General features: G+C 53.8%; 5 protein-coding genes and 1 non-coding gene across 10 annotated transcripts; 3 read left to right on the top strand and 3 right to left on the bottom strand.

Annotated features, from left to right (window-relative positions):
- Positions 1 to 5,105: 5,105 nt before the first annotated feature.
- FOSB (FosB proto-oncogene, AP-1 transcription factor subunit) lies at positions 5,106 to 12,075 on the top strand. 2 transcript variants are annotated; one of them, XM_046683765.1, is made up of 4 exons: positions 5,107 to 5,797; positions 7,708 to 8,028; positions 8,274 to 8,381; positions 9,406 to 12,075. In XM_046683765.1, the coding sequence occupies exons 1-4, from the start codon at positions 5,672 to 5,674 to the stop codon at positions 9,865 to 9,867; spliced, it is 1,017 nt and encodes a 338-aa protein (XP_046539721.1). In that variant the 5' UTR covers positions 5,107 to 5,671; the 3' UTR covers positions 9,868 to 12,075. The 2 variants fall into 2 exon arrangements, with proteins under 2 accessions (XP_046539722.1, XP_046539721.1); XM_046683766.1 differs by lacking the exon at positions 8,274 to 8,381 and having other exon boundaries at positions 5,106 to 5,797.
- A 2,280-nt stretch (positions 12,076 to 14,355) lies between these two features.
- Positions 14,356 to 14,442, bottom strand: TRNASTOP-UCA (transfer RNA opal suppressor (anticodon UCA)). The gene has a single exon. It is a non-coding gene; the product is annotated as a tRNA-Sec (tRNA).
- Positions 14,443 to 17,591: 3,149 nt separating this feature from the next.
- RTN2 (reticulon 2) lies at positions 17,592 to 25,778 on the bottom strand. Its single transcript, XM_046682541.1, has 10 exons — positions 25,614 to 25,778; positions 23,883 to 23,927; positions 23,300 to 23,770; positions 22,937 to 23,194; positions 20,353 to 20,560; positions 19,837 to 19,975; positions 19,629 to 19,698; positions 19,465 to 19,511; positions 18,356 to 18,414; positions 17,592 to 18,090 (listed from the first exon to the last, which is right to left on the bottom strand). The coding sequence occupies exons 1-10, from the start codon at positions 25,645 to 25,647 to the stop codon at positions 18,009 to 18,011; spliced, it is 1,413 nt and encodes a 470-aa protein (XP_046538497.1). The 5' UTR covers positions 25,648 to 25,778; the 3' UTR covers positions 17,592 to 18,008.
- A 1,219-nt stretch (positions 25,779 to 26,997) lies between these two features.
- PPM1N (protein phosphatase, Mg2+/Mn2+ dependent 1N (putative)) lies at positions 26,998 to 30,237 on the top strand. The gene is made up of 5 exons (XM_046682543.1): positions 26,998 to 27,915; positions 28,511 to 28,628; positions 28,707 to 28,812; positions 28,896 to 28,956; positions 30,105 to 30,237. The coding sequence occupies exons 1-5, from the start codon at positions 26,998 to 27,000 to the stop codon at positions 30,171 to 30,173; spliced, it is 1,272 nt and encodes a 423-aa protein (XP_046538499.1). The 3' UTR covers positions 30,174 to 30,237.
- Positions 30,238 to 33,089: 2,852 nt separating this feature from the next.
- VASP (vasodilator stimulated phosphoprotein) lies at positions 33,090 to 44,963 on the top strand. Of its 4 annotated transcripts, none has more exons than XM_046682547.1 (13): positions 33,090 to 33,347; positions 39,728 to 39,899; positions 39,991 to 40,156; positions 40,841 to 40,934; positions 41,425 to 41,480; positions 41,599 to 41,840; positions 41,988 to 42,085; positions 42,624 to 42,675; positions 42,842 to 42,875; positions 43,089 to 43,134; positions 43,277 to 43,367; positions 43,932 to 43,989; positions 44,121 to 44,963. In XM_046682547.1, the coding sequence occupies exons 1-13, from the start codon at positions 33,343 to 33,345 to the stop codon at positions 44,156 to 44,158; spliced, it is 1,152 nt and encodes a 383-aa protein (XP_046538503.1). In that variant the 5' UTR covers positions 33,090 to 33,342; the 3' UTR covers positions 44,159 to 44,963. The 4 variants fall into 4 exon arrangements, with proteins under 4 accessions (XP_046538503.1, XP_046538501.1, XP_046538502.1 ...); XM_046682545.1 differs by having other exon boundaries at positions 33,091 to 33,347; positions 42,839 to 42,875; XM_046682546.1 differs by having other exon boundaries at positions 33,092 to 33,347; positions 41,985 to 42,085.
- Positions 44,964 to 45,819: 856 nt separating this feature from the next.
- Positions 45,820 to 47,772, bottom strand: LOC124250358 (optic atrophy 3 protein homolog). Its single transcript, XM_046682161.1, has 2 exons — positions 47,760 to 47,772; positions 45,820 to 47,154 (listed from the first exon to the last, which is right to left on the bottom strand). The coding sequence occupies exons 1-2, from the start codon at positions 47,770 to 47,772 to the stop codon at positions 46,688 to 46,690; spliced, it is 480 nt and encodes a 159-aa protein (XP_046538117.1). The 3' UTR covers positions 45,820 to 46,687.
- Positions 47,773 to 67,448: the final 19,676 nt, after the last annotated feature.

Raw genomic sequence — 67,448 nt, 5'->3', positions numbered from 1 at the left:
GAATCCCTCCTTATCTAAATCTTTTCAGGATTTGACAATAGTTGTCCAGACCCTGCCTCCACCAGGAAGTCCCCCAGGCTTGCTCCACCCTCACCGAGCACTCCTGCCACCCAATATCTGGAGTGGAGATAGCCAATGACACACCGTCACACTACACGGGTCTGGTTTGGGGGGGAGTGAGAGGCTGGCCCCCACAGTGAGGGGGTCCACAGCACCCCTGGCCCAGGGCCTGAGACAAACCAGCATCGGAGAGTGGCTTAGCTGGGTCTGCGTGCCTTCCCAGGTGAAGCTGTGTGTGTGTAGTTGTGGGCGTGCGTGGGAGACAGCTGACACAGGAATGGGAGCTGGGTGTGTGATGCTGTGGATCCGTGTGCCTGGTTCTGTAGAGGTTTGTGCAACACGAACGTAGATATCTAAGAAATGCCACGCGTCCACAGCTCTGGGGGTCTCCCTGTGGCAGCGGGGGGCCTGGCTCTGCCAGCTTCTGTGTGCGCAGTGGTGTGTCTGTGCAGACAGACACGGGAGGGTGCCTGTCGGTATCTGTGGTTTGGTGTGTGCACACCCCTGCAATGGGTATGCACAACAGCGCGCATTCAGCTCTGTGGGTGTGAGTGTGTGTTCGCTTAGTTATTTGTGTGTCTGTGCAAAGGTGAAAGGTATGCGTGCACATCTGTGTTCGTCTCCATGTGTGTCTTTCTGTCTCCATGGTTTGGAATCTGTAAAGCAAACTTCCTTCTTCCCACCCTGACAAATGCGTCCACCGCATCCCACCCCGAGAAGACCCGGGGTCGCCGGCTCAGCGCAGGTCATCCTTGCGGACAGGAAGGAAGGACAGGCAGACCGACTGTTCATCAACACCTGGACCCAGGCCCCGACACCCGTGTGCAGCCTTCCTGCCTGTCAGCTGGTCTGTAACATCTTCTCCCTTCCATCCACGCGATGGCAAAGCCACAGAGAGGCCCACATAGGTTTCTGGCTGAGACTGTCTGTCAGAGTTCACGAATGAATAAATGAGCACATGGTGAAGATGATTGAGTGAACAAATATTGATTGAGTGCCCAGCACTGTGCCGGGGCCTTGCAGGGACCAGGACGGCCTCAGCCTGGGCCTCAATGATAATCCAGCTCGGCGCAGGTTGGGGGGAGACAGACCCTTCCCCAGAGGGTGATGAACTGGGAGAGGCAGAGCTGGGGTGGGGGGCTCCCAAAGGAAGGGTACTGACCCTTTGGAGGGCTTCCTGGAGGAGGGGATATAGGAGCTGAGACCGGGAAGAAGAGAGTGTGAGCTAGAGGGAGCAAAAGGAAGAGTGCTCCCTGCAGAGGGAAGAGCATATGCGAAGCCTTGAAGACAAGGCAGAGAGACCGTGGCATCCGAACCTGACGGGAAACAGGGAGAGGGGAGACTGGGGTGGTCAGTGCCAGCCGGGCCACACCGGGCCTCGTGGGCCATGGTGAGTGAGGAGTCTGAATGCAGAATGAAGGGATCCTCAGAGGGTCAAGCTAAGAGATCCCATTCTAGAACACTTTGCTTCCCTGAAACTCCAGACACCCAGTCCAGGACGCCTCCAGGATTGCTCAGTGGGGAGCTGGCCTAGCCAGCCAGCAATACTCACTGTTCATTGCTGGGCACTGAGGAGCCCACAGTTCCTAACCAGCCTGGCTCTACCCTCACGGAGGTCACGGTGATGACAGCAGGACACCTCCCCACACACAGGCACACCCCTCCTCTTCTCATGCCTCAGAAACACTCGCCTTGGCATCACCCCGGGGCTTGCTGGAAACACAAAAAACCACCTCAGAACTTCACTGTCACCAGATGCCCCAGTGAGTCATGATCACGTGAACAGCCAGAAGCACCGAGTTCAGCCTGAACTTCCCTGTGCCTCAATTTCCTGCTCTGTGCAGTGGGGTATTAACAGAAGCTACTGATGGGGCTGGCGCGGTGTGAGGACTAACTGAGAGGATGGCGTGAAGGCACCGAGCACAGCTCGCTAAGCGTTTGCTTTCTTCCTCCTCCTTTTCCTCCTCTTCTTATTACTAAATTTCAGAGCCCACGGTCATCTTCCTGCTCTATGGTGGGGAAACTGAGGAACCTAGTAGGGAGGGCTTTTGCCAAAGGAAGCATGGAAGGACGTGCTGACGGCTGCCCTTGGTGGAGTGGGCCCTGGGGCTGTTTACAGGATGCTCCGAGCAAGCAGAGCTGGCACTGCCACCCCCCCACCTGTGGGGGAAGAAGGCTGAGGACCCCCCCACCCCCCTCCCCATGCAGAGCCAACCCCTGGGGAGCCAGAGCAGGGGTCCTGCTCTCTCGCCCACTCTCCAGTCCTCCTCCTCCTGGAAGCTCGCCGGGGTTGAACTCCATGGAGAAAGCCTTGCTCTGCCCTCCACGCTCTGTGAGCAGGTGTGCATGTCTGTGTGTGTGTTTGCATGAGACTCTGTGTGTGTCTCTGTGTGTCGGTGTGTGTGTGTCTCCAGGGTCAACTTTTCCCTTAGGCACAGAGGGCATGGTGCTAGAGCCCGTGACAATTTTAAGGGCCCATGAAAATGTGTCTCTGCTTGCGGTAATGTCCCCAGGAGGGTCTACGTCTGCAAAAGCCTGGGAGCTTTATTTTAATAATGAAACGAGCCCCCACGATGTGCCATGCATGTTGCAGGAGGTTTACTGACAGTCACATAATCCTTCCACCAGGCCCACGAGTGGGGCGCTATTCCTGTTCTCCTGTCCCGGGCACTCTTTATTCTGATCCCAGCTCCACCACTAACTTGCTGTGTGGCTCTAGGCAAGTGACTTCACCTCTCTGGGCTGCCATTTCCTCGGCTGTAAAATGAAAGTTCCTACTTCCTAGGAGCATTGTGAGAATTAAACCAGTTACTGTGAATGCTGGTGGAACGTGAGCTCTTGTTATGGTGCCGTGACGACATCTACGTGCGTCTGTACCGAAGGTGTGTGTGTTGTGTGCATTGGTGACCACCAGGCAGTGTGTTTCTCGGTGCCGGGGTGTGCGTGTGAAGCTGTTTCTGCGTGTGGCCATGTGTGTTGCTGCTTGCGAGTGACATCTGAAGGCCCACGTGTGACCCTGTGAGTGTGTGCCGGTGGCGCTGTGGGTGTGTGGCTGCCCGTGTAGGGTGTGAAGGGCTCCGGGCAGCATCTGCGTGTCTCCTTTATTCCGTGGGAGAGAAGATGAGGGGCTTGGACGGGACAAGGCGATGAGGGGTCACTCCCTGTCTGATGCTGGGGTCGAGTCACTGCCTGCTGGTGGTTGCTGTGTCATCTCCTGGTCCCTGTCGCTGCTTCCAGACTGCTGGCAGACAGAGGGGTGTGGGGGAGCGGGGCAGAGGGCTGGCTTGAGGCTGGGCTTTTGTCTGGAAACCTCAGCCTCCCCTTGTTGCCCGCCATGTCCCTCCAGCCTTCCACATCTCCCTCCCTGCTCCCCATTCCTGGAGCAGAGAATCAGGACTCTCCTGGGAATAAGGAGCCACCCCCTCCTGTTCTGCCTCAGACCTGCTGTGTGACCCTGAGCCAGGCTCTCCCCATCTCTGGGCCTGTGGGATTCAACCCTTTTAAAGTGCTTCTCCCTCTGTGCCCAGGGCTGGGCCAGGCTCTGCGCCGGGAGGGAAGTGCCTGGATGTCTAGGATTTGTGAAGCAGCTGGTAGGACCCTTCCTAGGGGTGCTTAAGAGTTGGTGGCGTCCAATATACCTGAATTAGACTCTCGAAGCCCATTTCCTAATGGGGCGGCCCCAGGTAAGCGGCTTTGCCCCTCTGAGCCTGGGTTACAGCGGTGAACGCTGCAAACAGACAGCGGTGAGTTTGTAAGGCTTATAGCTTGCAATGAATGGAAGCCGCTATGGTCACCACCGTCATTTAAATGACCCAACACCCAGTTTTGGTTTCACTCAACCTAGCAGCTCTCAGAAACCAGGAAGAGAGTAGGGGCCCTAGAGTTTGACAGTTGTGGTTTTGAATTTCTCATGATGGCATCTTGGGCAAGTCATAGTCTCTCCAAGTATCATTTGCTTCTTTTAGCAAATGAAGATTTTCCTCCCTAAACCTTCCAAAGGTGTTTGAAGGATTACAAACCTTGTCTTTAAAGAGTTAGTACAAGAGCTGGTACCGGTGAGTGCTAAATACGAGGCATCTGTGATTATTATTTTATTATTATTATTATTAATTATACCCCCCAACATACGGTTTTTCTCTCTGTGGGTAGGATTATAACGCGAAGAGAGGTTCCCAACACCATTAGCCGGGACGCTTCACCCCAAGTTTCATTCCCCATCCCCTCCAAACCCGCGTCCTTCCCCAAAGCCGGACCTCGGGGACCCGCGGGGTCCAAGACACGCATCCTTCGTCCAGCTGGGAAAACTGAAGCTGAAGCCCAGAGAGGGAAAGCATTTTCCAAGCTCGCTCAGCGGGTTAGAGCAGAAGCTAGTATGAGCCTCGGGACTCCACCCCTTCCTTGACTTTCCCCTGGAGCCTCACGTCCCCGCCCACCCGGCTCGGGACTCAGTTTCCCCCGCTACGTGACTACACAGTAGCCAGGGCCTCCTTTTGGAGATGTGCCTTTCCTCTCGGGTGGGGGCGCTGCACCATAGGGAGAACTGGGAGGGGCTGCCAGAGGCTAGGGGCACCCGCTGGCTGGGGTCTTCCCCGGGCGCGTCTAAGAGCCTATTAATACCAGCCCCCGGGGCGGCGGGGCACTGCGCAGGCGCGGGCGGGTTCCGCAGGCGCGAGGGGTGAGCGCGCGAGCGAGCGAGGGATTCCCTCTGACGTAATTGCTAGGATACCAAACAAACACTCCGCCGCGCCGGCCGAGGTCCTTATATGGCTAATTGCGTCACAGGAACTCCGGGGAGGCGGGGCCGGGATCCCCTCCCGCCGAGTGGTCCAGAACGCAGCCCCCGAGACCCCCGGGGCCGCGAGGGTGATGCGGGTGACCAGAGGGAGGCTAGGGAAGCCCTCTTGCCGGACGGCGCGGGGTTTGGTTCGGCGGGACGGGAGATTTGGGGAAGTTTGTCCAGCGCGGGATGGGTGACGTAACAGGGGGCGGGTCCCGGGCGTATAAATACAGGCTGGCGGCTCTGGGCTTCATTCATAAGACTGAGAGCTACCGCCACGGGAAGGACACGCGGAGCTGGGACTCGGAGACTTGATTGTTGTGGTTCTTCTTCTAGGGGGGGTGGGCTGTGAAGTTCGGTTTGTTATTTTTTTTTTCCGGAGAGAAAGTTTTTGGAAGGATTCTTCTAGATAATTCTACATTTTATTTTGGAGGACCGACTTAACTTTTTTCGTCTTCTTTATTACTCCCCTCCCCCCGTGGGACCCGCCGGACGCGTGGAGGAGACCGCACCCGAAGCAGATTCTGCACAGCAGGACAGCGCTTTCCGCCTCTGGGGGAGCGATCCCCCGGACACCCCTGGGATCTACGGAGCCTGGACTTTCGGGAGGCACAGCGGCATCTTGTGGGGGCCTGGCCACCGCAGAGGAATTGCACAGAAACTTTGCCATTGTTGGAGCGGGACGCTGCCCTCATCCCGAGTTTCCCCGGACAGCGCACGTTGGGGACGCGCTTGGGTCACCCCGGACTCGCACCTTTCTTCTCCCACCCGGCCATAGCCTTGGCTTCCCGACGGCCTCAGCGTGGTCACAGGGGCCCCCCTGTGCCCAGGGAAATGTTTCAAGCTTTCCCCGGAGACTACGACTCCGGCTCCCGGTGCAGCTCCTCACCCTCCGCCGAGTCTCAGTATCTGTCTTCGGTGGACTCCTTCGGCAGTCCACCCACCGCCGCCGCCTCCCAGGTAAGTTCTTGAGGGTTGAGTGCTGCTTTGTGGGTTTTAATTTTTTAAGTCAAGGGTGGAGTGAGGACTTCTCCCATCCCAAAGAAAGACGTGTCCAAAGCCAGGAGCTGAGAGGGCAGAGGCTCACGGCGCACTTTGCAAACTGCAGAGTCGGGACGCGGTTGCAATGGGTTGCGTGCGTGGAGCGCAGGGAGGGATGGCAGAGGGGTCAGCTTTGGGGGTGGGGAGGATGCGCCGCTCGGTGCAACGTGTATTCGGTAGCCGGGCGGGGAACTTTTAGCCAGATCCGGGGCGCAGGTCCCCAACCTGAAGCTAGCGCGGTTAGGCAGGTGGGAAAAATTCCGGGGAAGCTTCCAGGAGCCTCCTCCCCTTTCCTCCTCCACCCCAGCGCCTATTCGGGCGCCAGGTCGCTCTCGCTCCAGCGGGAGAGCGGGCCTCGAACCCTCGGCAGAGCTGCCTCCGCCTCCTGCGCGGAGACGTAACGGGGGACCCGTGCGTAACGGCTGACGCGCTGGAATCCTCCGTCTGACGCGGGGCACGCACGGCGCGCGGCGCCCCCTTCGTCCGCCCCGCCCCTGACGTCCCGGGAGCGTTCTATTTTGGAACGCCGGGCCACGTTGCTAAGGGAGGGGGCAGCCCGGCGTTCCGATTGGCCGCCGCGGCGAGAGCTTTAGCCAATCAGCTTTCCCTTCCTATTTGTGGGGGGCAGTTCCCTTCCCCCTCTCGGTGCCCAGAATCTGGGGCTCCTCGGCGCTAGAGTCTCCTTTACGGGCTTCTAGAGGCAGAGCGAGGGGACCCCCTGTCGCGACGGGAGGGACCCTCTGAGACCCAATGAGTCCACGAGGACCTTGCGGGGACCCGGTCCCTCCGCTCTCGGGGGCCGAGCCTGTCTGTTTGTGCGCCGGGGATTCTCCGGGGGACCTGGGGACCGTCACCCTCTCCTCCAGGCACACACGGGCACACTCCCACTCCCTCTGCTCCGGACGCCCGGTCGCTCCGGTGCGTCCGAGCCCAGGACTAGAACCGCTAATCCTGGAGGAAGCAGCCAGGTGGTCTCCAGGAGCCCCGCCCCCTCTGGGTTTCCAAGGCGCTGATTGGCCAGCGAGCCAGCCCATCCCTCACCACGCCCCCGGGAGAGTAGTTGAGCCTTGCGAGCAGTTCTAGGATTCCGTTCCGGGGTGGGGGGATGAGCGCGGCTTGGGCCTGGGGGCTCCGGACCTGCACCATTCCCCGTCCGCCACAGTCAGAGGGAGCCTGGCTCGTCACTTTTCTCTACTTGTCCGATCACCCTAAGCTGTCACGTGTCAGTCTCACTCCGGGGAGAGACAATTACTTGAAACGTTGCTCTCAACTCCTAGGCCCGTCCCTCGACACCCTTTTCACTGAGACCCCCCGCCCCTGCACGGGGGTCTCATGGACCCTCCTGTCCCTCACGCCCTGGCTCAGAGGGGTGTGTGTTGTGTGTGAGTGTGGAGGAAGGCTTGGCCTAAGGCCTGTCTCTCTCCCTCCCCTTGCCTCTGGGGTGGGGGTGGGGTGTTGTGGCTGTGTGTGTGGCTGTGACTCCGTCCCGGGGGTTCTGTCACCCGGCTGTGTCCAGCCTCCTCCCCACCCCCCCACACCTAAGAGTCACCAACCCGGGGTGTGATTCACCACCCGCTGGAACCGTGCAACCTTTCCCCGAGGAAGAAGGAGGAGGTAGAAGCCAGTTGAGCAGAAATCCTCTCATTAACCACTGCGTCACGGTGTAGTGGAAGGGTGGGTGTTGTGGCTTTTTGCCTGTGACACACACATCCACACCCGCTCGCCCTGTGCTCACTCACGGGGTCGGTGTGTGTATGTGTGTTGGGTGTGTGTGTGTCGGTGTCTCTGTTTGTGTGTCTACGCCTGTGTGTGTATGTGTCACCCCGTAGGAGTGCGCCGGTCTCGGGGAAATGCCCGGTTCCTTCGTGCCCACGGTCACCGCGATCACAACCAGCCAGGACCTCCAGTGGCTCGTGCAACCCACCCTCATCTCTTCCATGGCCCAGTCCCAGGGGCAGCCACTGGCCTCCCAGCCCCCGGCCGTCGACCCCTACGACATGCCAGGAACCAGTTACTCCACACCGGGCATGAGTGGCTACAGCAGTGGCGGAGCTGGTGGCAGTGGTGGGCCTTCTACCAGCGGAACCACCAGTGGACCTGGGCCTTCCCGCCCTGCCCGAGCCCGGCCTAGGAGACCTCGAGAAGAGACGGTGAGTAAGGGGCATCAGACCTTGGAATGGGGGGAGGAAGCAAGAGAGGCAGGAACTTTCTCAGTATTGGGATGAGGGACCACGAAGGCCTCAAGGCCACAGAATCCCTATATCCTTGCCACAGTCAGCGAGGACTAAGGGTCCTTTACTGTCTCCTGGGGGTTCTGGAAGAGGAGGAGGTTTGGGAAAGGTGAAGGAGGTACCCCGTGTCTCCCAGCCTCATGGGCTCTATCTCCCCTACTCAGCTGACCCCGGAGGAGGAGGAGAAACGAAGGGTTCGCCGGGAACGAAACAAGCTGGCGGCAGCTAAGTGTAGGAACCGTCGGAGGGAGCTGACTGACCGGCTCCAGGCGGTGAGCATGGCGCCTGGGGTGGGGTGAGGGTATGCTGAAAGAGGGGCTCGCTCCCCGGCCTCTGCTCCACCCTCACCTGTGCCCTTATCCTGGCCTGAGAACCAGAGGTTCCACATAGGGAACGAGGTACAGATGTGGCCAGTTGGGTAACCCTATGCAGACACACAGACCCTCACCCACTTAGGCGAAGTCCTGGCCACTCTCTGTCCTGGTTTATGACCCCCCTGGCACACACAGCCATCCCTCTCCTGGCTTTCACTTCCTCTGAGGGGACAGGTGAGGGACCTGCAATAGAGGGGACCTCCAGTCATTTCTCCCTTTTGGTCTTGGGCAAATGATAACCCATTTTTGCCTCAGTTTCTCCATCTCTTAGACCCTTCATCGAATCTGCAGGTTCCTTCTAGCTTTAACGTTCTAGAAGGTCCTTGAAATGAAATCCTTTTATCTTATGTGAATTCCCCACCACCCAGATGTCTCAGTCCTTGGGCTGGCAGCGACCACCAAGGCCCCCCCTCCCTTTTTGTGCCCCACCTCACTCTGAGAATTTCCCACTTTATGCCTGCGGGGTGGCCTGCTACCCTTGCAGGAATCAGGGAAGTCCTCTACTGTACTTTCCTGCGCTGCCTGCTCTCTTTCCCGGGAGGCAGAGAGGGGAGGGTCGTAGAGGGGAGTAGGTGGCGTTAAAAACATATAACAATTGTTCATTCATTCAACAAACTCCGAAATTGAAATTGTTCATTCAACAAACCTCTGAGTGCCTTCTGCAACCAGAGACTTCCATGGGCCCCTGGCTGGCCCCTTCCCAACCATCCACTGGACAGATGGGGAAACTGAAGCTCCCAGAAGGCAAGACCCTTGCCTCAAGCCCCATAGCGCACCAGGCCCCCAGCGCTGGGCTCTTTCCTCTCCATCCGCTGGGCCTCTGCCGCGTGTCTACAGGAGATGCTTTCTCCTTTCTCTAGTCGCTCACGCTTTTTTCCTCCTTCCTCCCCCTCCTCCGCGACCTGGCCGCCGGGGGCCTCAGGAGACAGATCAGTTGGAGGAAGAAAAGGCGGAGCTGGAGTCGGAGATCGCCGAGCTCCAAAAGGAGAAGGAGCGTCTGGAGTTTGTGCTGGTGGCCCACAAACCGGGCTGCAAGATCCCCTACGAAGAGGGGCCCGGGCCGGGCCCGCTGCCGGAGGTGAGAGGTTTGCCGGGGTCAGCATCCACTAAGGAAGATGGTTTCAGCTGGCTGCTGCCGCCCCCGCCACCACCGCCCCTGCCCTTCCAGACCAGCCAGGACGCACCCCCCAACCTGACAGCTTCTCTCTTTACACACAGTGAAGTTCAAGTCCTCGGCGACCCCTTCCCCGTTGTTAACCCTTCGTACACTTCCTCGTTTGTCCTCACCTGCCCGGAGGTCTCCGCGTTCGCCGGCGCCCAACGCACCAGCGGCAGCGACCAGCCTTGCGACCCCCTGAACTCGCCCTCCCTTCTCGCTCTGTGAACTCTTTAGACACAAAACTAACAAACACACAAAGGAGAGAGATTTGGAAGAGGAGAAGGAGGAGAGAGAGGGGAAGTGACAAAGCAGGCGCCCGGCCTCCCTGCCTCTCCTGTCTGACTCTCTGCCGCCGCTGCCATCGGACAGGAGGACCCCCTTGTGTTTTGTGCCGCCTCTTGTTTCTGTGGCCCGGCGAGGCCAGAGAGCTGGTGACTTTGGGGGCGGGGGGGTGGGGAGGGGATGGACCCCCCCAGCTGCCTGTTGGCTGTCTCACTTCAACCCAACTTCTGGGGATGGGTGGGTGGGGGGTGATGCCCACCTTTGGGCTGGAGGGAAAGGGGTGCTGGTGGCGGGGTGGGGGGTGGGCTGGAGTTCTCTCCAGAGAGGCCCAACAAGGAAAGGCCACAGAGCCCCCCCCCCACAATGTCTCCCCCACCCCCCCTTCCGGGCCTGACCAGGCCGGTTCTCTCTGATCCCCCGACCTTAGCTTATTTAACATTCCCACGTGGTTAGATCCTCCTCTGAATTGAGCCCACCTTTAGAGGGAAGTCGATGCCCCCCTCTGATAACCCCCTTCCCCCCACCCAGACTTAGTCTGAAATGTGAACCTCCCTCCCCCACTCTCCAGCCGCTCCCTCCCCGCCAAACTGGCTCTGATTCGAATTTCTCGCCTCCTAAGGATGCCCCCACATTCAGCCCCCAGCCTCCCTTCTGATGACAGTGTTATTGGCAGCCTCCCTCCCGCCTCCAGCCTCCCCTCCTGGCCTTCCTTGTTGGGCCTCTCTGATTCAGGCAGCAGGGGGCGCTGTGATGCTGTCCTGCTGGAGTGTCTTATACTGTGAAATGAGTCGGCCGGATTTGGGGGGGGCGGGGGTGGGGTGGGGGGAGCGCGGTGGGACAGGACCCTTCCGGAAGGATTGTGCCCCCCACTCCCCAAAGCCTTTCCTTGGTCTCCCCTCCCCGATCTGCCTCCTTCCTCCCCTCGCCGGTGAGTTAGACTCCAGGGGGTGACAGAATCGAGAGGTGGGTGACAGTTATCCATCCGCGAGGCCTCTCTCCTCAGGACCCCCGGCGCCAAGCCCTGGCCTTTTTTCTTTAAGGCCTGTCCCCTTACCCCGGCCTAGGACGCCGACTTCTCCCTCCCCCTGGCACTCCCACATCCTTTCTAGAAAGGGAGCAAGGGGAGATGGCCAGGGGGCTCGGCAGTTTTCCGGAGAAGCTAGAAAGGCTGAGGCTTTGGCCTCCTACCGCCCCCCACCCCCAATATTTTTGGACTGGCAAACTCGAAGGGGCTGGGCTCCCACGACCCCAGCTTCCCCTCCTCCTTCCCCCCAGCCCCGAATCTTGGTTTTGGCTCCCCCACCCCGCCTCTCCTTGTGCTTCGCCTCATGAGCATTTCATCATGAGGCCAGTTGACATTTTTTAACACCGGATGGGCCCCAGCGCCCTCCGTGCCGCATGGAAGACATTCCACGTGCTCCGTCCTGCGCCTCCCGCCCTCATCCCAGACCCCAGACCCGTCCCGGAGCTATTTATCCCTTTCTCGGTTTGCGAAAGGCACTTATATCTATTATGTATAAATAAATATATTATATATGGGTGTGTGTGTGCGCGTGAGTGTGGAGGCTTCTGCAACCTCGGCCTGGGTCACGTTGGCCCCCGAAGCCGTGTCATTGGATTGGAAACACTGCTTCTGGAAACTTCAAGTCAGCCTGTCTCCGGCTGTCTTTTCTCTGGCTGTCTCTATCTGACTGTCTCTAGCCGTCTCTTCTCTGATGGTCTCGTCCCTTCCTGGGTGTCTCTGGCTGTCTCTTTCCTGAGTGTCTCTCCCCTTCTGTCTTTTCTCTGCCTGTTTTTTCTCTGGCCTTTTCCACCTGTCTCCTTTCTGACTGTCCCTGATCTTCCAGCTGTCTTCTGACTCTGGGTTCGTTGGGAACGTGGGATTTAATTTTTGTGAGTAAGCCTGGGGAGCATAGATTTTTACAATCTGTATCTTTTGAGAATTCTGGGTGCAAGTGTGAAACTGGGAGCAGGGCCTGCCCCTGCCGACGGCAAGTTATGGAAGCCCCAACCCCCACCCAATGGCTGTATTTGTGATTCTCTTTTTGTATTTTGCACCTGACCCTAGGGGGCTGGGGCTGGCTGGCATTGGGCCGCTATCCTCCCCCCGTGGTTCTGCACTGTCGCCAATAAAAAGCTTTTAAAAATGCATCCACCAAGATTCAGGGTCTATTTTCTCCTGACACTCATCAGCTGCCTTCCTTTGAGTATGAGTAAGTGAAGTGAGATTGCTGGGGGAAGAAGCTATGCAAACACACACACAGGGTGGAACTCCTACTGGTGAATCAGCCCACAGCAGGATGGACGGGGGCTAGACAGTTAGGAGGACTTCCCATACACACAAGGCTGTGCCTCCTCCTAGAAAAAATAAGCAGTCAGAATATTAGCATCCACAAGCAAAAGATACAGAACTAAAAAAAGCCAGAAAGATATAGCCCCCAATATTGAAAATAACCGATGAAAAAGGGTGTCCTTGGGGTTATATGAACCACAAAAACTTGGCTCCCTTTACACTAAGGATGTGTTTCCTTTTGCTTTTCACATGACCGCTCCTTCTGGGTTATGACCATATTGGGGCCAACTCAAGACTGGTTCAACAAAAAATATTGCCGCTTTGTCCAAAGATACAACCGAGCCATCCCATTGCAAGATCCAAGCCCTCTCCTATTTGCATAGCAGCAAGCACTCTGGGAATTGAGGTGATGCTCCAGAGGTCATCGGGATGCCTTAGTAAATGAATAAGCAGGGGAATTTGAAATGATGGAATCACTTAACTTATCAATTAATTTTTGAAATTTGCTAAGCATTTACTGTGTTCCCAGCCCGGCACTGGGCAGTGTTGGGGACACTGCGGGGACTGAGACAGCCCCAGGCTATCCCCTTCTAGGGGTCACAGTCCCGTGGAGGGCACAGACCTCAGACCCCAGTCAGGGATGATCCGAAGTGGACAGGGTTGGGGGAGTCCATGGGGCTGGGGCAGCGCAGTGGGGGCACCTGATTTGGTCTAGGAGTCAGGAAAGACCTCCTGGAGGAGGGACGGCTGAGTCCTGGAGGATAAATAGAAGGTAAAGAAGGGACTAGAAAAAGGCTGAGTCTAACAAAATAGTGAGTGCAAAGAGCTGTTGGTGGAGAGAGGACTTGACACATTGAGGAAGCGAGAGGCTCGCCGTGGCTGGAGCAAAAGGCGTAGAGAGAGAGCTTAGCGGGGACCAAATTCTGCAGGCTTAAAGTTCAGACCAAGAGTTTAGATCATCTCTTGAGGGCACTGGGGAGCCATGGCAGGTTTTGAGCACAAGAAGGGCAGGCCAGGTTTGTGCTTTAGATAGACTCCTCTAGCCATCAGACTGAGGGTCGCTGGGCGAGAAAGGGGCAAATCCGGGCCAGGAGACCAGGCAGGAGGCTAGGGCAGGCACCCCCGGGTGTGAGGGAGGGGGCTGGAACAGGGCCAGGGCTGTGCGTTAGAGAGGAGGGGGAAAGATTCAAAACACAGTTCTGAGGCAGAACAGACAGGACTTCATGAGCAGGTAGCTTGGGAAAGACAGCACAGGGCAGTGATAAACAGCGTGGACCAGGGGTCTTGGAACCCTGGGACTGGAGGTTTACGGAAGCTGGGTGACCTTGGATGAGAAACTTCATTTCTCTGAACCTCAGTTTCCCCAGCTGCAGGATGGGGCTGTTGTGAGGAATTACTGAGCTTGTGCACGCCAAGGCTGAGCTCAGAGTGAAGGTGCAGATATCACCATCCCCATCGCCAGTGTTCGGGCCACCCTGATCCCCAGCCGGGAATATTCCGCACCCCGCCCCCGACTTCTGCTGTCTCATCGCCTCTCCTCCTTCAGGTGTCTGCTCATGCGTTACTCTGACCCCGCACCTGAACTCAGGTCTCCTTATTAGATGGCCTCCAGATGGTCTGTACTTGCCTTCCCAATGGTACATCTTTGTAGTCGTTGACTATATGTGTAATTAACGATTGTTTAAAGTTTGTCTCTTCCACTGGACGGGCAACACCGCGAGGCCAGGCCAGGGTTGTCGTCACCCCTGTGCCCCCCAGCACAGCCCAGTGCAGGGCCAGGCACCGAGCAACCACTCAGCAAATATTAGTTGAATGAGTAAATGAATGAATAAACGCTTGACTGATTAATAAGTGCATGCGTGATTAAATACGTGAGTGAGCAAATGACAACGGATGAGTGAGCGCGCGAGGGAAGGGGAGAAACCGACGGTAATTCTCAAACTGTAAATATCCCAGAACTGAGCGTGGAGATGAGCTTTTCTTGGAAAAACTATAATCACAGGAAGAGACCCGCATAGTGGAGGATAATAAATTACGATGCATGGGACTTCTCCAGGTGCCGGCCCGAGGCGCAGCCTCCGGGACAACCCGCTCTCTAAAGTCCAGTTTGAAGGGAGGAAAAGAAAAGGCAACCACACCGCCCGAAAGGTGGAATTGAACCACTCTGTCGCTAGACAGCTACAGGTTTGAAGCCTGCACCCCAGACCACTGAGGATCATCCGGGCAAGGGTACCGCTCGCCCTCACAGATATATATAAAGCACGAATTCCTAGCTTTTTAACATCATGGTCGTATGGCTTGGGAGGCATGAGATTGCTGCCTTCAATACATATAAATTCCTCCCAGTCGTTTATTACGGTAGATATCCTTTCAAAACGTTTCCTTTGCCCGCATGGCAGGAATCACTGCCGATTTCGAAACCGTCTTCATTTGCATGGCGCCGCGCATTCTGGGAAACGGCGCCCGAGGACCCGGCCCCCTTGCCGCTATTGTTAAAGAGCCGGAAGCCCCCTTTTCCAAGTAAGAAGTCAGTTTTTTAAGAGAGACTCATAATTCGGCATTCAGAAGCCCCTTCCCTGAAAGCTCCGAATTCGAGCAAGCGGGTTCCTGCTGGAGGCTGATTTAGCCCAGCCCCGCAGGCTCCGGGCTGGTGGCTATGGGGCTGGTGCGACACCTGCTGTTCTCTTGGGGAACTTCAGCGACCTGTGGAGCCCTGTGTTCATTCAAACGTTAGTGAGCGCCTACTGAGTCCCAGGCACCGGCCTAGAGGCGGGAGATGACAAAAATTCTGTCCCCACTAAGTTTAGACGCTAGAGATCATCGATTTCCGCACCTGCACTTTATGACCAAGGAAACTGATGCTTGGGAACGGCTAGTAGCATAGCCCGGTCCACACAGCCCATCCACTTGGGAGAATCGAACCTGTGCCATCAAAATTATTATCACAAAAAAGGTGATCGTTTTATGAGCGATGTCGGCCTTTCACCCCTCTGACCCCGTCTCCTCCTCTCTCCGCATACACTTGGCTTCTGGCATATAGATCCCTCGCTGCACACCCCAGGCGTGCTCCCTTCTCAGGGCCATGGCTTTGCTGATCCCTGCCTGAACCTCCTTTTCTCCCTCCACATGTTCACATACTCACTGCCTCCCTTCGCTGAGGCCTCTGTTCAAATACCACGAGTTAGTGAGGCCTTCCCAGACCATCTAATCTGAAGTAGAAAGTCCTGGACCTTGAGGGTATTATGCTAAGTGAAATAGAGAAAGACGAATACCGCATGATTCCACTCATATGTGGAAAATAAATGAGCAAACACATAGATGCAGAGAACAGATGGATGGTTACCAGAGGGGAAGGTTGGGGGAGGGCGAAAGGGCTAAAGGAGGACATTTGTGGGTGACAGATGGCAACTAGGCTTTTGGTGGTGAACACGATGTAGTCTATCCAGAAGTCAAAATACAATGATGTACACCTGAAATTAATATAATGTTAGAAATCAGGGGCTGGCCCCATGGCCCAGCGGTTAAGTTCACGCGCTCTGCTGCAGGCAGCCCAGTGTTTCCTTGGTTCGAATCCTGGGCGCGGACATGGCACTGCTCATCAAACCACGCTGAGGCAGCGTCCCACATGCCACAACTAGAAGGACCCACAATGAAGAATATACAACTATGTACTGGGGGGCTTTGGGGAGAAAAAGGAAAAAAATAAAATCTTTAAAAAAAAAAATCAATGTGACCTCAATTAAAAAAAAATAGCAAGTCATGTCACTCTATTCTCTTACCCTGCTGGACTTTTCTCCATCACTCTGTTCACCGTCTGTCATCTTCTATGTCTAGTTACTTCTCTGAGCCTCAGTTTCCTCATCTGGAGACAAGACTAGTGCAACTGATTTCACTGGAGAAATCCTATATCAAGCGGGTCTGGCATGGGGCCACGCAAGCGGGAGGCACTCAACCGCCCCAATCTTCCTCCTCTATTCTGTTTGAGGGTCACCACCACAGCATGGGTGACAGGTGGTGTATGTCCATGCCTGGGATCCGGGCCCATGAATCCAGGCTATGCAGAGCACAGAGCAGTGAACTTAACCACTACGCCACAGGGCCAGCCCCTCTTTCTCCATTCGTCCGTATGGACAAATGGCCACTTGGTCTTATGGAAAGTATGAATAAAAGCATCTTTAGGAAATTTTACTATTTTTCTAATTTGGAAATTGAAAACATTGCCCTTGCCTGGCAAACTCACATTCAAAAGAAAACCCCTAAGCACTTTTTTTCTAGGTAGATAGTTGCCACTAGGCAATCCCTCTATACAAATTCTGGGGCTGTAACCACGACTCCTGTAACATCATTATTTATTTCCTAAAATGTGACATGTGTCACTAGAGGCAAGCAAGATGATTTTACGGGCTGCACAAACAAACATTTTAAATGTTAATAGTTTTGTGTTTATTTTTACTATCTTCTATTTCTGGCAAGTGACATTGACTTCCTTGGTGGCGAAGTAACTTTCCTTTTAAAAGTCATTTGTTTTATTTTTAATAAACCAATTTTAAAAATTAGATAAATAGCAGAACAGGTGATATAAAGATCAAGAAGGCAGTGAGGGAATGACTGAATTTCAGGAAACAATGTCATAGCTAACAATAGCAGCTTCTGTTTACTGGACATTTTTTGTATGCCAGGCCCTAGGACAAAGGCTTTACATATAGGTGTGGTTATGGCGACATTTTTCCATTTGAGGAAACTGAGGCTCCGAGAGGTGAAGTCACTTGCTCCAGGTCACACAGCCAAGAGGTAGTAAAGCTGGGATTCAAATCCAGGTCGGAGGGTCTTTAGACTCCAGTCTCCTGTCTCCTCCTCCTTCAGTTTAGTTTTGGAACCTGAGACCCTGTACTTGGTCCCAAGGCAACTGGGATGGAGAGAAGTGGGTGGATGAGGGACGTTTGGAAGATAGACTAGACATGGCTTCGGGACTGATTAGATGTGGGGGCTGAGCGAGTAGGAGTCAGGGCCATGCCTAGGTCTCTGGCCTGGTGACAACATGGGCAGAGGGGACGTCCCTGAGTTGGAAATCAGGTAGGGTAAGGAAGAGGTTTGGATACATTGGTGGCGGGAGTGGTCCAGAAGGCAGTTGGACACACGGGTCTGGGACTCAGGTGAGATGGCCACATAGCAGGCAGAGTATGGGGATCGACTAGTGAGCACAGGCACGGAGAGTGGCTGCTAAGGCTTGTCTGGCTCTGGGATGGGCTGTCTCTCAGATGGTAGAGGGGGCTTCTTCGGCAAGACGGGAAGTTTCCTCCTCCAGTGTCACTTAGGTGTTTTTCAGTGCAGGAAGGTGAAAGTTGGAGGGGGCTGGAAGCACAGGAGGCCTTGGGTTTTCCACAGGAGTCTTTATTACAGTGTAAATCCAAGCTCAGGCCTCCCCTGGGCCCCATGCAATGCCCTGGCGTTGGGGCTAGTGGCGTCCGGGAGACACCAACCCCTCACGGCGCCTCCAGCGGCGGGTCACGGAAGTGCACAGCAGGTGCCCTATCTAGGCAACTACAAGTCCCAGCAGGCCCCGCGGCCAAGGTGCCTCGCCTTTCCTGGACTCCTAGAGCAGAGCCTCGTGGGAAATGTAGTCCTGGCCGCTCAGGCAATTTGCGCGAACTTCCTGCCGTGAGCGATCTGGACACCCACCGGGAAATGGCTCCGGCCGAGGCGGGGAGAGGGTGGGGATGGAAGGGAGATGGAGGGGAGCAGAGGGCTGCAGTGGGTGGGGGCAGGCGTCCCGCGGGCATAGACAGCCCCTTCATTCGGCTTTGGCTTTGGATCCGGAGACTGCGGCTGCTGCCGAGGCGAGGGCTCCGGTCCCTGGGATCTTAGCTCGGATCCTGAGGGAGAAACAGGTGGGGTCACGAGGTGGGGCAGGAGACGGGGTAGGTATCTGAGAAGCACGGAGAAAGCTGGATGGAGGAACCAGCTGGGTGCCCAAGCCAGTCCCTACCCTCCACCTAATGGGGCCCGCATTGGAATTGCCTCTCGCCCTTTGAGAAGGGGACATTCAGTCCCAGGAGATTTAGGGACAGGGAATGGGGCAGTGGGAGTTCCCAAGGTTCCCCCCTCCCCATCCCATCCATCTTCACCCCATGCCCTTACTTAGCTTTGATGTGGCTCAACTGATTAGTCACCAATCCCACATACTGGTCAATCTGGGCCTGGGGAGACCAAGAAGGGACGGAAGGAGAGATTAGAGGGGGTCTTTCTCCCCAGTTCATCCAGGAGGCTGCTTTCTCCCCGACCGCCACATCAGGAGTTGGGGGAAGGGGCCCACCACACCACCTGCAACGCTAAACCTAATAAATACCCTTGGGAGTCAGAAGTTCAAGTTGAAGTGTCGGTCGGTTGGGCCACACTCCGTATTGGGAGTAATGTGAGGTAGACACACAAGAATTGGCCGGTGAGTCTGTGTCCTGGACACAATTGTTAATCTCTGAGTGAGCTGCGCATGCATGTGTGTGTGTGCACATGTGTGCGTGTGTGTGTTTGGGGCAGTGTGAGAGCAGAGGGCGTTGGTGTTGGCTGTCGAGTCCAGGTGGATTGATTTAAATACTGGTTTAATTCACAGTGTTCGCTGACTTGGTGAGCCTTGGGCATCCCAGCCTGTGAGAGAGTTACTTAGGACCATCTCTCTGGCGGGGATGGGTATCATTTGGCCCTCAGCTGTGCTGGAGAATGTCAAAAAGGGAATGTCCATCCAGCTGCCTGTCCCTGGATAGGACAGATGTCATTTGGCCCTGGAGCTGTCAGTGTGGTGGCCGACAGTCATCCTACCCGATTTTGATGGAGCTCTGAGTCCTTGGCAATTCCAGGGAGTCAGGGCATCAGACAGTCCACCGGACTGGCTGGGATGGGAGTCAGTCAGACCCAGACTATGTGTAGGGATTAGAGGGCATGAGTCTGTCTGTCTGCGACTGGAATGTGTGTTTGTCAGTCTCTGGTGGTATCAGGGGGAGAAGACACCTGTCAGGCTGCCTGTCTGTAGCTAGGACGTGTCAGTCGGACCTTGGATCCGTTGTCAGGAAAGGGTATCAGTCCATGTGCCTTGGGTTGGGGCATGTCCGTCAGATCCTGGCTCGGTCAGGGGTAGGAATACCAGTTGGTCTTCCTATGTCTGGCTAGGACATCTGTTGTGGGACCCTGGCTGTAGAGGGGGGGCAGTCAGACCACCCATGTTTGACTGCCAGCTGAGGGTCTGCCACACTCACCTGGTGCTGCCGGTACAGCAGGGGGACGGTGAATAAACAGATCACTCCTGCGGGCACAGAGACGGGGGTCAGGGTTCTCCCAGCAGATTAGCAGCTCCATGCAGAGCCCTGAGCCCCACCGAACCCCAGTGACCCACCCCACCCCCACAGCCTTCCCAGCTCACCCAGAATGAGAAGAGTCAAACCATTGAAGACGGCACCCACGCAGGTCAGGATGTAGAAGAGAAGGGCCAGCTGGGGGTGAGGGTCAGGGTCAGCAGGGCCTGGAGGGCACTCCCCAGGCTGGGAACGTCCCCAGCAATGGCCCTCTACCCCCCCGGGGCGGGACGGTGAATGTGGGAAACCCAGGAGGGAGTGAGGGCTTCAGGGCACCTTGAAGGAGTCCACGAGGTCTTCAACCAGGAAGAAATGCCGAAGCTGGGTGGCCGCGGAGACCACTCGGGATGCAATCTGCTGGGACAAATGCTCCTTCTGCTCCTGAGTCAGGGTCAGGTCAACATCCAGGTAGGCCCTGGAGAACCAAAGGGTGCGAGGCCACTCAAAGGCTGGATGGGGCCCAGGCTGAGAGGTATGACTGGGACAAGGGCAAGAAATGGGGGTTGGGGCGAAGGGCAGGTGTATAGGGCTAGGGTCAAGGTCAGGGTAGGGAGCCAGGCTCAAGGATTAAGGGTGAGAGGTTAGGAGCAGAGGTTAGAGCTGGAAGTCAAGGGTCAGAGCCTGATTTAAAGTTATGGTTGGGGTCACGTTGGAGTCAGAAACAGGAATAAGATGGGTCAGGGGTCAAGGCCAGGGTGAGAAGTTAGTGCCTGTTTTGAGGTCATGGGTCCTGACTTAGGGTCAGCACTGGGGTGTGGACAGAGGTCGGGGTCAGGGGCCGGGGGTTCTCACTGGAAGGGGTTGGTGCCGTCCCCCCGGTGTATGGCCTGAAGCACTTTTCGGTAAACCCTGAGAGAGATAGTGCCACAGAGCAGCAACAGGGCCACATGGGCGACCACAGACACGATGCTAAAGTGCAGGAGGCAGAGCAGGGAGACCATGAGGCCGGTGAAGACCACACCTGACGTCCTCGTGTCCTTCCAGTACAGCAGGTCCGCCACTGTGGAGGGGGTTGGCAATCAGGCTGGGGTTTGGACAGGCCTGGCTGACCTCTTGACCTCCCACTTCCTGTCTCAGGGCTGCACCATGACCTTTTGGCATGTCTGTCTAAGCCTTAACCCAATTTCCAAATTTTCAGTTGTCTTCTTTTATTCCGTGCTTGCCTCCTCTCTTTGCTTCCTGGAAAGCCCAAGTCAACCACTAGCATCTTACTCATCTTACTCCTGCCCATGGATTATGCGTGGACACCATAATAAAATGGAATCTTATATAAACTTGTCTACTTCTCCTTCTAGAATTCCCTCCTAGCCCTCCCCAAAGCCCCTGTCCATAGTTGTCTACCCTAGCTGTAAGTCATTCTACTTCTTCTATGTGGGACGCCGCCTCAGCATGGCTTGATGAGCGGTGCATAGGTCCACGCCCAGGATCCGAACCCACAAAGCCCTGGCTACCAAAGCAGAGTGCGTGAATTTAACCACTCGGCCACAGGGCTGGCCCCTGGAATAGCTCTTCATTCATTCCTTTTAAGGGCTATGTGGTATTCCATAGTGTGGCTCCATCATCATCCATTTGATTCAACCACGCATCTATTGCTACCCTCCCCCCGTTCCCCAACAGTGTGGCGAGTACCAACCTTCTACAGATATTCTTACTTCCAGGAGATTCTATTTCTGAGAGAATCCCATGGGTGCAATCACTGGGTGGACTAAGTATATATTTTCGAATAGCATAAATATTGTCAGATTGCTTCCTAGGAAGACTCTAACAATTCTGATTTCCATGAGCAACACAAAAGTGATCTTTTCGCAGCAGCCTGCCCAGCAATGGGTATTCTTGTTATTTTTATTTTTTGCCCACCTGACAGGTGTAAAGTGGTATCTCCTCCATACCCCTACCAACACGCCTTTCTGGGTCCTCAAGGTACTAATAATAACGCCGTCCTCCTTCCTAAGCCCTAACTCAAATTTCTGACCCCTTTCTGAGACCCTAAACTCAAGCCCTGACCTCTGGACCCCGGTGACCTGTGGACCCCAATGTTTCATCTCAGCCATCGAAACCTTTAACCACCCTCCCTATAATCCGATCATAGTGGAGCCCTGAACTGGAAGCCCAGTATCCTTTCTTTTCCTTCCAGACTCTCTCCATCCTCCCACCCTCCCTCCCTCTGACCCATGCTGACCGGTTCCCCTCAGGGTCTGACTCCCCCCACTTCAGCATCCTCCCTATACACATCCTCCCATCTACCTCTAACTAGGGCAGGCCTCGCCCGCCCCACACACACCCAACACCGGGTCCTTCCCCGCAGGCTCCCGGAGGCCGGTGCCAGTGGGTGGGGGAGGGGCCAGGTCGTCTGAGGCGGGGGCTAAGTTTAGGCACGCTGGGGGGAGGGGGCCTCGGCCACAGCTGTGCTGGCCCGTCCAGCTCCTGAGTGACAGCGCCGCCTGGGCCTGAGGCTGGGGGAGGGGGCCTCCCTGCTCTTGGGCCCCAAAGCCCTGGCTCTGCCGAGAGGAGACCCCACCCTTCCTCCACGCCCTCCCTAGACACCCCCGCAGACCCCCAGCCCCAGCCTGCAGCTCTGGGGAATCTGGGACCAATGGGAAAAATCCCCCCAGATTCGAGGGAAATAAAAGCGGATCTGGACCCCTTCCCACGGTCCCCAACCCTCGTCCCAGCCCACCCCAAACGCCCACCTTTACTCCCCATCTCCGCTCCGAGCGAGAGGCTGCGGACACTGCTGCTTCTCGGGGATTTTGCCCACATTGGTGGAACCCGGAGGGCGGGAGCGGGGGGGGCGGGGCCCCCTTACACCCAGCCAATGGCTCTCCACAGAGGTGGGGACAGTTCCAAAAAGGGGCGGCTCTCTTTGTAAACAGCCCAAAGCCGTGATGTCTGTAACCAAGCCCTGGCCGTTCGTGGAGGCTGAGCGTATTTTAAAGTAAGGCGGGGTCTATTTGCAATTGGTTAAAGGATGTGGTCGGGGAAGAGGAGAGTTTCTAAAAGGCGTAGAGTTTAATTAGAAATGTCCCATGGCCACATCCAGAAGACAGCCTTATTTTTTCAGGGGTTTGGCTTGTCCAAAATCAGGCTGTAGGGGGAGTACTGCAAAAGAGGGATTATTTTTTTTTAGCAATCAGCCAATCCTAACGCTCGAAGGAGGGCTAATTTCTCAAGTGGGAGGGAGAACTATATAAAAAGAGCCAATGGTAATCTTAGATAAAGGGAAAAAATTTTAAAGGGCGGAGTTTATAATGTCTAGCCAATAGCAATATCTCCTCCCCTCACTCCCCTCCGTTCCTTCAAGAGGTTGGTCCCTTTAAATTCCAATCCTCCCACCCTCGCTGTGGTCCAACCGAGCATCTTCACTCACGCAGTTTACCTAGAAGGTGTGGTTCCAACGTGAATTCTGATTGGTCCGTGCTATCGAGGCTCTGCCCCGTGATTGGCTCCCGCTCCAATTGCCCCCCCGGCTCTTCCTCCTTCTGGTCCAGAGAGGGCTCATCAGGCCAGCAGTTCGAATCCCGGGATCCGGGTGGGGACGGGGTACGGGCCTGGGGGGTCCCAGAGCCGGGGCTGGGCTGTGGAGTCAAGACTTCGTGCGGCGAGGACTGAGCGACTCCGAGTTGTAGGTCCAGTTCTGGCGCGTTAGAGAGAGAAGGCAGTGAGCATTCACCTTGGAGGTGCCCAGAGAAGAGACCACCCACCCCTTGTGGCTCCGGTCCCAGCGCCTAGGACATCTCACCTTTCCCAGCCTCTCCAGCCTCCGATCTGTCGGGCTCCTCGTCTTCCAGCGGGGTGGAGCTACTGGTGGCAGAGTCCTCCCCGGACCCCGCTCCCCGGGCCGCCCAGGCCAGCTGGTCCAGCTGAAGCCCCAGGTCCTCCAAGGGGCGCTCGGCCGGCGGGGCAGCGTCGGGGTCACCGCGGCGCCCGGGCTCCGGGGATTGGCTCAGGCTGGGGATGCTCTCCAAGCTGTCGCCCAGGCCAGGCTGAGGGGGCGGCTCTCGCGGTTCGGAGACTGAGCGGCCCTGGGGCCGGGGGCGGCGGGCTGCTGAATCCCGACGCGCCCCGGAGCCCACCACTCCGTCGAAGGCAATGTAGGAGAAGGTCAGCTCCCGAGGGGTGCCCCAGTCCTGCGACGTGGTTTCTTCCTCGTCGTCCTCCGAGAATTCCCGGGCTGTGTGCAGCTCCCGAAAATCCGAGTCGTCGTTCCCTCCTGCAGAGAGCATCGGAGGGCCGTGAGCGCCTCGGAGCAGCACCCCGACCCTGTCTCCTCAACCCTCCCCTCCCCTTCAAGTCCCACCCTCACCTCCTCCCCCTCCACTTACCTTCTGTAGAGTCAGGGGTAGAGGAAGCTGTCGACGGAGCTTCTTCTGCGAGAGGGAAAGAATTGAAGACTCTTAGAAGCTTGGACTGTCCGAATCACAGAAGTGTGCCCGTCCTGGAGACTTGGACGGTCCGAATTAAGGAATCTTAGAATATTTTAATCACGGGACCTTTAGAACATTCTGCGTACAGACTGTAAAACCTTAGTATCGCTGCTATCAGAAGGTCAGTCTTAGAAATTCAAATCCAGGAAACTTCATCTTAGAATCCTCAAATTAGGAATTTTAGGTTTCGATTCATTTCATTCCTTCAGTGACCATTTATTGAACGCCTACCTGCCAGCCAGGCACTGTTTTAGACCCTGAGGATACAATTGTTGACAAAACAGACAAAGCCCCTACCCTCACACAGCTTACACTCTATGGGGGAGACAGACAATCAACAAATACCTGATGTTGGGTGTTAAGTGTGCAGAGAAAAACAATGCGGGGAAGGGAAAGTGAGGGGATGCTCTTTCAGACAGGGTGGTAAGGAAGACATCGCCGATAAGATGACATTTGAGCAGAGACATGAATGAAGAAAGGGAGCCATGAGGATATCTAGAGAAGAGTCTTCCAGGCAGAGGGAACGACCAGTGCAAAGGCCCTGAGGTAAGCACTGTGCTTAGCATATTTGACGAACAGAGAGATGTGAAGTGACTGGAGCACAGTGACTGAGGGAGAGAGGGGTGGGAGATGAGGACAGATAACGGGGGTGGGGGTGGGGATCATGTATGGCCTTCCTTTGTAAGCCAAGGTAAGGACAAGATCTTAGAATGTTGAGATGAAAGTCTAAAATGCTGAAACAACAAATTCTTAGATTTTGGCATCTGGACTCCCAAATACGCAAGTGGCTAGATCTGAGAATGTTGAAATCCACGGGGGTGTGGGACAGAGAATATTTGACAGGGACTGTTAGCGCCCTGGGCTTACAGATCACGAGGATCAGATAAGGCGTTTCCAACGTGGAATCTAGCCGCTCAGAGCTAGCTCGGGGCTCAGCCTACAGAAGATGCTCAATACCGTCTGGAAATTGAAATCGGACGCCGCCCGCCCCCACCTCGTTTCCTCAGCTGGGGAATCGGAGGCCAGGAATCAGAGGCCCAGGGCGGAGTGGGTCTCCTCCACGGTCACTCCCAGTCAGTGATATAATCCGCTAAGGACCCAGGAGTCCTGGCCCCAACCCAGGATGGCTGTTTCCCAGGGACAGGAGGTTGGACAATTGGGGAGAGGCCGGGGCTGCCTCTGGGTCTGGGCAGGAAACGGAGGTGGGATGCCGAAGATGGGTGATGCGGGGTGGTGGGAGGGGGGAAGTCAGACCCCTCTTCTCCATCCTGGTTCTATCCCTCCGTCCAATTCCCCTCCTCGCCGGCTGCGGCCAGCACCAGGCCGAGGGGACAGCTCCTGGCGAGCGTCCTCACGCTCGGGTGGGGCCCGGCGGCGCATCCCAGCGCCTAGCGCGCCCCCCGCCAGCTATCTCAGTGCCCCCCATCCTCCGCCCCGTCTCACTCAGGTCCTCCGGGTCAGGTCGCCCCCGTCGCCGCTGGAACGCGGGGGGAGGGGAGAGCATCCTTTGTCTCCTTCGCCTCCTCCCCCATCCCGGCTCTCCCGCCGCCAGGCGCGGAGAGGAGACCAGGGAGGAGCCCACCCGAGGCCTCTGGGCCCACACCAGGCTCGAGCCTCCCTCCTACTCACTGCAGTGGGCGAAGACCGGCAGGACCTGCCCCATGGCCCCCCTCGGGCCTGCATCGGGACCCCCGCCCACTCCGGCCACGCCGCCCTGGGCCTGGGGCCGCGGGCGCTCATCTCCGCCGCGTCCACGACGCCGCCGCCATCCTCGCCGCCTCCTCCTCCCGGGCCGCTCCAGCAGCCGCCGCCGCCGTCGCCGCCGCCCTGTGCTCGGCTCGGCGGGGGCGGGCGGGGCCGCGGCGGGGAAGGCACTGCAGCGCGGGGCCCGGGGCGGGGCCAGAGGGAGGGGGCGGAACCTGGGGAGGGCCAGGGGCGGGAGGGGGCGTGGCTTTTCTACTAGAGGGGCGGGGCCAGGAGGGTCGGCTCCGGGGCCGCAAAGGCGTGGGGGGCGGGGTCTAGGCAGAAAGGGGCGCGGCCTTTAGGGAAAGAGGGGCGGGGCTTAGGCGGGGAGGATGGGGGCGAGGATCTCAGAGTGGGTTGGGGCTGAGCTAGAGGCGGTGCACAGGAGAGGGTATACTCTACCGCTGTGAGGTGGGGTCTGAGCCTGGATTCTCAGAGGGAGTGGGAAATGGGACGGGAAGGAACTATATACTCAGAAAGTTTTGAGACAAGAGGAGGAGCTCAGACATGGGTGGGGCTTAAGCCAATTTAGAATTATTCAGAGTTGGGCGGGGCCAGCCAGAGACGGAGGAGCTGGAGGCGTGGCCTAGAGGGAGCAGGAAAGAACCGGCAGGGGAGCGGGCGCGGCCAGAGGGCGGGCGTCACCTGGAGAGAGGAGGCCGGCTTTGGCAAGCCAGCGTGGGGGCTGGGCCTGTAGTTAAGAGGCGGAGCTAGAGGCGGGGTCGGGACTGCGAATAATACAAGCATCTGAGACAGTGGGCTTGAAGGGATGAGCGGGACCTGGAAGACGAGCAGCTGAAGCCCGGGGGTAGGACCCAGACGGGAAGGGTGGAACTGAAAACATAAAGGATTTAAAGATTTGGAAGCCGGGAGCTTGGACGGAGCAGGACTGGGAACCCGTAGCCAAGAGTGTGGTGTTGAGAACACGGATTCTAGAGTTCGTTTCCCTGCAACACTGTTTCCTTCTTCCGTGACTCAGTTTCCTCTTCGGTGAATCGGAGATGAGGACGTAAAATAGTGTGTGGCACATGGGGCGGGCTCGTTTGCTACTGTTACCATTTCTCCCTGACTCAGATCCCAAACCCCGCTTTGAAGGTGCGAGAGAGAGGATACCCAGAAGTCCATTCCTTTCTAGAAACTCGACCTGAGTGCAGGTCAGGATATAAGGAGATTTAGGTGGTTTAAAGTCTCACAGTGGAGGGGATTAATGCGGGGGGGGGGGGGGGGGCAGGTGCAGAGGGCGGAGCCTTCCTGATCCCAGGGCCAAAGGATGGCGGCCTTCGCCCGCCTGCTGGAGCGTCTCTTCTGGCCAGCTCGCAAAGAAGAGGAGGCAGAGGAGGAGGAAGGGGAGGGGCGCAGGACTCCCCACGGGCCTCAGTTCCTCCTGGACGCGCCGCGATGCGCCCAGCGGCCGCACGGGGGTGCGGCGGCGTCCTGGGGCCTGCGCTTCGGGGCGAGCGCAGCGCAGGGCTGGCGCGCGCACATGGAGGACGCGCACTGCGCTTGGCTTGCGTTACCGGGACTGCCCCCGGGCTGGGCTTTCTTCGCCGTCCTCGATGGCCACGGCGGGTCGCGAGCTGCCCTCTTCGGCGCGCGCCACCTGCTGGGCCACGTGTTGGAGGCGCTGGGACCCGCGCCGGGCGAGCCGGAGGGCGTGTGCGAGGCGCTGCGTCGCGCCTTCCTGAGCGCAGACGCACGCCTGCGCGCTCTCTGGCCCCGCGGCGAGCCGGGCGGCTCCACCGCCGTGGCTTTGCTCGTCTCCCCGCGCTTTCTGTACCTGGCGCACTGCGGTGACTCCCGTGCGGTGCTGAGTCGCGCTGGCGCCGTGGCCTTCAGCACTGAGGACCATAGGCCCCTCCGACCGCGGGAACGCGAGCGCATCCACGACGCGGGCGGCACAATCCGCCGCCGGCGCCTCGAGGGCTCTCTGGCTGTGTCCCGGGCACTGGGCGACTTTGCCTACAAAGAGGCTCCGGGAAGGCCCCCTGAGCTGCAGCTCGTTTCCGCGGAGCCTGAAGTGACCGCCCTGGCACGCCAGGCCGAGGACGAGTTCATGCTCCTGGCCTCTGACGGCGTGTGGGACGCGATGTCTGGCGCTGCCTTGGCGGAACTGGTGGCATCGCGCCTCTGCTTGGGCCTGGCCCCAGAGCTTCTGTGCGCACAGCTGTTGGACACGTGTCTGTGCAAGGTCCTGGGGGTGGTGCCTGGGATCATCTAGGGGCAGAATCGAAGGGATTTAGAGAGGAGGGGCTTGGAGAGGCATGAATAAAGCTAGAGGAGGGGGTGGGGCTGCACTAGAGGGCGTGGCCTGCTGGAACGGGGCAGGGCCAAAATATGGAGAGGGCCGAGCCTGAGGGATACCTTGAGGCAAGATGGAAGAGTAGTAGTGCTGGATAGTTAAGAGGGAGGGATTTAAGAGAAAGGGCGTGGTCTTTTGCAATGGGGCGGGCCTGGGAGGTAGGCGTGGGTCCTGAGATATGATCGGTATCAGAAAAGCGGCTATACAGCAGGATGGGCGTGGCTTTGGAGAAGGGGCGTGGTTCTCTTTAATGGGGCAGGGCTGGGACAGTGAGAGGGCGTGGTCTAAGGGTTTGGTCCAGGTGAGAGGGCTTGGTTTAGACTGGCAGATGAGGGGAACTTGAGAGAAACGGGCATAACCAGAATGGGGCGAGGGGCACCCCAACATGGGAATTGTTGGGAAGCTCTGCTTCCAAGGGCATTGGGCCCCGTGCTGGGACATTCAACCGTGTCGCACCAGGCTCTCTTTTCTCCACCTTTTCCAGGGCAGCCTGGACAACATGACCTGCATCCTGGTCTGCTTCCCGGGCGCCCCCAGGCCTCATGAGGAGGCGATCAGGAAGGAGCAAGAGCTGGACGCAGTCCTGGGCCGCAGGGTCGCCGGTGAGCAGGCGCCAGGAGCTCGGCGGCAGGGGTGGTCAGCAAGCAGGGGAATCCCCATAACCCCTGCCTCCTTCTCAGAGCTGTGTTCCTCTGCCCAGGAGCCCCCCAGCCTGAACACGGTTTTCAGGACTCTGGCCTCAGAGGACATCCACGATTTACCTCCCGGGGGGGGTGTCTACTGCAAGTGAGTCGGGGTGGGGTGGGGTGGGATGCGGGGAGGGTGGTCGGAGGAGGGTCCCCTCCACAGGGCCTCGCTCTGCTTTCCAGGGCCGCTGTCATCGCTGATGCCTATTCTCAGCTCTGCCAGGCCTCAGGAGAGCGCCGGGAGGTGAGGACCCTGTGTCTTGAATGCTACTCTCAGGCCCATGTAATCCAGCCCCACCCCTTTGGTGATGGGGAAATGGAAGTCAGAGGGGACAAGGGACTTGCCTGATATGTTAATACATTCTCACTCCTGGCCCTGAAGCTTTGTGCTAGACATGATGGGTCGGGGAGGGATGCTGAGCGGGGAGAAGAGACTGTGTTTCCCTCCAAGAAATGTGTGCCCTGCCTTGCTCCGTAAAGCTCCGTCATCCCCAGCACCACCCCCTCCATCCAGAAATAAGGCAGAAAAATGCAAGGAATGTTGATGACCAAGGCCTGGCTGTGCTGCAGAGACCACCAGGACATCCCCGAGGTGGTCCAGGTCTTGGATAAGAGAGGTTGTAAATTGGATCCAGGGAGCCTCGGAGAATTTGGAGATGTCCGAAGAGGTGGTGGGAAGAGCCACATAAACGAAGGCACGGGGTGGGAGTCAGGGAGGAGATGGGAGAGAGGAAGCTGGGACCAGAGCCTGAAGGCCTTTGCCGGGCAGAGGGAGTTTAGCTGTTACCCCTCAGAGGAGGGGGGTTGCTGGTGGTCTCCCAGTAGCACTGGGACGGATGTGTCAGGATTCTTTGAAATGAGTGACAGAAACCCAATTCAACCTGGAAGAGGAAACCAGGGAATTTACTGGGCCAGGTAATTGAAGAGTTCAGAGACTTGAGGCATGACCTCATCCGCTTGTCAGATGACGTCATCAGGAACCATCTCTCAGCTTTATTTTCTCTGAGTTGGCTTCATTCCCAGGCAGGGTCTCCCCGCGTGAGGGGGCAGAGAGTTGCTGCTGCAGGCTCCTGTCCCACAAGCCTGCCATCCCCAGAGGAGAGGGCACACCAGTCTCCCGGGAGTGGTAGCAGTGGTTTCAGAGCTGGTTCTCAATGGCCACGCCGGGTCACATGCCTGACCAGTCCCTGTGGCTCTGAATGGCCAGGCTGGGGTCATGTGCCCCACCCCCAGGGGTTGGGGGTCTACTCCACCAAAACCGGATCGATTGAGAGATGGGGAATGGTGGACCCTCAAAGAAAAATGACAGTGGAGCTTCCAGAATATAGCGGAGTAGATACTAAAAGGCAAGGAGGGGTTCCTGTTCATCGTCTCCCACATTTTGTGTTACAGAAGGGGCAGAATGGGGCTGGGCAGCCCACTGGCACGCATTCAAGCTCTGCTCTGGACTTGAAGGCATGACAGCTTTGGGGACCCTTTGCCCAGTTGGGGTCTCAGCGGAACTAAGGAACAAAACTGCCTTTTTCCAGCTATGCAGACTAGCGGAAGGAAGACAAGCTGATGGAGGAACCCCACAAAGCTTATTTCCCCATCTCCTACTTCCCTCTCACAGAAAGTCTTATGAGAGGGGAAATTCCACTCATCATCTAGACTTAAAAATAAAATCCCAAACCCAATGTTTCTGAAATATTTAGAGCTGAACGGACCCTGAGAGATCACCTAGTTCAAGAACCTTCTCTTCCCCTTCCCATTTTTCATGTTTTCAGGTGAGGTAGGAAAGAGTCTTAATTGTTAAATTTTAATTACATAATTCAAAATACATTTTTCTGCTTGGGAAAAAAACACCACCATTATTTGCCCGGTCATTTGGCAAATATGGATTGGGGATCTCCTTGTTCACAGCCACGAACCGGGCAGACCCACTGAAATTTCTGCCCCACTGGGGGCCCCCTCCGAGTGTGGGGGAGACAGCCAGGAAGGGAATTTATCTAAGATCATCTCAGTCACTGACAAGTGTCTCAAGCAAAATAAAACAGGGGGAGGTGATAAGGAAATGACTAGGGGAGCGACTTTGGTTTTTTAAAATTGTTACTCATTTATTTCTCGAATGGGTCGTAAGTTTGCTCGGTCGGAAATTCAAAGGGTACAGAAGGGTGAACGATGAAAAGCCTTTCTCCCTCCCCCGCCCCACAGCCACTCAATTTTGCATCTGGGGATGGTCGCTTTAGACAGAGGGGCTCAGGGAAGATCTCTGCGGAGGGCACGACTGAGCAGAAACCTGACAGAGAAGGAGGCAGCCATGCAAATACCCCAGAGAAGAGTGTCTCAAGGCAGAAGGAAGAGGCAGTTGGAAAGCCTAGAGGCAGGTGGAGACTTGGCATTTTCAAGATAAGGCTTGAAATCTTTATTTGAAATCGAATTGCCCACAGCCCTATTCTTTATCCTATTGGTCAGCACTGTGCTGAGTTTGGAGTAAATTTTTCCAGACCTTTTACTCTTTATGTACACACACGTATGTGGTCCCTTAAGGTGTTTCCTTCATTTTTGTCATACCCTACTTATCATTTGGCAATTTGTTTTTTTCACTCAATAATATGTTGGAGACCTCTTTCGTGCCATTTACACACCTCATTTTTTTAGCTGCTGCCCAGCACTTCAGACAAGGGATGCACAATGGTTTCACTATCCATCCTCCTCTTGATAGGCATTCAGCTTATTTCCAATTTCTTGTTCTCGCCTCCTTGCTGCCATCAAGATCCTCGATCAGGCTCCTTGTGTACATCTAAGAATGGTTTTTACATTTTTAAAGGATTAAAAAACCAAGAACATGCAAAAGAGACCCTATGTGTAATATGCCTAAAATATTTACTATTTGGACCCTTGTAGAAAAAGTTGGCTGACTAGTGCAGGGGGCACCCGAAGTGCCACCCCTCCCATTTCACCCGTGGGAAGCCTGTGACTTAGAGAGAAGGACATGTCCGCTGGCAGCCCGAGGAGATACACAGAAAAATAATTATAACCTAGGTGGATCAGGATTCAAGATCTCCCAGGGTAGGGTCGAAGGGGAGAGGATTACTCAATTCTTCAGACAAGAATTAACGTCAGAGAATGGCCTAGAAGAATGAGGTAAGGGAGGTCAGCCGCCATGCGGGCAGGAGACCCGACATGGACAAAGGCTAGGTGATGTCCTCCCCAGTCAGCCCTGAGGATTGTTGGTTTTACACTCACACCTCGCACCCAAGCACAACTGGGGTTCTGGGGCTTCAGGCAGGGGGGCTATTGCCGAGATTTATAACCCGCCTCCAGGCCTCAGTTTACCCATTTGTAAATGTCTCACAGGATTTCCCAAGTTCCTGCCCCTGCCTAGGGCACCTTACCCGGGCCAGGTGGCGCTCTACGGGAGGGGTGTGACCACACGGGTGACGTCACGTGGGGCGTGGCCTGCGGGACCCGCTGCGGAAGCCTCAGAGGGTGGCTGGGCTCAACCCCTAGCCGGCGCGTGGGGGAGGGGGCTCCCGGGAGCTGGCACCTGGGAGGGTCTCCCCGCCTCGGTGCCCTCGATTGCAGGATCCCGCCATCCTCTGCGGGCGAGACTGAGTCACGGCGGGGCGTGCGTGGGGAGGGGGCCGGGGGGGCTTGATCCACACGGGAACCTGGAGTCCCACCCCCACCTAGGTTCAGCGCCGCCCCCACCCCCTCCCGCCCCCACTCTGCGGCTGTGAGTCAGCCGGCCGCGCCCCCTCGGCCCACTTCCTCCTTACCTTCCCGGGCGGGCCGGGGGGCGGCGAGAGGGACCGGGCCCTCCCCGCCCATCCCCCCTCCCTGGGTGGGGGAGGGGGCTCACCCCCGAGTAACCCTCCTCAACTGGCAGAGAAGAGAGACGTTGGGGGGCGGGGTCCGAAGGGAGGATTTAAGGGAGAAAATTGGAGAGAATCGATGCTTAACCAGAGGGTCCTCCTCGCACCCGCCCCCCGCCCTAAATTGAGCCGAATGTAAAGAAATGGAGAAGTCGATGGGGAGGTGGGGAGGGTGAGAAGAAATTTTGCCCCCTTGAGATCTCTCTAATAATCTCCACGGTGGGAGGGACCGAGAGATCACGGAAGGATCCCATCCCCTCCACCAAGCTTGCCCCCTAATTTGGGGGCGACCCCCAGCGTGCATCCCTATGCAATCACCTTGGGGCAGAGGGAACTAGCGGCAGGCTGGGGTTCCGCGTTGCCCGTTTAAGCGCCCTCCAGCCTCCCACCCCGCCGCCGGGAGGTGGCGGCGGCCCCTTTAAGGCGCAGGGCATTGTGGGTGCGGGGAGTGGAATTTTGGAACGAAATGTAGCGAAGAGAAGTACAGTAGTAAGAGTAACAGTGTCGCCGTCGCCGGCCGAGGGGCGCGCCGCCGAGGGCACGCCGCACCCCCTGCTGCCGCGCGGACCCCGCGATCACACCCCCAGAGGGGGCAGGCGCCCGAGGACCCGCCCCGCCCGCTCCACGTTCCCCCCAGGAAGCCGGACTCTATGGGGCGGGACCCTGGGGGACACTGAGCCCAGCCCGGCGCCGGCCCCGAGCCCTGAGCCTCCAGCCCGGGGCGCCCCGGGAGCAGCCAGCCCGCGGGCGCGCCGCCCGCCCGCCCAGCAGCCATGAGGTGAGCCCGGCCCGGCCTCCAGCCCCCTCCCCGCCCGGCGCGCGCTCCCCGCCCCGCCTTTGTCCCCCCCCCACCCCCCGCCGCTTGCTCTGGGCTGGAATTTGGGGACCGGGCATGGGGAGCCTCGGATGGGAGGCCGAGCCCCCTGGGACGAGCTCGACATAGCAGCCCCCTCCCCGTGACTCCCCAGGCTCTGGGGTGGGGTGGCGATGAGGCTCTCCTGGGAGCCCTCGGATTTGGGGGCGCTCCGAGGACTGTCGGATTTTTGCAAAGACTTTTTCAGAGGACCTCCAAGTTGGCAGCGACTCCCCGCGGGGAGGCCAGGGTCGAGGCAGGGCTCCGACTGCCCCCAGATCTCACCTCGGGCTCCGGGAGGAATGAGGGGCGCCCCGGTTTGGGGAGCTGGGTGAAAGATTGAGATGGAGCCCTTGGTTTGTGGGGTCCCCCTTTACGGGGCGCTGGAAAAAGTCTTCCCAAGTGGGACCTCGCTCCTGAACTTCGGGGGTACTTAAGCTCCTCGATTTGGGGGGCCTCTCAACCTCCCGTGGAGGAGGTTGGTGCGGACAGATCCACGGACTCAGATGCAGCCTGGAGGGTCTGGTTGGGACTCCCCTCCCTCACGCCCCCTCCCCATCGGCTGTGCCTAGGACCGAGCGAGCGCTCCGCGCGGAGGGCGGCTCCCCGGGCCAGAAGGGCGGCCCCTCTCCCCCACCTGCGCGGCCCTGGGGAGGGAGGGGGCGCGGCAGCTGGGGGAAGGGGGGCCTTTGTCTTCCTGACTCACCTGTCGAGACAGCTGGTGTGGGGGGCGGGCAAGGAGCGCTGCGGGCCGGCTGCTCTCCCCACCCCGGCGCCTCCCCCTCTCTCACCACAGTTCCCCCCCTCCCCCCAGCCATCCGGAGCTGTGGGGTTGGAGGAGGGGCGCCGAAAAGCTTCAAGGTCATAGCCCTCGCCCCCTGGGACCCAGGCTTCCCATAGTTCCAGCTATCTTCCCAGGATTTTAATACTGGGGGTGGGGGACCCAAGGATTTTGTCTTGGGTCCCTCCAAAGTCCTGGGTTCACCTGAGGGCGGGGCCAGTGCGGGCTGGGGGACCGGACTAGGCCCCCCCATTCTCCCCTCCCCCGACCCCCCATAATCTCTCCCTTGGGGCCTGAGCCTGACAATACTATCTCCCTTCCTCCGCTCTCTCAGGGACTTCCTGCCCCAAAGCCCCCAGCTTGAGGGGGGAGGCCCCTGGAGACCGCTGGGGCTTAACCCCCTGGTGCCCACATCCTCCCACTTCCCCCTTCCCCCATACCCCTGCCCTCTCACATCAAGGTGGCCTGCCTTTTTATGACCCTTCAGAATCCCCCTCCCACATTTTTTCCCTCTGATGTGAAAGGAGGTGTTGGAAAATTTGGAGCAAGGGGGCACCCCCAGTCACCCTCAAGACTTCCTGCCTACCCTTCCTGCATAGGAACATCCCTGCAAGGTCTGCCCTGGAGAGGGGCTTGTTTTCAGGAGCCTCTTCCTTCACCCTCTTCCCCGGGGACTCTCCTCTCCCACTGCCCCCCAGCGCTGCCCCTCGTCCCCCCCGTCGCGTTTCCGGTCCCAGGCACAGCGGTGGAAGGCGGATGGCGGATGTCCGAGTGCCGGCTGCCTCACTCCCTGAGACCGTAAAAGGGCAGGAGCGACGTCTGGGCCAGCCTCCCACCCCCTCTCCAGCCTCCGAGGACCTGGCCCTCCCACAGGGCCCCCTACGGCTGGCGGTGGCCAGACCTCCCACCTCCTGGGGGGTGGGCAGAATTTGAGCCGCTGCCTGGCCCATCAGAGGGTTCCTTCCACCTCCTGTGGGGTCTTCCCAGCCGATGGCCACACCCGCCTTCGTGGGCTGCATTCCTTCTCCCAAGACAGCTAGGATTCAAAACGCCCCATGCCCCTGTATAGGGGCACCTGGGGAAACTGAGGCTCAAGGAGAGAAAGGCCTGGCCCAAGATCACTCAGAAATTGCTAGGCACGGTTGGAGGAGGGGAGGGGACTGAGATTCTCTGATTTCTGGCTGGTTTAGTTGGGGACACTTGGAAGAAAGGATGTTAAGATGGAAAATTACAAGATATAGTTCTTTTTTCTCCCAGTTTGACAAATATTTGTCGAGCGTCTGCTGTGTCGGGGAATCTGAGCTGGGATTCTGGGAAAGCCCGGAAGGGGGGCAGAGGTCTGCGAATCTCAGGGCAGAAGGGACGCAAGAAGAATTTGGGTCCATTTCTTTCCTCTCCCAATAATACTAATTATTATGGCTGTTTTTATTTTTTTTTAAATAATGAGAACGTTTGAGCTGTCATCTGCTTTGTGCCAGGCACTGTACTGGGCGCCTGATTGAGTTTAATCCTCGCAGAAATTCTAAGAGATTGATACTCTTATGACGGTCCCCTCCCTCGGATGGGAAAACTGAGGCACAGAGAAATTAAGCAAATGGCTTATTAAAGTCAGTTTGGAAATGGTCAAACCTGAATTTGAACCCAGGGCTGACTCCAGACTATTATGCTATTAGAGAAAAAGCAATATAAAACCTTTAATGGTCTTTAAAAAAAATGCAAATCATATGCTTTCACTACACCAATACTTAAGGCAAAGCGGCAAAAATTGCCCAGGTGGGAACTTTATCTTCCTGATCACTTCCGGGAAAGTGAGGCTCGTCCTGAAGGAGGGACTACAGTGAGCCCGCACAAGCCCCACAGACCCTAGATCTGGTGCCCTATCCAGGGTTGCTTCAAAGATTTGTAGTTTAGAAAAGGTGTGTGTGTGTGTGTGTGTAGGTTTGGGGCTGGATCACAAGTTTTACGGTTTAAGGGGGCTATGGGGCAAATCTTGGAGGTGGGATGAAGGGGTGCAGGGAAGGCCAAGCCTCTGATCTGGAAGGTTTGAGTAAACCAGAGTGACTATGCTTGATTGCCTCCAGTGATGAGAAGCTCTCTTCCTCCTGTTTTGACTCTCAGCTTACGTGGAGCCTCTGCCAAGTTCTAGGTCCTGAGGTTAGGGTTTTTCTTATCTCTCTGAATGCTTACAAGAAACCCAGTGAGTTAACGGTTTCCAGGGCTGGAAACTGAGGCTCAGAGAGGTGAAGCCACTCAGCAAGGAGGGGACTTGACCCCTTTTTCATCTCTCACGTGCTAGAATTTCCCAGAAGGTGGGGACTTGTGGGGAGGGTTGGGTCCTGGGTTGGCTTCGGATTAAGATTCCCCCATGTCAAATGGAGGGTTCGAGACCCCAGGAGACCACTGGAATGAGGCAGACCATGTCCCCTTCCTCTGCCCTCCCTCCCTCGGGGCAGCCACCTTAGTCCCCTGGGAAGCAGCCATTGCATATATCGTGGAGGTATTTTTATCTTCCCCACCTTTTTTTTTTTTTAAAGATTTTATTTTTTCCTTTTTCTCCCCAAAGCCCCCCCGGTACATAGTTGTGTATTCTTCGTTGTGGGTTCTTCTAGTTGTGGCATGTGGGACGCTGCCTCAGCGTGGTTTGATGAGCAGTGTCATGTCCGCGCCCAGGATTCGAACCAACGAAACACTGGGCTGCCTACAGCGGAGCGCGCGAACTTAACCACTCAGCCACGGGGCCAGCCCCTTCCCCACCTTTTTTTTAAACCTCTCATACACACCACTTTATACCCTGCCTTTTAAAAAAGTCAGCTGAACTGTTTCCTCATCTTTGAATGAGGTTAGGAACTTGAGTGGTCTTGGGTTCAAATAGGAGCCCCTCTGCTCACTTGCTGTGTGACCTGGGACAAGTGTCTTCATCTCTCTGTGCCCACTTTCTCATCTGTCAAATAGGAAAGCACCAGAGTCTGTCTCCTGAGGTCACTGCAAGTTTCAGTGGGGAAACTGGAGCTCAGTACCTAGAACTCTGTCTGGGACACAGGCTAACCAATAAATGTCCCCTGCTGTGGTTGGGTTTTCCTCTTTTACAGATGACTAAGTTAACAACTGTTGAGTGCCTGCTGTGTGCCGGGCACCGTTCTAGGTTCTGGGGACACAGCTGGGAACAAAAAGGACAAAAATCCCTGTACTCCCGGTCCTGATGTTTTGGTTGGAGAGACAGGCAGGGATGGCTGCTATGAAATGCGGGACGTGGGATGAGAGGGCAGTCAGGGAGGGCTTCTCAGAAGAGGTGATGTACGTCTAAGCGGAGACCTGAAGGAGGTGAGAGTCCAGGTTGAGGAAGAATAAATGCAGAGGCCCGAGGGGGTATGCGTCTGACATGTTGAAGGAGCAGCGTGGGGGCCAGTGGGGCTGGAACAGCGAGCTGAGGGGGCGGGAGGGGACGAGATCAGAGATCACGCAGATCATGAAAGCCATGGGAAGAGCTTGGCTTTGATTCTGCGGGAGCCAGGGGAGCTTCCGAGAAGAGGAGGGACATGATCCGACTTGTGTTTTAACAGGATCCTTCTGCTGTAATGGGGACATTGCGACCTGGAGAAGGGCAGGACCAGCCTGGGGTCACTCAGCAGGCGCCCAGCTCTCCGGCCAAGCCAGAACCTCGGCAGGGCAGGGCCGCCTAGGAGAGCAAAGTGCAGCCAGGGTGGGGCAGCAACAACGGCCCAGGGCGCCTGGCCAGAGTCTGCCCTGGGTGTGGGTGGCAGGTGCGGGCGAGGCCTCAACCCGGCCTTGCCAGGGGCAGTAAGAGCCAGAAACAGCCCCCGAGGCTGCGCTTGTCTGGAAACAGCACCTGGCATTTGGGTAGGGCCCACACAGTCCCCAGTGGTTAAGACTGTGGACTTGGGAGCCAAGTGGCCTGGGTTCAAATCCTGCCTCTGCTACTGAACAGCTGTGTCACCGTGGGCCAGTCACTCAACCTCTCTGGGCCTCTTGCAAAATGAGGATAAAAGAGTGCCCAGAGGACAGGGCTTAGGGCACCTGACCAGCCGAAGTGCCCTAGAAGAGGGGAGGTGCCCCAATTATGTAAACTTGGGGGGACCCCCGGGGCTCAGCTGCCTGGCCTAGGAGCCAGAGCTGGGTCCTCTGAGGGGCTTCCCCTGCCCCGTCTTTCACAGTGGCAGCGTCACGCCCCAGCCCCCAGCCCTGGTACAGATGGAAGTATCACGGGCTGTAATGTCTCTCCCCGGAAACCACTGACCACCAGCTTCTTCTTTTCAGGAAAAAGTCCATGGGGGTGGGGTGGGGGCAGGGACTGGGAAGTGGCGCTTCCCCCTGGTTTGTGTGTGACCTTGGGCAAGTCACTTCCCGTCTGCGGGCCTGAGTTTCCTCATTGGGGGAGGGGGCATTGAACCTCCCCAGAAGGGCTTGGGTGGGGTCTGGAGAGGTACCCCAGGGGGACCTGTGCAGGGTGCGCCCGTGAAAGGGATGCTGACAGTTACTAAGCGCCCAGACTCATTGCTCCTCCCACTGCCCCAGGGGACGGGACCGTCATTTCCCCAGTTTGCAGGTTTCAGGCGAGGAAGTGAGTCCTGAGTGGGAGGGTCGCTTGCCTGAGTCACGCAGTAGGGGTCTCAGCCAGGCTTTGCAGCCGGGCCTGTCTGTGGATCTCAGATCCTGAACTCTGAACGGTATCCTGACCGCTCCCTGCAAGGCTGAGTCAGCTGTCCATTCCTCTGGGAAATCCTTGCTGACCCCCAGGCCCGGGCAGGTGCTCCTTCTGAGCACCCCGGCCTGACCCTGGGTTGTCGCTGTCCCCGATCGGGACATGTGTCCTGCCCTGGAGGGTGGGGCCGGGGCTGTCTGGGTCACTGCCGAGCAGGGAGTGTCTGCTGGTGACCGGTGGTGCCCGGGGCCGGATGGATGGGGTGGCCGAGGGAAGTGGATGAGCCTAGGATCTAGCATCATCCCCAGCTTGCTCGGGCCTCACCCTTCCCCTCCCTGAGCCTCAGCTTCCTCCTCGGACCTAGAGGAGGGGGCAGTCCTGGCACCCTGGCAGAGATGGGGAAACGGGGCAAACTGAGGCTGCAAGAGCGCCCGGGGGGGGGCTGGTCCCCACTGCCCTGCGTTTCCTGGGTCCCCTCCTCCGGCTCTCGCTCTGTACTCACCTGCATCTCTGTCTGTTTCTGCTTCCCTGCCTTTCCATCTGTTTCCCCCACTCCATTCCCTTGTCTGTCTGTCTTTCAGTCTGTCTCCCCTTTGTCTGTATGTCCATCTATTCCAGTCTGTCTGTCTGACTCTCCCTGTCTCTTTCTCCCCGTCTGACTGTCTGTCTCACATCCCTGTTTATTTGTCCGGGTCTCCACGTCTGCCTGTCTCCCTCTGCCTCTCTGCGTGTGTCTTTCTTCCTCTCACGCTCTGTCTCTTCGAATCTCCCAGGGGACCCAGATGGAGAAGGCCATCGGCCCCTGGAGGGAGGGTGCTGTGCTCCCCTGCTGACCAGCCCCTCTCCCTTCCCCCCTCCCGGCAGCGAGACGGTCATCTGCTCCAGCCGGGCCACTGTGATGGTTTACGATGACAGCAACAAGCGATGGTTGCCTGCTGGCACGGGCCCCCAGGCCTTCAGCCGAGTCCAGATCTACCACAACCCCACGGCCAATTCCTTCCGCGTCGTTGGCAGGAAGATGCAGCCAGACCAGCAGGTGAGGCCTCCCTCCCGCTGCCCCATCCCTCTGCGGGCTGCCCCCCACCCCTGCGCCCCTTGCCCCTCACCTGCCTTTCCCTTCCTGCCAGGTCGTCATCAACTGTGCCATCATCCGGGGCGTCAAGTATAACCAGGCCACTCCCAACTTCCACCAGTGGCGTGATGCCCGCCAGGTCTGGGGCCTCAACTTCGGGAGCAAGGAGGACGCCGCGCAGTTTGCCGCGGGCATGGCCAGCGCGCTAGAGGCCCTGGAAGGTTAGAAACCGTGGGCAGGGGGACCAGCAAGTCCTGCTCTGTGGCCTGGGGCTGCCACGTGACCCCGCTGGGGCTCAGTTTCCTCATCTGTAAATGGGGCTGATTCCCTACTCAGTGATTATTCTGAGGGTTTTGCGTGGGCTCCGATGTGCCCTGTGTGCACCCACATAGGAAACTGCACGATTCCTAAGGGTACAGCTTGCTCCGTGAATTTTTATGCATGCATGCTCCTGTGTGACTGCCTCCCAGATCAAGATATGGATGTTTCCAGCCCCCACAAGGCTCCCTGTGCCCTTTCGCCGGGGCACGACTGTAATGACATATCGTCATCGTCAGTTAGTTTTCAGGCATTGAGAATAAGAAAAAACCTCCACTTGTTCCTGCACATTCCAGTCTGCACGACTTGGGACAAGTGACTGCCCGCTCTGGGCCTTTGCTGTCCCCCCGTCACTGGGCATCTTCCCAGCCCCCACCTCCTAGCAGTGCAGTCCAGGGAGGCTGGTGCTGGCTCTCCTCCCCGAAGTCTGCCAGGTGCCCACACCCCAGCCCCGAGTGTCAGGGTCCCGGGGGAAGGAGGAAGTGAGCACCTCTGGGCAGCATGCCTGAGAGAGCTGAGGGAGAGTGCCAAGGGGTGGGGCAGAGTTCCGGCTTGACTCATCACCCTTTTCTACTCTCACCTTCCAGGAGGAGGGCCTCCACCCCCGCCACCACCGGCAGCCCCTCCCGCCTGGTCAGTTCAGAACGGTCCCTCCCCTGAGGAGCTGGAGCAGCAGAAAAGGTGGGGCCAGTCCCTGAGTGGCGAACCTTACCACTGCCAGAGTTCTAGGATGTTCCAGAACCTCTGACTCCTGGAGTTCAGAAGGCTCCAACCGTCAGTTTCCAGAATGTTCCAACTCCTAGGGGACTAGAAATTGACAGCTTTCAGAAACCCCCACCTCCTGGAGTTCGAGAAACTCCTGACACTCAGCGTGGCAGAACCTCCTGACCCCCCAAATCCTGGTCCCCCAGATTCCCAGAGTCCCCAAAGCTGGTGGTTTCTAGGATCTTGGGCCTTTTGCAATGTGGGTGTTCTTGACAGTTCGATGACTGGAATGCTCGTGTCTTGGTCTCTCCCTGTCCCTGCCCTCCCCACACCCCTTTCGGGGCCCCTGGGGAAGGAAGAGGAAGGTGGGGACTAGGAGCCTTATAGGAGACCCCGAGAGGGACGTGGGGAGGTTGCTAGCCATCCTCGGGGCCCCGAGTGATGGCGGCTCCACCACCCTCCTCAGGCAGCAGCCGGGCCAGCCAGAGTACGCGGAGCGGGAGCGCCGGGTCTCCAATGCAGGTGATGGCTCGAGTGACCTCGGGAGTCAGAGGACCTCCCCGGAGGAGGGCGTGGGCCAGCTGGACAACCAAGAATGAGGCTTCTCTCTCAAAACCCCTCCTTTGTGTGTTTGTTGCAGGAGGCCCACCTACTCCCTTAGCTGGGGGACCACCCCCACCTCCAGGACCTCCACCTCCTCCGGGTCCCCCCCCACCCCCTGGTCTGCCCCCCTTGGGGGGCTCCACCGCGGGGCATGGAGCCGGGGGAGGTCCACCCCCTGCTCCCCCCCTCCCCACAGCACAAGGCCCCAGTGGTGGTGGGGCTGGGGCCCCCGGCCTGGCCGCGGCCATAGCGGGAGCCAAACTCAGGAAAGTCAGCAAGGTGAGGGGGCCAGGCATGGAGGGTGTGGGGTGACGGGGTCCTGATGCAATGACATGAGGCCACAGTTACCTGGGGGCTTCACAGGAGGGCTGCGAGGCCAGGAGGCCCACTCATAACGCCCCCTCCTGTTTGTAACTTCTCCAGCAGGAGGAGGCCTCAGGGGGTCCCCCAGCCCCCAAAGCTGAGAGCAGTCGAAGCACAGGTGGGGGTCTCATGGAAGAGATGAATGCCATGCTGGCCCGAAGGTGAGCCTCAGCCTGGAGCCCTCACTGCCGGGGACAAGCCCCTCAGCCTGCAGTGGCCACCTGGGGAGATTCCTACTCAGCGGGGCCAGGTCAGGGGGAGGGCGCAGTTTCGAGTTTTGTTGTTTCTTTGGGTGAAAGTTCCCCATTTGATAGCCAGATGTGGGATATAACGCTGGGGGATGGCTGAGGTTTGCAACTACACAGGTAGCCTCTAGAATGTTCTAAGAGCCAGAATTCCTGGACCTTAGGAGATCCTGCCTCAGAATCTGGAAACTCAGATTCCTAGAATCCCGGCAGTCCCAGATAGAGCCCTCTGCCCTTAGGATTTTGTGATTCCCACATGTGAGAATCGGAAAAACCGCCACCCCAATCCGAGAACAGCGCTCTCGCTAACTTAGAAAGCTCAACTTTTCTTAGCCTTCACGAATTCCCGAACTCTGCACTCTAGAATCCACCTTTCCAGAACTCTGGGAAGGGGAATTGTGGAGTGGCTGAGGGAGGACCCAAGCGATCTGTTTTTTGCCTTTCCCTCCTGCAGAAGGAAAGCCACACAAGTTGGGGAGAAACCCGCCAAGGATGAATCTGCCAATGTGAGTTATGGGCTCTTCCTGCCATATACACCTTGGGCTGTACCGCTAGGTCGGGATGCTGGGGAGGCCGGGGTGATGGGGATGGGCTGGGTTTGGAGCTGGAGCAGGAAAATGAGCAGAGGTGCGGCAGGGGCTGGCTCATGACAGTTCTATTTCCCACCAGCAGGAGGAGCCAGAGGCCAGAGTCCCAGCCCATACTGGTGAGTGAGAGCCCAGTCTAGCCACAGGAACTACAAGTCCCAGGATGCCTTGTTCTTACATATAAAGGACTCTCAAGGGAGAATCTGTGCAAATAATGCTGGGGATTGTAGTCTCTGAGATGGTTCTTTGAGGGGCTGATGAGGCTGCGGGAGAAAGACTGAGTCCGGATATTCCTTGTCCCTGATCTTTCTGATTTGTCACCTGTCCCCCAGAATCAGTGCGGAGACCATGGGAGAAGAACAGCACAACCTTGCCAAGGTGGGCCATCAATACCGGGACCCCCTCCACCAATAGTTGGATTTGCCAAATTTGCAGGCAGGAGCACAATGTGACCCCTGGAAGGAGAGGCAGGCCCTCTCTCTAACCTCATTTCTGTCCCAAACCACACCACCTCTCCCAGGATGAAGTCGTCTTCTTCGGTGACCGCTTCCGAGGCCCACCCCCATACGCCCAGCTCCAGTGATGAATCAGACCTGGAGAGAGTGAAACAGGTAGCTTGACGGGGAGAGGAGGGGTAAGGCCTGGGGGCCAGAAAGGCGTCACAGGAAGAAAGGACATCTGGGTCTAGATTTTGCCACTGACATCCCTGCGATTCTAGAAAAGACCTTGGAAACGTCAGTTTTCTGGTCTGAGAAATGGAGAGATTGGCTCAGCTCAGAGATGACACAGGCACCACAACCCTCTTTGCCAGTGCCTGTGACAGACCTTACTAATCTATCACCGCACTCATTCCTGATGAGTACCCAGAATCCTTTTCGGCACTCTGTCGCCAGACATCCATCACCAATTGGAGTTGGCAGGAGGCTGGAATGTAGTTGCCAACCCTGGTACTGGATGTCCTCCAGTACCTTTCTTCTGGCTCCAAGGATCCAGAATTCTCCAGTCACTCTGCGGCCTTGTCAATGATGTCATGTTTGTGTATATGTGTGTGTGTTGGGGGGGGGGGGGGGGGTCTTGGGCCTCCTTCCTCTGACCCTTCAGTCGCTAAGAAAGGGGGGATTTGTTTCTGCCAGTCCAGACACCCTTCCTGATCCGTTACACCCCATTCTTTTCAGGAGCTTCTGGAAGAGGTGAGGAAGGAACTGCAGAAAGTAAAAGAGGAAATAATTGAAGGTGAGGTTGGTTTTTTTTTTTTTAGACCCTTATTTATTTTGGAAGCATCGTGTCCTACGGGAAAAGCCCTGTTTTGGAAGGGAAGGGGGAAGAGGCTCTGCCCCTGACCTCTGCCTCTTGTTTCCTTCCAGCCTTTGTCCAGGAGCTCAGGAAGCGGGGTTCCCCCTGACCACAGGGCCCAGAAGGTCCCGTTTCTCCTTTCCGCACACCCCGCCTGTCACCCTGCTTTCCCTGCAGCGACTTGACTTGGAATTGGCTGAAGACTACACAGGAATGCATCTTCCCCACTCCCCATGCACTTGGAAAATTCCGAGGGGGTGTGGCTTCCCTGGCACCACGCCCACACCCATACTGGCTGCTGATTGGCTGGGGAGGCCCCCGCCCTTTGCTCCCTTTGGTCCTTCCCCTCTGCCATCCCCTTGGGGCTGGTTCCTCTGCTGGGGATGTACCAATTAACCCCACAGTGAGGGGGAAGGAAAGAGGGAATTTCACATTCCCTTCTAGGTTCACTTTAACGCTTAATGCCTTCAAATTTTTGTTTTTTTAAGAAAAAAAAGTATATATATATATTTAGGTTTTGGGGGGGTAAAGGGAAATTTTTTTTCTCTTTGGTTTTGATAAAATGGGGTATGGGGAGTTTTTAAATGCTATCGCCCCAGGCTTGTCCCATGTGGGGCAGCTATTTAAGGGGGGGACGTCCCACCAGGCTGGGGGCACCTCCCCACACCCTGGGGACCTCCCTTTCCTCTGGCTCCTTCCCCTTTTCTATGAGGAATTAAGATGCTGTAACTTTTTGGAACCTCAGTTTTTTGGTTTTTTATTTGGGTAGGTTTTGGGGTCCGGGCCGTTTTTACCCCCTAGGGAAAATAAGATGAGGGAGAGAGGAAAAGGGGAGGGAACCTCCCCTCTCGCACCTTCACCTTTAGCTTCTTGAAAATGGGCCCCTGCGGAATAAATCTGCCAGTTTTTATAAATGCTAAGATTTCTGGAGTGATTTGAAGGGCTGCTGTGATGAGGGTGGGGGCGTGCTCCTCCCTCCCCCAGTCATCGAGGCCCCGCGTCTTCCTCCTTCCCACCCTGCACCTGCTCAGTTCCTTCAGCCTCCTGCAGCCTGGGGGTCTCTGCCCGCTCTCGGCCTCCCTCCCCGTGTCCCTTACCAGGCCGACCGACCCTCACACCTTCCCACCCTCTGCCACCAATTCACCTGCTCAGAGAAAGCCAGGGGTCCAACATTGACTGCGTGACCTGGGGCAAGTCCTTTTGCTTCCCATGGGCCTCAGTTTCCCCATCTGGGAAAGGGCTCATAGGATGACTCTGCCCCCCTTCCCACCAGAACCCTCCCGGCTCCTCTCCTAATTTGAATGAGCCTTGTACCCATATGGCAGGCGTACCTCGTAGTTCTCAGACACCTTCTTAAGACGACCCCTTTACCCAAGAGCTCCTTTAATTATAAAACATTTACAGTCTAAAAAAATAGAATTCCGACGTCACAGAGCTCATAGACACCCCCTTCAGGGGTTCAGTGGGAATGTGGGGAGGTGGCGCTGCCCGGTGGAATCTTCCATCGGAGCGGGTGGGGAACTTCAGGGCTGACGGGCAGGTGGTCCCACTGGAGGAAGCCTTTGCACAAGGAGGGTGAGGGGGCTGAAGGAGAGTAAGAGGGGGGACTGGGCGACCAGTCCAAGAGCAAGCAGGAAGGAGGATCCCTGAGTACTCGGAACAGCAAGTCTGGATGGAAGGGAGGGGACAGTGACCCATGTAGGGGGGGGGGGGGGGCGGGCGGGGGAGGGGGGGGGGGGGCAGTGGGAAAGGACAGCAGTAGGTCCGGAACTTCTGGACAGGTAAACGGGGCTGAGACCAAAATACAGAATGGCTCAGCCCTAGGCAGGCCCAATTTTTCCACCCCAAAGGGCCAAGTCCTGCTGGAACAGACCACCAAAGGGGGGAGATCTGGCGGGACTGCACGGGAAACCCCTGCCCAGCCTTCCCACTGGGTTATGCCACAGACTACAGGTGGTGATGGGCGAGGGGAGTCTCTCGGAACGATCCACTTAAAGAGGGGAGCACCTCAGTCGAGGTACCAATGGTGGACTAAAGGCTGGAGCCGCAGGGTGTCATTGGAGCTAATGCCTTCCAAGATCCATCCATCCATCCGTCTCTTCCCCACGCGCCAAAACAGTGAGGCAGATGGAAGGCGATGGGGTCGGGAGGTCCAATGGAAGATTCCGCATTTTTTTTCATTACAATGGTCTGTACCGATCAGGAACGGGTGTCCTGGGGTGACGGATGAGGGTCTTGGGGAGAGGACCACTCCTCAAGTAAGTGGAGGTGTGAGTGACAGGAGGCGAGTTGGCTAGGTCCGTGCGTCCTGCTGGCCCCCTTAGTGCTGGGTGGGCGAGCTCCAGTGGAAGACACTGCTTTTCCATTCCAAAGTGCTAAACCAGCGCACTAGGGAGGAGGGAGCGCCGGTCGGAACCTTCCACTAGTGGGAGGGGGAGTCCCAGCGGAAGGTACCACTGGGCAGGTTAGTAGGGAGGTGACCAAAAGCCCGATTGGATCAGCCCCAGTTCAGGATCCCTTCTGCGCCTAAAGGGACCGGGTGGTATTAGCTGGGCCATGGGGAAGGGACAGTGCGGAGAGAAGGCCACGTCGGGGACCTCGCAGCCCAGACAACAGTCAAGTCCAAGACCAGGGCCTCCTACTCCGCGGGCGAGGGCGCCGCCGGGGGCGCGGGCGGCGGGTCCCGGGCGCGGAGCTGGGCGCGCACCTCCTGCACCTGCGCCCGCAGCTCCTCCAGGGCGCCCTGCGGCGGCGCCGCCTGCACCCGCGCCTGCAGAGCCTCGAGCGCCAGCGCCAGGTGGTCCACCTCGTCCCGCATTGCCTCCAAGGCGGCGCGCCGCTCCCTCTCCTGGCGGCGCTGCTGCGTCTGCTGGCGCCGGTACTCCAGCACCAGGCAGCTGCAGGCCACCACGAAGATGGTGGCCTCGCCCAGCAGCTCGGCGCCCAGCTCGGCGGCCGCCTCCTCGTTCAGCGGCTTGACGGCTTCGGCGTTGAAGCCCAGGACGCGCATCTTGGCCCGCATCTCCGCCCAGTGGTACACTGCGTGGGGGAGAGAGCGGTCAGGTCGTGCACCAGGAGCCCCCTGCAAGCCCTGCCCCGAGATGCCTCGGTGTCCGGGTCGCAGCAATGGGGACAGGCAGCCAGAATCGCCGAGTTAGGGAGCGTCCGCCTTAAAGAGGACCGCGCCCGGCTGCACACGGAATGCCAAGTTAGTGATGTGGCCTGGGGTGGCCCGGAGGGCATCTTTTGAAAGCATCCAGAAGGTTCTGGCGAGCAGCCTGGGAGGGGAGGTCATCAGTAGGGGCCGCATCTCTAGGGGTCACAAGTCCAAGGCAGGGGAAAAGCTTGCTCCCTCTGCGCCTCCCGCAACCCACCCCAGGGCCCACCACGCTCCGGCCCTCCTCTCGCGGGTGGAGTGACAGCTCTGGGCCCCTGAAGTGTGTTCACCGCGGCGTTCAGGGCTTCGGAAAGAGCTCAGGGCTTGAGCGCCGCTCTGACGCCGCCGCCTTCTTTCCCTCATCACTTATTCATGCGAACAGGGTTATCAGTATTGTCAGCATTTATAAGCGCAGCCTAAGCCTAGAGTTGATGCTGGGAACTGACTCACTCCAGTAATAATTAATATTCATCCACAGATACACAAGCTAATTGGGAAAATAAGCGGCCTCGGGCTCATTAAGAGACGAATTTCTGACAACTTTATACCTCACCCCTGCCAGCCATCCTCCACGCACCCAGGCTGACCTAACTCCCTCGTCTTCCTTTTAGTGCATAATATATGCACATAGGGGGTTATCTGGACTGCATAGACGGGGGTGTATTGAAAAACAGAAGTCTGTCCTCCCCCCAACTCCAGCTTTACTCCTCCTCAAAGGTTAACCACTTTTTTGTGTGAGGAAGATTGGCCCTGAGCTAACATCTGTGCCCATCTTCCTCTAGTTTGTATGTGGGACGCTACCACAGCATGGCTTGATGAACAGTGTGTAGGTCCATGCCTGGGATCTGACCCTGCAAACCCCAGGCCCCCTGAAGTGGAGTGGGTGAACTTAACCACTATGCTTCGGTCTGGCGCAAAGGTTAACCACTTTTGATCTTCTCTGCATTGGTTTCTTCCACTTTAACCCTATGAGGCCAAATAACAAGCTTATACCTCTATTTCTTGATTTACTAAATTGAATTTTAAAAAATATTATGACTTGATTTGCCACTGTCAACTCCCCCATTATGTAAGTTTATCATATATTCTATATCTTTTCCTTCCCCCACCCAAATTGTAAAAGTGATTTTTTTTTTTGAGGAAGATTAGCCCTGAGCCAACATCTGCTGCCAATCCTCCTCTTTTTTTTGCAGAGGAAGACTGGCCCTGAGCTAACACCCGTGCCTATCTTCCTCTACTTTCTATGTGGGATGCCTACCACAGCATGGCTTGCCAAGCGGTACCATGTCCGCACCCGGGATCCAAACCAGCGAACCCCAGGCCGCCAAAGCGGAACATTCACACTTAACCACTGTGCCACTGGGTTGACCCCATACAAGTGATTTTTATTTTATTTTATTTGTTAGTGTTTCTTGGTAACCTTTGTAATTATAAATAATAGTCCTATTGCTTCAACTTCCTGACACGTGCGCCTGTAAGTGTATTAGCCGACCGCCCTTCGCTCCCCCCGCCACCTCCTATGGTCTGTCTGCTGCACCATTAGTTTTACATAATCAAGGTGTCTTTCTGAGGTTATAATAAGTCTTAAGTGCTGTGTCCAGAGGCTGAGTCTGAAAGTGAAAATATAGGGCACGTATACTCTTAAGGTTACATAAATGATAATCATTGTGAATCCATAACAAAGATGTAATTTTGCTGCCCTCAACCAGTGCTGTCCGAAGCACTCACATTAAATGGCAACTCTAAACATTATTTCACGTCACGCCACATTTTAGTCTTCTCATATTGAGACCTTGATTTTACGGTATGAAGCTTTATAGTTTTCCCTGGAGTGGTGTTTCTCACCACAAATGCCAGATGCGACCCACAAATGCCTCACTCACCAAGTGACGGAGGCCATCCAGCTCTTTGCTCCTATTCTCTATTGAACAGTCAGCTGGCTATTTTCTGGGCTGCTGCAGGGCTGTCTTCCCACGATGTCTTCACATTGCTCTCCTTTACACTGTCACTCCTCTTGAGGAACCTGTGTCCTCCTCTTTGTTGAATTCCATTCTAGTTTTGCTGAAGTATATCCCTAAGTGCCTTTTTCCGAAAGGGTGTATGGTAGATAACTATTTTGAAACTTTGCATGTTTGAAACATCTTTTCCCACTTTCCCACTAGACTAGAGGATAGTTTCTAGGCCCAGAATTACTGGTTCAAAATCATCTTCCTCAGCAGTTGGGAAACCCGGCTCCATTCCCTATTAAGTGGGCAGTGGGGCTTTTTGTCATCCCTGTGGCACTGACATTGCACCAGGATGGGTCCGTGAGCGAGTTTCTCTTCTTTCTCTTATTTTACACTCTTCTATCTGAACCCTCTTTCTCTCTTTAGTGCTGGGAATTTTTCTTGTTTGTGCAGTAAAGGATTAACTGTACCCGTATAGAGGTCTGGCCTCGCCCTCCGTTCCGGGGATGTAATCTTTAAATCCTTGGATGTCCTGCTGATAAGAGTGTCTTTGTTTACCTGGGGCCCTGGGCCCCCCAGATAATCTATACTAGCAATGTGACTTATGGTGGGGGCTCTGGGTCCCGTGGTGTCAACTCAGCCTTTAGAAACGAAGCTCAGCCACATGGGCAGGTGGAAAACCCGGTCTGCATGTCCCATCCCCATTAAAAGCCCTGGACCCCATGGCTTGGGTGAACTCCCTGGGAATACTCCATGTGTTTGTTGCTCCCTGTTGCTGAGGGAAGTCAGAGCTGTCCACGACTCCACGGGAGAGACAACTGGAAGCTCGCGCCTCGTCCCTCCTGGACTCTGCCCCCCGTGCCCCTTCCCTTGGCAGATTTTAATCCGCATCCTTTCTCTGTAATAAACTGTGACCAGGAGTGTAACAGTTTTCAGTGAATTCTGTGAGTCCTTCTAGCAAATCATCCAACTTGGGGCTGTTTGCGGGCCCCTCGGACTTGTAGTTGGTGTCAGAAGTAAGGGTGGTCTTGACGACCCCCAACTTTGTACATCTCATGCATCTCCTGCTCTCCATTTTCCCTTTAGAATCTTCTAGAACACTTCCCCAGTCTGAGACTGCCCCGCCCTCATCCTTCACAGCTCTGGACTGTCCTCTCCATTTTCATCACTCGTCTGTTCCACATTCTGGTAACTTTCATTAAACTTCCTTTCAGAACTTCTATCAGTTTGGGAGGTTTTTTTTTTTTTTTTTGCAACCATATTCGTGATTTTCATAGTCTCTTTTTATAAAAAGTTGTATTATAAAAGATCCAAACAGACAGACTAATTTGGAGTCTCCACCCAGTTTTAGCACATCTATGACTTAGTAAGGGGGCTTGTCTAGTGTGGAAACTCAGAACCTGGGTCCACCATGCTGAGTGGCAGCTGGACTTGAGGCTGTGGTGTGGGCAACAGGTGGGCGACCCCACCTCCCAGTGCCGAAACCCAGGCAGGACTGACACCGGGGGCTGACTTGCGGGAAATGTCTCTCCTGGGGCTTCCACTCCCTCCCTCCCCTCCTGCAGCCCCTGCCCGGATCCAGGCCTCTCTGCTCCCATCCAGCTCCTGCCCCAGCCTCCTCCCCGGCCTTCCTACCCCGGTCTTGCCCCCTCCGACCCAGCGCCAACAAGGCAGCCTGAGGAGTCTTTCTAAAGCAGCAAGCCCACCGGGGCCTTGTCCTGCTCAGAACCTGCTGTGGCTCACAGTGCCCTCAGGAGAAATGCCAAAATCCTTAGCATTTAGGCATCCCTAAATAAGGCCTCAGAGCATCCCTCCCGGCTGATCTTTGCAAAGAACTCCCCTCCCACCAACCTCGGTTGTTTTCACACAGACTCTTTTATTGTCAGTCTGTAACTAATTTTTAAATGATTAGTCAGCAGACATCTTGCGCCAGAGGCGGGCGTTGGTCCTATTCACACTGCACCCTTGGGGCAGGGACCTCACCACCAGCAGGATGCTAACCTGAAGCCTTACAGGGGACGTCAGTTCACCGGGAGGTCCACGCCATGGCAGGCCGGGACAAGCCGCTGTCAGGTGAGTGGAAACAGTCAATGAAGTGTGTGAATTCACTTTAGGCTCCGGTGGGAGGGGCCCTACCGGCTGCCCTGTGGGCAGGTTCCAGGTGAAACCCTGGGACTGGTTTCAAAACAGCGTTCTGCAAATGCCACAAACACCAGGCAGGGCGTGGTCCCCCACACTGGCCTGGAGACAGACCCAATTCGTGTGAATTTCACAATCGATTTGTTGATTCGCACATACACATACAGACGCGCACACAGCTTTGGGGATTATAATTGGGATTGCCTTGAATCTATAAATCCATTTAGTAAGATCTGACATCTTCACGGTATTAAATCTCCCAATCCATGAACATGGTCTCTCTCTTTATTAAGGTCCTTCAAAATTTATCTCAATAATGTTTTGCAGTTTACAGAGGAGAGGTCTTGTACATATTTAGTTGGGTTTTTTTCCCCATATATTAAATATTTTTTGATACTGTTTGGATGATATCAGTGTAAAATTTCATTTTCTGTTTGTTTGTTGCCAGTACTGATGACAGGAATAAATTGATTTCTGTCGATTAACCTTGAATCCAGTGACCTTGATAAATTAATTCTTATCAGTTTTTATAGTTTGTCTGTAGATTCCTTAAACTGCATGTATTCAGTCACTGGCAAATAAGAACTATTTCCTTACCAGTTCTCTTGTCCTTTATTCCTTGGCTCCTTTGTGATATCAGAGAAGGAAGTTTTTGGGTTTTTTTGTTTTTTTTTTTGCAGGGAAAGATTCACCCTAAGCTAACATCTGTTGCCAATCTTGCTCCTTTTCTTTTCTTTTTTTCTTGAGGAAGATTAGCCCTGAGCTAACTGCTGCCAATCCTCCTCTTTTTGCTGAGGAAGACTGGCCCTGAGCTAACATCCGTGCCCATCTTCCTCTATTTTATATGTGGGACACCTGCTACAGCATGGCTTGCCAAGTGGTGCCATGTCCACACCCAGGATCCAAACTGGGGAACCCTGAGCCGCCAAGAAGCGGAACGTGTGCACTTAACTACTGCACCGCCAGGCGGCCCCAATCTTGCTCCTTTTCTTTCCCCCTAAGCCACGAGTACACAGCTGTGTATAGTTGTAAATCCTCCTGGTTCTTCTACATGAGCTGCCACCACAGCACGGCTACTGACAGACGAGTGGTGCGTTTCCACACCCAGGAAGCGAACCTGTGCTGCCAAAGTGGAGTGCACCAAACTTTAACCACTAGGCCATCGGAGCTGGCTCAAAAGGATGATATTTGCTGTAGGATTTTATCAAATTAAGCAAGTCCCTTCTATTCCTAGTTTTCTGAGAATTTTTTCTTAATCATGAATGAGTGTCTATTTTCATTAAATACTTTTCCTGCACCAATCTAAAGGATAAGTCATTTTTTCTTCTTTTTATTCCTGTAAATATAATGCATTACATGGACAAAGTTTTTTTTTAATGCTAAGCCACACTTGGACTTCTGAAATGATGTATTTTCTTTTTCATATATTGCTGGTTTTGGGTTGCTAATTTTGGGGGAGGATATTTGTGTCCAAGTGCATGACAGGGTTGGACTGTGATTTCCCGTTCTTGCAAAGTCCTTGTCAGGTTTGGGTGTCACAGTGATACTGGCTTCATGATGAAACTGAGGATGAAGGAGATAAGATTTCCCTGGATTGGGGTGAAACTGTGCCTCGTACCCACAAGTCTAATGTAGGAAACAAAATAACCAAAGTTTCTGAGCTCGCCTTGCGGAACAGCAGGGGCACGGCTGATAAGAGAGGAACTGCTGACAGGCCCTGCTGGACTCAGCATCTTGCAGGAACATCAAGAAGCTAAAATGACTGACTGTAAACTTCAAACGTCACAGACTGAAAATTCACTGTGTGCAACACATAGAACAGATGGTCAGCCTGTGCGGACGATTCTTAGAGCTTCAGCCCCCAGGGGGACATGCTCCCCCCACCATACTTTGAAGCCCCAAGTAAAAACCCTTGCTTGTAGCTTTTCAGGGAGTTTGGGATTACAGCATTAGCTGCCGTTCTCCTTGCTCAGTGCTTTGCAATAAAATTCCTGCTTTCTTCCACTACACTCGGTGTCAGATTGGCTTGTCGTGCAATGTGTGAGTGAGCTCACTTCAGGTTTGATGTCAATTTGGTGACCCAGGTGGGACAACGTCCCAAGTGGACGTCTCGCCTGTGGTACACCAGCCTCTGGCTAAAGGCCTCTCGTGGAAGCTGTCCTGCAGCTGCCTGAGCCCCTGGTCTCAGGGACAGCCCCAGGCGACTGGCTGCTGACCAGACGTCATTGGCCCACGGTGCTTTTGCTGGGGTGGTGAAAGAAACTAGGGTCAGGACTTGGGAAGACGTCTCTTGTAAGCGGTTGGCAGTTTTTGGTTTTGTCTTTTTTTTTTTTTTTTTTTTTTGAGGAAGATTAGCCCTGAGCTAACATCCGTGCCCATCTTCCTCTATTTTATACATGGGATGCCTGCCACGTCATGCCTTTTGCCAAGCGGTGCCATGTCCGCATCCAGGATCCAAACTGGTGAACCCTAGGCTGCCAAGAAGCGGAACGTGTGCACTTAACTGCTGCACCACCAGGCTGGCCCCTGTTTTTGTCTTTGCACTAATATTTTCCAACGGGACCAGCCAGAAATAATGGGCACCTGGCAGCCCTCTGGGCTCCGTTTGTTTTGGTTTGCAATGGACATCCTTTTGCTGAGCTTCCTCATTAACTGATTTCTCTTATTTCTCCTTTTGTTTGTTTGCCTGTTTGGGGGGTTTTGTTCCAGGTCACTGGAGTTTGTTCGGGTAGGGGGGGATTTGTTGAAAGGATTAGAGATTTTTCACTCACAGGAATTCTTTGGCCCCATTCCTTTTGATACGTGTATGTGTGCACACGTGTGTGTGTGTGTGAAGTGCCGTAATGGGAAACTCAGATCCGGTTCCCAGTGGCAGCCCTCTAGGTTGCATATTGCAAAATTGGAATGTTTTCGATTATGAACCTATGAAAAGGAAAAAGTCAGAAGGCAGAAATCACAACGAGAAATCTGACCAACAGTCATTTGGGGCAACAGTTAGGCTGCTAAGGTCGATAAGATTATACAGATTAAAATGTCGAGCTAACATTTTATAAAGAGGTTATGTCAACTTTGCCCAAGTGTTTTTTGGGAATGGATGTTATGTCTAGCTGACAATGCTTCCCCTACATGGTATTGTAAGACCGAGACTTGTTAATGGACTCAATGGAAGCTATAATTAGAGGCATAAGAGTTGATAAGATGAAGATAAAACTTTGTAAGAAAATTGGTATATTTAAACGGTGTTTTTTTTTAAGATGTTATTTTTCCTTTTTCTCCCCCAAACCCCCCAGTACATAGTTGTATATCTTAGTTGTGGGTCCTTCTAGTTGTTGTATGTGGGATGCTGCCTCAGCGTTGCCTGATGAGTGGTGCTATGTCTGCACCCAGGATCTGAACCAGCGAAACCCTGGGCTCCTGCGAAGCGGAGTGTGCAAACTTAACCACTCGGCTACGGGGCCAGCCCCTTAAATGGGTTTTCTGTGAAATGATTGCATCTGTTTTGCTTGATTATATTATAGATTATGTTATGGGGATAGACATTGTGTCTCACCGGGAACACTTCCCCTGCCTGATATTATAGGAGCATGTAAATCCACCCTTCAGACTATGTGAGTTTAAACATGCTAAAGGAGAACTCACTTTAAAGTGGCCATTCTGGGGGACCTCTGTTTCAGATAAATCCACTTTAAGGGTCACCCTTAAGAGAGAAAATTCAAAACCTTTCACAATAGAACTCAGGCTTTGATTAATATGCAGAAGCTTCTAAAAGACAAAATGACTGCAAAAACAGCTCTAAAGAGGATCCTAACAGAAAAACGAAAGGAATCTTTAGTAAAGCTTTTTGGCCATCAGAACAGGTTCATCTGCCAGAGGAACAGTCTGGATCCAACTGCTATTTTGAGTTTTGTCTTTGAGACATGGCTAAAATCTTGAAGATCTCTATTTGTGTTTATCTGTACGTTTATATATGTAAGTCTCTCTAGGTATTTGTCTGCCTCTGGATGGTATAATTTCTAAAGGAGCTCTATTTAATTGGCTTGAAGTAAGCACTTATATAAATTATTTCTAAATGTAACAGAAACTAGCCCGGAGATCTTTCAAGCTAACATGATAGAAAATGATCTTTGGTAAATAAGAGCTTGTTGAAGTTTGTTGCTTTAACTGAAATAAACATGTTTTCAGAGTTATCAACATTGGATATGATACAAACATGTTATCTCTGCTACAAAATTTTTCAGCAAAAAATAATAACTTAGTATAATAGCTGATTTTTTTTTTGATGTCTCATGAGGTTTTTCTAGGCAACCTAAATATAATTGTTGAGAACAGGTAAACTAAATAGATTTAAAAAGGATAGAAGTTTTTGGGGAAACTTTATAACAATAATTATGTGTTATATATATGTACTTAAAACAAGTGCTAACTGCTTTGATGTCACATGAAGTTTTTAATGAGTAATCTAAACCTAATTGTTGGGTACAATTAGGTAAGAGTTTTTGAGTGCAATAATTATGTTTTATGCTCTGTATACTTGAAAAACAGCTTCCAAAATCTTTTTGGCAACTTGAAACTTTAAAGTTTTGCTAAATTAATGATAGAAACTTATTGAGTATCTAGGTCATTTCCACGTAAGATAAAGTCTTAGAAATCGACTACTAAGCATAGATTTGTCTGCCTTTGGTTTCTTATCTGAGAAACTGAAAGATGCTTAGGTTTATTGATAAACATGTTTTGCGTCTGCTGGGGAATTTTCTATGAGCAAGTACATGTTTCTGTATACAAGGAAAGTAAAATGTATGTTTCCAGTAAAGAAGGTAAAAAGAATAGAGATATTTTTGCTAGTTTTGTTAAGAAAGATAAATTTGTCCTAAATTACTAGGAAAGAAAAAAAAGAAAGAAAACATGGGACAAATTCTGAATGTAAAAAGTAAGTGACTGAGGTTTGTGGAAGTAAAACCCTGAGGAGTTTTGTGCTTGGTCAAGTTGGCTGAAATTTAAACGAATTCAGTTAAATGAATGAGTTTCACTATCGAGGGTAAGCTGGTGCAAAATTAGAATTTGGCTTTCTCTCTCTTAAAAAGATAATCTTCTTGAACTTGTGGTCTGCTCTTGATAAAGAGGTTATAAAAGGTTTTTCTTTATTTTTGAGTAAGTCTACCTAAAAGACAGAAAATCTATGTTTCCTATGTTCAAAAAGACTGAGGTCTCTCTATTAATTTTTTTTAAACTGTTTAAACTCTCCGTCTGCCTTTGACATCTGTTGTCACCTTGAGTGAATGGATAACTAAGCATCATTTCCTATTTGATCAACTGTTTTAAACCCTTTTGATATTTAAAAAAAATTTTTTTTTGAGGAAGATTAGCCCTGAGCTAACATCTGCTGCCAATCCTCCTCTTTTTGCTGAGGAAGACTGGCCCTGAGCTAACATCTGTGCCCATCTTCCTCTCCTTTATATGTGAGACGCCTGCCACAGCATGGTGTGCTAAGCGGTGCCATGTCCACACCCGGGATCCGAACTGGTGAACCCCGGGCCACCAAAGTGGAATGTGCACACTTAACCGCTGCGCCACTGGGCCGGTCCCCCTTTTGATATTTTTTACAAACTCTCCCAAGGTTCGAATCCTGGGTAAAGTCTTCCTTTTGACTTAAAAAGTAACTTTGAGAATTTCCAATGGGCCTTCGGACTTCTCAGAGAATTCATTCTCTCTTTCTATAAAGAGAGATATTAAACTAATTAGACTTATTTGGTATGTTAAATTACATGGTAAGCATTGTTAAATAAATGATGATAAACCTTCCTAGGTTATATTGTGTGGGTAAATGTTATTAGTATAAGTGCTTTAAAAAACTATATAATATTTCCAAAATTCTGATCTGTCTTGGTTATCAATCATAATTCTGGTTATTATCTCAAAGTGTTGTATGTCACAGAAATGGTTGTGTCTTTGTCAATTTCCATGTGTGAGTGTTTTGTTATTTTCAGACAAATGTTGTTTTACTCTGATGTTTTTGCAGATGTGTTTCATCTTTAGAGAGATTCACAGAAAGGACTCTGACACTTGCTCTAGAATGCAGGTTTCTGATAAGCTTTCAGATTATAAAACTGAGCTGGATAAAAAATTACCGAAGTCTAATGGAGAAACTGATGGCCTCATAAAACTGCTAACAGAAGATCAAGAATTTATTATATGAGACTGAATAAATTGATGAGGATGTTTATAATTTTTATGACTTTTTCTTTGAATTGTTGCTGATTTTTTTAATGTTTTGTTTTGTCAGATTTAAGAAAATCTTTTTCTCTTTTCTCTTAACGAACTATGACTTACAGCAATTTGTAAGCAGAACTGAAGCATTTATCTTTTTCTCCCTATCTGATCCCTCCAGAATTTGAAAATTCTTGATGAGTGAGTATTCTTATTTTCATGGCAATGTAGTTATTTGCATAAGTTCAATAAGAATCTGTTCTCCTTACAGTAGGACACAATTGGAAACACTGGTTATATTAGCCAGGCTTTGATTGGAATGTCATATTTGAGAAAAACATGTATAGACTCAGATATGACCATACAGCTTTGGAGGAACAAAGGTTGACTTTATGGAATAAAGCCATTTGGAAATATTGGCCTTGTACCTTGTTTACAGGGTTCCCAGAAACCTGACCAGATGAGTAAAGAAGGTCACTTCCCTGGTAGGCACAAGGAACCTCAGGATATCTGAGGGAACCTCAAGATAAGAGAGGAATTCACTCTAATCTGTAGGTATTTCAGGTAGAATCTGATGACAAGTCCTTGACTTAGCTTTCCTGACCTCAAGTGTCCTTTAAAGTTCAATCTGAGATTCCTTGCAAAAACTTCCAACAAAGCAGATTTAAAAGAGCTTAAATGATCAATTGTTATTCTTGCTATACTTATGTAAATAATTGGGCCAAGTTTACTGAAACTAGACATTTTGCATACCAATGAGTCTTATTTTGGCTATCTTTGGTAAAAACGAGGGTGATTTTAGAGAGAAAGATTGTTTCAATAGAAACTATAACACACATTTGTGGATGTTAGATTCTGGTTCTGTTAACTGTCTTTGAGGTTTCTGTTTTCTATCTGCAAACTGAAGGTGGACAACTTGATGTAAACTTGAGAGAACACCATGATAGCCCATGTTTAGCCAATCTTCACGGCTGTTGCTGTATAAGCTACTCAGAAAGTTTAACTGAGTGCTGATGACACCATCAGAGACATTTCCAGCTCCAGAGAAAACTTCCACACTGACATCTAGAAATCTTCTTGACTGGCTGTCCCCTGGGCTGAGGAATTGATTTATAATTTGCTCCAACCATCAACCTTGTTTTCTTTCTGTTTCTCTGGAAATGCTTTTTGTTAAATACCTGGTTACTTGCTTACACAATATACGCATAACTTTGGAAGACCCTTCCTACATTCTAGAGATGACCCAAAAGTCCCAAAGAGAACTTGAATTAAGGAACTAGACACTATCAGATATTCCTCTGCACTCTCTTTGTAGTGGAGACTGAGTCCTATTAAAATCCTGGAAACACAAGCTCCCAGATCAACTTCATCACCACTGCCAAACAAGAAAGCCACGAGAATGGGAACCATGCCATAGGAGAACATCACAACCAGGATCACCCAAACCTTGGCTGGCCTCAGTCTAGACACTGACTTCTCTGAATGGACAGGTGAGCCCCTGATAGACCTCAAGTAGCTGCGCAGAAGATGGTCTCCTAAAGATAAGTCACGAATGACTCCCGGGTTCTTACCTTATTTGTGGGACTATTAGACATCAGCCTATTTAGCTACATCAGGTTTCACTCGAGGTTCCAGCACCTAACCTTGAGTGGTTTACAGCCCTCTTCTCCTGGATTCCCCAAGGTCCATCATCTGGGGGGGTGGGTACTAAAATTTGGGCCGTGTGTTTTGCTAACATGTGTGGTTGTCTATGTAATTATAAAACGTGGACTTAAGAGTCATTCTGAAGCCAGTGATCAGAGTATTAAAATATTAGTCATGCACAACATACCTCGCTCTCCCCGATATGGTACCCAGAATATTTTGAAAAATAAAGGTAGACTGATTTCATTCCTCTGACCTTGAACTTCGCCCTTTCACAGCAGGAAGCAGCTAGAGTGGTTTTCACCCCCATTCCCCAAGATTGAGGAATGATCAAAAGAGAGAGGGGGTTGAAACTGAGGATGAAGGAGTTAAAATTTCCCTGGATTGGGGTCAAACTGTGCCTTGTACCCACAAGGTTAATGTGGGAGACAAAATAACCAAAGTTCCTTTCTTTGTTTTTTGGGGGGGGATGGTGGTGAGGAAGACTGACCCTGAGCTAACATCTGTTGCCAATCTTCCTCTTTTTTTTTTTTTCTCCCCAAAGCCCCAGTACATAGTTGTATATCCTAGTCGTAGGTCCTTCTAGTTCTTCTATGTGAGACGCCACCACAGCATGGCTCGATGAGTAGTGTGTAGGTCCACGTCCAGGATCCAAACCGGTGAACCCTGGGCCGCTGAAGCAGAGTGCATGAAATTAACCACTCTGCCACGGGGCCGGCCCCCCAAATAACCGAAGTTTCTGAGCTCGCCTTGCAGAACAACAGGAGGACCGCTGATAAGAGAGGAACATGCTGAAAGCCCCCCCGCCTGACTCAGGGTCTTGCAGGAACCTTGAGAAGCTAAAATGACTGATTGTAAAGTTTGGACGTCACAGACTAAAACTCCGCGGCATGCAACACAGAACAGCCTGCCAGGCTGTGTAGAGGATTCTGAGAACTTTAGCCCAAGCCCACATGCTCCCACTCGCCTAGCTAAAACCCCTGCTTGTAGCTTTTTAGGGAGTTCAGGATTACCACATTAGCTGCCTGTTCTCCTTGTTCAGCTCTTTGAAATAGAATTCCCACTCTCTTCCACTACACCCGGTGTCAGAGATTGGCTTGCTGTGTGATGGGTGAGCGAGCTCACTTCAGGCTTGATGTCAATGGTGCAGGTTGGGGTGTGTTGCTAATTTTTGTAATCTCTTCAGGAAGGGTTTGTAGTAGGTTATAATCAACTGTACTGTAAAAATACCAGTTTTCCCTGAATTCATCCATCAATTCAATACAATACCAATCAAAGTCTAAGCAGGTTCCTTTGTGGAAATTTACAGGCTGAGTTTTAAATGCATATGTAAATGCAAAGAGCCAAGAACGGTAATATTAAAGAAAAACAAAGCTGGAGTGCTTACTGTGCCAGATAAAAAGCTATTATAAAACTATAATTATTGGGGCTGGCCCGGTGGCGCAGTGGTTAAGTTCACACATTCTGCTTCAGCAGCCCGGGGTTTGCTGGTTCAGATCCCAGATGCAGACATGGCACTGCTTGGCAAGCCATGCTGTGGTAGGCGCCCCACATGTAAACTAGAGGAAGATGGGTATGGATGTTAACTCAGGGCCAGTCTTCCTCAGCAAAAAGAGGAGGATTGGCAGTAGTTAGCTCAGGGCTAAACTTCCTCAAAAAAAAAAAACCTATAATTATCAAAACTGTGTGGTAGGTGCACATGAATAGACAGAGCAATGCAACAGAACACAGAAACCAGAAACATCCACCTGTGGACGGTTGTGTTGCATGACTTGTGACAAAAGTGACACCACAGTGCACTGGGGAAAGGATGGTCTTTTCAATACACGCTGTTGGGCCACCTGGATATCCACAGAGAAAAAATAATCCTTGATGCCTACTTCATATGATACACAAAAGTCAATTCTGTAGAGATCATAGATCAAAATGCGAAAGGCATAAAAATAACACTTTTAGGAAAAAACATAGGAAAGGATCATGATAACTCTGAGCTGGGCGATATTTGTTAAACAAGACATAAAAAGGACTGGCCATAAAGAAAAAGTTGGACATCCTGGAATACAATGAAATTAAGAACTTCCGTTCCTCAAGACACCAGTAAGAGAAAGAAAAGTCAAATCCCAGACTAGGAGAAGCTGTTTGCAACACATTGCTCTGACAGAGAACTCTGGTTCAGCACATGCAAAGGGCTCCTGTGAATCAATAAGAGGACGGCAGACAGCCCAACAGAGAAGGATAAATCACCAACGAGGATGATATCGAAATGGCCACAGGACACCTGAAAAGATGCTGACCTTCATCACACATCAGGAAAATACTAATTAAAATCACGAGGAGAAGGCACCACACACCCACCAGAATGGCTGCAATAAAAACCCAGACATGCTAAGTGCTGCCAAAGGTGTAACACCCTCAGCCTCGGGGAAGGTACTGGAGGACACTCACCCTGGTAGCGATTATTAAGCTCAACATTCAATGCCCTAGGAGCCAGCAATTCTGCCTCTGTGTGGACATTCACAGAAACCTGTCACACGTTCAAAAGTCACGCACCTGCATGTTCACTGCAGTGCTATGAATAAAACTCAAAATGCCCCAAATGCCACCAATCGTAGGACTGGTAAGAAAAAATGCACAGGATGAAACACGCAACAGCAACGAGAAGAAATGAAGCAGAGTCACATACAACAACCTGATAAACCTCACATAACAAATCTCATGATGCTGAGAGAAAGGGGCCGGGCCAGGGTACACGCTGCGCGATCCCATTTACATAAAGTCCCCAAACAGGGAAACTCAATCCACAGTCAGGACAGGGGTTACCCTTTGGGGCTAGTGACTGGACGGGGGAGACAGTGGGGTATGTGGGGGGCTGGTTATGTTCCGGCTCCTGTTCATTCTGTGAGAGTTCATCGAATGGTACACCTTGGATTTGTACTCTTTGCTTTAGGTGTGCTGTGTTTCAGTGAAAAGTTTTCAGAACCCAGATTGTGACCAGGAACCAGGCAAGGAAAGGGTTACTGAGAATCTGACCCAGGGGCTGGCCCCATGGTGCAGTGGTTAAGTCTGGTGCGCTCCACTTTGGTGGCCCAACGTGGCAGGCTTGGAACTCGGGTGTGGACCTACACCACTCATCAAGCCATGCTGTGGCAGTGACACACATACAAAATAGAGGAAGACTGGCATAGATGTTAGCTCAGGGCCAATCTTCCTCAAGAAAAAAAAAGAGGAAGATTGGTAACAGATGTTAGCTCAGGGTGAATCTTCCTCAGCAAAAAAATAAAAAAATAAAAAAATAAAATTCCCTATGTCAATTACTTCCATAAATCTAAATAGTCCCTTAAAGGTAAAGGCTTGAAAGGGAAACAGCCTAAAATTGAGGAGGATTTTATGTCACAATCTATAAATTAAGCTATCGTTGTGAAGCCCAGTAGTTAAAACAGAGCAAAAATGGTGAAATCACCCACGTTTGCCTCCCTAGCAGTGTCTATACCCACAGGTGTGTTTTTGCCAAGTGACCAACAATTCTGAAATATTTCATGACAAATAAATGTGATTTGCAAAGGAAAAAAATAATAAAAAGAGCGAATGAGGGCCGGCCCGGTGGCGCAGCGGTTAAGTGCGCACATTCCGCTTTGGCGGCCTAGGGTTTGCCGATTTGGATCCCAGGTGCGGGCATGGCACCACTTGGCACGCCATGCTGTGGTAGGCGTCCCACGTATAAAGTAGAGGAAGATGGGCATGGATATTAGCTCAGGGCCAGTCTTCCTCAGCAAAAAGAGGAGGATTGGCAGCAGATGTTAGCTCAGGGCTAATCTTCCTCAAAAAAAAAAAAAAAAAAAAGAATTGTATACTATTAAGAAACTGAGAAGGCAAGTCACAGACTGGGAGAAAATATTTGCAAATCATATATCTGATCAAGGACTTGTATACAGAATATATAAAGAGCTCTTAAGAGTCAACAATAGGAAGATAAACAACGCAATTAAAATGGGGTAAAGCTTTGAAGAGACGTTTCTCCAAAGAAGCCATATGGATGGTCAATGAGCACAGGAAAAGATGCTCAACACATTAGTCATCAGAGACCTACAAATGAAAACCACTGGGTGGTACCACATTACCCCCTCTAGAATACCCACGATCAACACAACGCACAGCCCCAACGGCTTCCAAGGTTTCAGAGCGAAAGGCGCTCTCGGGTACCAAGGGTGGAAATGCGGAACGGCGCAGACACTTTGGAAAACAGTTGGCAGTTTCTTAAAAAGTTAAAATATAAATTTATCACACGACCCGACAATTCCACCCAAGAGAAACAATGTCCACACTCTCGTGCACAAAGTTCCAGCAGTTTTAGTCACAACAACCAAAAAGTGGAAACAACCCAGATGTCCATCAATTGGTGAATGGATAAATGAAATCCAGTCTGTTTATACAACGGAGTATTATTAATACATAAAAAGGAATGAGGTGCTGATCCAGGCCACCACACGGATGAACCTTGAAAACATGCCCAGTGAAAGAAGCCAGACACAGAAGGCCACACAGTGTAAGATTCCTTTTATATGAAATTCCAAGAATACGGAAACCTGTAGAGACAGAAAGTAGATTAGTGGCTGCCAGGGAATGGAGGGAAGAAGGAAGGAATGGGGGGTGATGCTAATGGACATGAAGGATCTTCTTAGAGCGATGGAAGTGTTGTAAAATTGGATGGTGGTCATAGCTGCACAACTATGTAACTTTATTAACAATAATCAAATTGCCCACTTAAAGCAGGCGAACTGGGGGCCGGCCTGGTGGTGCAGCGGTTAAGTGTACACATTCGGCGGCCCAGGGTTCGCTGGTTCGGATCCTGGGTGTGGACATGGCACCACTTGGCAAGCCATGCTGTGGTAGGCGTCCCACATAGAAAGTAGAGGAAGATGGGCACGGATGTTAGCTCAGGGCCAGTCTTCCTCAGTAAAAAGAGGGGGATTGGCAGATGTTAGCTCAGGGCTAATCTTCCTCAAAAAAAAAAGCAGGCGAACTTTATGGCATGTAGATTACACCTCAATAAAGCTGTTTAAACAGACAAAATACCAAAATTGCAGAGTCCCTCCAGCTGAAATTGGCAACTGCTGTCATGAGCAGGGGTGGAGAGCCCTGGTGGGACCCCGCCACACAGCAGTGACCTCGGGAATGAATGCTTGTATTGGTGGGGTGTTTGCTTTTGCAAAATCTAAACCCCTCTCTTGGTTTGGGGATGCGCCATTGCTGTCAGCGAGGAATGGCATGTAACAGCCAGAGCTGGCATGCTGGCCGCATGATGTCACTGGGGACCCAGGCTCCTTCTCTTTCAGTCTTATCTTCCCTATTATGGGGCTTTTAGCCACATGCGTAAAAGATGCCTGCTGTCCTCTGGTCATCACATCCCCCTTCCAAGCAGGAGGCAAGGACCGGGTCAGAGGGGGGCGGTTAGAAAGTGTGTGCATCTGATCTGCCCCTTTTTATGAAGAAACCACTGGATTTCATGAACACCCCACAGAGTAGATTTCCCTGCACGTCACATGGGCACCCTTCCCTGCAGGGGAGTCTGGGAAATCACACATTCTGGGCTGGCTGCATGGCCATGCCTAAGCAAGTTGGGTTCTACTCATGGAGAGTGGCGACTTGGCAAGGAACGAGAGATCTGCCAGAGGGAGCGCTTCTGGCAGGACCTCACCTCTCTCTACAGCCACCAAAAGACTCTTTGCTGCTCTCCTGCCCTAGCAACCGGCTCTCAGGCTTGTGGTCTAGCCTTGATCATCTCGCTCCCTCTCTATACCTGAAATCTTGAGCAAGGCTTGAAGGTCGCAAGGAGCACCTAGGAGTCATGCAGGAGTGGGGATGGCAGGTCCAGGGCAGACGCGGGGGTGGTGCCCATGGTCCTGGCAGCCCTCTGGCCTCAGGAGTCCACCAGTGCCTCATGGTCGCCACAACCTAGACTAGACTCCACGCTGCGAAGTGTCTGCCCAGCCAGGGACTACATTTCCCAGCATCCCTTGCAGCTAGGCGTGGCCCGGACCTTGAGTCCTTGCAAGGTCAATTGAGCTGAAGGGACTCAGGCCACTTTCAGTCCTGGTCCGGAAAACCTGTGCTGTGCTCCTTCATGCTCTCCACCTGCCTCTGGCTGGAGTGGAGACCACCCCAGGGTGACCCTGAAATTCACAAGCTGAGGATGGGGCTGCATCAGCCTGAGTCCCTGGATGACTGCCTGGAGGAGGGGGGCTGCCCAGCCAGATGATTCCCCAGCTCAGACTGTTGTACAAGCAAGAAGTAAACCCCCGTTCCAGGCGCCATTACTCGTTTTGTGTCTCTTGGTGACAGCACTGGACTCCCAGACTATACACCTCCAAGATTCCTGCCGATTTTCTTAGCCTTGGATTCCAGTGAGCTACTTGATATCCTTCCAGTACATTCTTTTTCCGCTTCAGTTGGCCCAGAATGGTCTCTGCAGAATGCCATCTTCACAGACAATGACGAAATGTAACAAAATCCTCTGCACTCGGCGCCTTCCTGAGTGTTTCACGTGTATTAACTGCTTCATTGTCATGATAGCCCCACAAAGGAAGTTCTGTCATGAGGCACAGAGACGGCCAGTGACTTTCTCCAGCTCGCCCGACCGTATGAAGTGGATCTAGGGCGTGAATCCAGGAATTTGGGGCTCAGAGTCCATGCTCTTCTCCATGATGCTCTGCTGCCCTCCGGACAGATACTCTAGGCATAAAAAGGACCGCACGTGACATGTGTGTTCACACAGCACCACAGTCATGCGCCACATAATGATGTTTGAGTCAGTGACAGACTGCCTATGTGACAGTGGTCACATCAGATTAGTACCAAAGAGCCTGGGTGCGGAGTGGGCTATACCGTCTGGGTTTGTGTAAGTATGCTTTGTGATGTTTGCACGACGGTGAAATCACCTAATGACACATCTCTCAGAACGTGTCCCCGTCATTACGTGGTGCATGCCTGTATTTGCAGTGGCCCAAAGGTGGAGCCAACCCAAATGTCCATCCACAGATAGATAGGTAAACACACTGTGGTCGATCCATACGATGGAATATTATTCATCCATAAAAGGCATGCAGTACTGACACAGGCTACAAAGTGGATGAACCTCGAAAACACTGTTTCGTGAAAGAAGCTGGACACAAAAGGCCACATATTGTGTGATTCTATCTATCTGAAACATCCAGAATAGGTAAATCCATGGACACAGAACTCAGCCTGGTGGTTGCCAGGGGCCGGAAGTGGGAGGGAGGGATGGGGAGCGACCACTTCACGGGGAAAGAGCTTTATTTGGGGAGTGATGAAAATGTGTTGGAACCAGACGGAGGGGATGGTTGTACCACACTGTGAATTCTAAATTCCACTTGATTGTTCACTATAAAATAGTCAATTTCATGTTTTGTGAATTTCACATCAATACAAAAAAAACCTGCAAGACCACACACAAGACCGGGAAATGCAGAGAGGCCTCGCATGGAACTGGGGGCTGGGGGTGGGGGTGGGGGAGGGGTGGGCACCTCGGGAGGCAGGGCAGGGCCATCCCTTTCCCTGTCCCGTGATCGTCCCGGCCACAGCTTCTGCCTCTCCCACTCCCTGAGCTCCACTCCCTACAAGAAGCCAAAGAGAAAACAAGCGTGGAGGGGTGGTGGGGTCTCCTCCACGGGCCCTGCGCCCCCGCCTTGCGCTCTGCAGTGAGAGAGCCGCTCAGTGCTTGCGTCGGGGAGGGGAGAGTGGGGAGGGGCTGGAGGAAACCTGGGGAGAGATGGGAAGTGTTCACTGTCTTCAGTGTGGTGGTGGCTTCACGGGTGCACACACATGTCAAAACATCAAATTAAACACTTTATATACACGCCTCATATCGTGTGTCACTTACATCTCCAGAAAGCTTTCAAAAAATAAACCGAGATAAACGAACAGAGAAAAAGGACCGAAAGAGCGTGTGACAGGATAAAGGGGACAAGGTGGGTCGTGTGGGGCTAGGAATTGCCGCTTTTTATTATAAGCCTCACAGAATGGTTTCAATCTTTAAACTGAGTCTGAAAGTAAACATTTACTGTAATTACACACACGCGCGTGCAGAGACACAATCTTCGCGGGACCTGAGCGTTATGATCTTGGAGCTTCGTCCTGTTTCTGCATATCACGGGTCTGGTCTGTCCCAGCCTCTGCCCTTCCGGCGCTCCGTGAGCTGCCCGGCCTGTGCCGGTTCAGCCTGGCCTCTCCCACCTGGTTCCCCGTCCTAGTTCCTCCCCCAATCACACTGCTTTCTCGGCAGCCTGCTCAGT

This window comes from Equus quagga, chromosome 13 (genome assembly GCF_021613505.1).
Source record: "Equus quagga isolate Etosha38 chromosome 13, UCLA_HA_Equagga_1.0, whole genome shotgun sequence".
NCBI classification, from domain to species: domain Eukaryota; kingdom Metazoa; phylum Chordata; class Mammalia; order Perissodactyla; family Equidae; genus Equus; species Equus quagga.
Note: the sequence above shows the minus strand (reverse complement) of the source record. Positions and strands in the feature narration are given on the sequence as shown.

Excerpts from the sequence above, each read along its gene's own strand:
- FOSB (XM_046683765.1), top strand. The coding sequence starts at position 5,672 with ATGTTTCAAGCTTTCCCCGGAGACTACGACTCCGGCTCCCGGTGCAGC. Across the intron at positions 8,029-8,273 it reads GGAGACCTCGAGAAGAGACG|CTGACCCCGGAGGAGGAGGA; the intron begins GTGAGTAAGGGG and ends TCCCCTACTCAG. Across the intron at positions 8,382-9,405 it reads TGACTGACCGGCTCCAGGCG|GAGACAGATCAGTTGGAGGA; the intron begins GTGAGCATGGCG and ends CGGGGGCCTCAG.
- RTN2 (XM_046682541.1), bottom strand. The coding sequence starts at position 25,647 with ATGGGGCAGGTCCTGCCGGTCTTCGCCCACTGCA. Across the intron at positions 23,928-25,613 it reads GCCGGTCTTCGCCCACTGCA|AAGAAGCTCCGTCGACAGCT; the intron begins GTGAGTAGGAGG and ends TCCCTCTCGCAG. Across the intron at positions 19,976-20,352 it reads GACGGCACCAACCCCTTCCA|GGCCTACCTGGATGTTGACC; the intron begins GTGAGAACCCCC and ends TTGGTTCTCCAG.
- PPM1N (XM_046682543.1), top strand. The coding sequence starts at position 26,998 with ATGGCGGCCTTCGCCCGCCTGCTGGAGCGTCTCTTCTGGCCAGCTCGC. Across the intron at positions 28,629-28,706 it reads CCTGGGCCGCAGGGTCGCCG|AGCTGTGTTCCTCTGCCCAG; the intron begins GTGAGCAGGCGC and ends CCTCCTTCTCAG. Across the intron at positions 28,813-28,895 it reads GGGGGGGGTGTCTACTGCAA|GGCCGCTGTCATCGCTGATG; the intron begins GTGAGTCGGGGT and ends TCTGCTTTCCAG.
- VASP (XM_046682544.1), top strand. Across the intron at positions 41,841-41,984 it reads AACTCAGGAAAGTCAGCAAG|CAGGAGGAGGCCTCAGGGGG; the intron begins GTGAGGGGGCCA and ends TAACTTCTCCAG. Across the intron at positions 42,676-42,838 it reads CCAAGGATGAATCTGCCAAT|CAGGAGGAGCCAGAGGCCAG; the intron begins GTGAGTTATGGG and ends ATTTCCCACCAG.